Source organism: Sarcophilus harrisii, chromosome 1 (genome assembly GCF_902635505.1).
Source record: "Sarcophilus harrisii chromosome 1, mSarHar1.11, whole genome shotgun sequence".
In the NCBI taxonomy this organism is placed as follows: Eukaryota; Metazoa; Chordata; class Mammalia; order Dasyuromorphia; family Dasyuridae; genus Sarcophilus; species Sarcophilus harrisii.
The window spans coordinates 225,754,193-225,826,281 of NC_045426.1; the positions used below are offsets into that span (position 1 = coordinate 225,754,193).

At 34.1% G+C, this 72,089-nt stretch overlaps 1 protein-coding gene across 1 annotated transcript; it reads left to right on the forward strand.

Moving 5' to 3' along the window:
* Positions 1-4,325: 4,325 nt before the first annotated feature.
* Positions 4,326-49,943, forward strand: FAM240A (family with sequence similarity 240 member A). The gene is made up of 3 exons (XM_012542651.2): positions 4,326-4,683; positions 31,884-32,029; positions 49,410-49,943. Exons 2-3 carry the CDS (start codon positions 31,887-31,889, stop codon positions 49,498-49,500), a joined length of 234 nt encoding a protein of 77 aa, XP_012398105.1. The 5' UTR covers positions 4,326-4,683; positions 31,884-31,886; the 3' UTR covers positions 49,501-49,943.
* Positions 49,944-72,089: the final 22,146 nt, after the last annotated feature.

Consider the following 72,089-nt stretch of genomic DNA (forward strand, 5'->3'; position numbering starts at 1 on the left):
CCTCCCACAACATAACTAAAGGACACAATCCTGTGGAAAGAGCAAAAAGAGGAAACTCTCATTTCAAAGCCTACTTAGTGGGCAGCTCTTTTTTGTTTCAAAGGCAATCTGCTTAATGCAAGGAGTCTCCCTTTGCCAAGATCACAGGTCCAAAATATCAACGAGGCAATTGCTTGCTTGTCCCTAAGTACGTAACTCTTCAATGCTGAGTCACATAGGCTCAGCTGATAACAGTAAGGAAATCTCAATGAATGCTCCATGGTATGACCTCTAATTTTACAGGCCCAAACTCTGTTGCAGGTGCTTTAGGAAACTAAAATTCTGTTTATGTGATGTGTTCAACATCAAAGAGAGAAAATTGAACTTAAAATCAGAAGATTTGAATTCTAATCCCTGTTCTGCCACTGACAATCTGTGTAAATTCAAGGAAGACACAACCTCTATGGGCTTTTGATCTATAAAATAAGATATCCTCTAAATTTCCTGTAACTACTTGAATTCTTTGATACTGAGGGGCAAACCAAGATCTCCTATATCTTTCAAAGTTAAATTCTACAGAGCCTTTAAAGTTCTCTGAGATTTTTAAAGAAGGAGTCAGGGATTATTATTCTTTTTGTAGTATTTTATTTTTCCAAATACATGCAAAAATAGTTTTCAACGTTCATCTCTGCAAAACCTTGTGTTCTAAATTTTTCTCCCTCTTTCCTCACCTTCCCCCTCCCCAAGACAGCAAGTAATCTGATATAGGTTAAGCATGTGCAATTCTTCTAAATATATTTCTATATTAGCCAGGCTGCACACAAAAAAATCAGACTCAAAAGGGAAAAATAACAAGGAAAAAAAAGCAAAACAACAATAGCAATTTTTAAAAAGATGAAAATACTATGCTCTGATCCACATTCAATCTCCATAGTTCCCTCTCTGGATGCAGATAGCACCCTCCATCATAAAGTCACTGGAATTGTAGGGCTTATTATTCTGAAGTAACTCATTAACTGTTTTTAACTCATTACCTGTTTTTATTGTCTGTTCTTATTTCAAATGGAAAGATTCATTCTGATTTTGTAAATGTAATGAGGACCATGATGAGATTCTTTCTATGAAGGAAAATATAAATGCTGTATTAAAATGAGGAAAACCAAATAGTGGAAGTTAAAGAAAATCAGACAGGGAAAAGAAAAAAAAAACTTAAATACTTACTCTTTGAAGTGGAACAAATTATGAGTTATACTGAATTACATGTTAGAGCATTAAGTAGGTGTTTACTGAGCAGTTGTGAGTCAAAATAGAGTAGCAACACATTAGTGGTATTATGATAAGCTTCTTCTTGGAGACTTGCTAATGGTTTCAATAAGTCTAAAGAATCTCATGTAACCAAAATAGCTTTCATTACTTTATGAGTATCAGTAACATCCCTCCTCCCTACAAAAAAGAAGAAAAAATCACTCTCAGAATACTCTGGAATTTGCTAAATTTCAAATTCAGACATGTTTTCCTGAAGGGGCAAAAAAAAAAAAAAAAGAAAGAAAGAAAACATTATTGTCTTTATTATCTTTCTTAAACATGTATGTAACATTCATGAGCATAAACATGAAGAATAAAGTGGATATTTCTATTTTGGGATGTGTTTCTCTGATTTCCAACGTCTCTTGGTGACATTTTAATGCTATGTTTTCTCACACACACAAAAAAAAAGTTTCCCTTTTCAGGTGGTGCTTTGAGAAATTTCTTCAGAATAATTATTTCTCTTTCTCTCTCTTTATGACAGAAAGCTAGTCCTGAGATTTTATGCCTGAGGAAAAATGGTTTAGTTAAAAGTCAAAATCAAAGTTCACAAAATATCAATTGAAATCTGACATCAACAATGGTGGAAGATTGAATTTTTTTTTACTTTTTTTAAGTGCAGTATTATTTTATTGATTTTATTAGTGTGGGAAACTAACTTCCAGTATGGAAATTACTTCTACCAATGCAGATTGGTAACTCAAGTATAATTTATAGTTTTAGAGAGTTGCGTGTGACCAGAATATATCAAAGGGAACCTTTGAATCCAGGTCTTCCTGATTAACACCAAGGTTCTGTTACTGGGGGATAAAGGATAAATGTCATGTTGCTTCTCTAAAATACAATAAAATATGCAGATTCCTAAGTGAAATACACATATGCTAGTACCATAGACAGATTTAATGAAAACCAGTACTTTGTCCTATAGTTCTTATCTAATGAATTAATATGGCAGATGTTCAGCCCAAGGACAAAACATGCTGGTTGGTAATAGAATTAAAATCACCTTGAATCACAAGACTCCTCACTTTGATAATAAAAACTAATATTTATATAGAAACTTACAGTTTGTAAAACAAGTGTTTTATATGAAGCATATAATATATATGAAATATGTACCATATTTTTCTGTGATATATAAAATATGTATGTAACATAAAACAAATATTTGTTTATAATATACATATGCATTTATAAAAATATGTGAGCATATATTTATATTTATATCTATAAATCATCTGGGACATACCTCTGTCACATGCATAGCTATTCCTACTTCAAGGCATCAAGGTGGCATCATGGACAGAGTGCTGAGCCTGGAATCAAGAAGACCTGAATTCATATTTATCTCACAAATTTATTAACTAAATGATCTTCAGCAAGTCACAAAATACCTCTGTCTCAGTTTTCTGAACTATAAAATAGGAATTATTAATAGCAATCGACCTCATAGGTTTATGTAAGCAACAAATAAGATATTTGTAAAAAGTGCTTAGCTCTCTAAGGCTTGGGGCATAGTAGATGCTATATAAATACTTATTTCCTTCCTTGTCAGTTCATGTTCACTCAATAACAAATCATGAGCCTCCCTGATACATTGAATTAGCCAGAGAATATAATTCACAGTTGTAATATGAACAACAAACTAAGACCCAACTCCATGCAGATTTGGCTAGTTTTGCCTAAAAAGTATTGAAACTAGATCTGGGAGAACTAATGCTCTAACCATTGACAGTTTCCTAGGGAGAAAAAATATGGCACAAAGAGAGACTAACTCCCCCTTAGTCTTCTGACCAACCATCCAAACTGTGATCAACACAGCACAAATATTTGTCGGATCTACTATATTATTGTAAAAATGTTATCTCTATTTGTGTCTCTGTATCTCTCTTTTTTTTCATTTCTATCTTTGTTTCCCTTTCCATCATCATCACCTATCTATGGGTTTCCCATTTCATTCTAATCATGAACCTGAGAGTTATCAGATTGACCTTACTCAGTCCTGCCTCTCAGATTATAAAAGGAAAAGCCCTTTGTAAGAATATTCACAATGGAACATTCTCTCCATAAATCTAGGATAAATTTTCCCATAAATGTATACGTTATGAACAAAAACAGTAAGTACATTTAGGGATCCTTCATGAAGGTTTAATATATGGGGAATACCAATCAAGCTATCTCAGCTTTAGTCTACTAGGACAAAACTCACTGTGGTCTGAACCAGATTAAAATATAATTGAGAAATGTTTAGCAAAATAAACAAAAGTATAATGTAGATAATGTTAATTTCTGGTTTTCCAAGGTAATATGTGGCTTTTAGAGATTGCTTTCTATTTAACTCTGACACTACTGTCCTAAATCATATTCACTAGAATATTTCCCTGTTAGAGATATATTTACAGATTTAATTCATAGTGACCATGCTCAGATGACAACAGGTGGGACCCCCCCCCCAGGTTAGAAATACTTTATTTTTCTGCTCCCCTGAGGAGATTTTGATATAGATAATTATCTAATTTCAAATTAAATACTCCCATTGTCCCTCTATTTGCTCCCTAACAAAAAAGTAAACCCGGGAGGCAAGCCTCCCAGTCCTTATTCCTGTTTTTATTATGCATATCTGTTAGCAGCATTGCCAAATTACTTTGGCAAACTATAGTTTGTTCAGCTAGACATAGTAAGGCAGGATTTGAACCAGACCTTCCTTAATCTAAGACCAGCATTCTAGCCACTACATGCTGATTCAAGTTATCCGAAAACACCCCCTGAGAGGATTATTCCTGCTTGAATTTCTGGGAACCACAGTGATGATACTATATTATAATCCCACCATGTCCTGAGATTAGCAGCTCGGCAGGACCACATACTTCTCTAAATCATTCTGTATGGCAAGCCCAAAGTGTGCTTTGTCACCCCATTCTAATCTCCCTTGCCCTCTGAAGGGGTGGAGTAGAGCTTTGCCGGGAGCCACACAGCACACTTGAAAGGGATAATCTGATGGGTAACTTCAATAATAATTCTCAGGTCTTGCCAAGTCATGGCACTTGGCACACCTGCCAAAACAGAAGTTTGCATGCTGAGGTGAGCTGGTGGGAGCTGTGGATGGGATTTAGTCACAGCAAGCATCCCTCACCCAGAGGGAAGACGGGATACAATGTTCTAGAGTGAGCCTACTCTAATCGAGCTACCAATTTGGCTCAAGGAGCCTTGTTCCACTGAAGGATTTATGTAGCTCCTCTGCTCCAAATATAAAGGGATGAAATGATGAGGTTTCACCATCACTCCTAAGGGACCTCACAAGTCCCTCAATACAGAAGAAGCGAGAGCCGCAGTTGGGTAGCATTTGTTCAACTCCGCAACAAGAGAAGGCGTAACTTCTTGGAAAAATTCCACAGAAAGGTATGTCAGGTTTTAGAGTGTAATACATTTGTGTTTTGAAGTAAGAAAAATGGCTATACCTTCTATCCACTATTTGTCTTCTCTCACCCCCACCCCCTTCATGCTAAATATCATGTACCAACTTAACATCGAATAAGATGTGTTAATGTATCTTTTCAAGTTCTAATTTCTGTGCTTCAGTGATGCATATAAATCCAGTTAAAAACAGCATCAGCATGAATTTAGCAGTGATGAGATTTAATACAATTAATGAAGAAAAAAATGTTTCTTGTTGATTGAGAAATAGCACAGTGCAGACCAAGTCTGAATTAGATAATTCAGAGAATGTTCATCACTAGAGTTCAAAAATAGATATCGAGAATTTTCTCATTATTTTATATTTATCTTGGACTCTTTTAAAATATCTGGAGAGACAGTTCACTATCAAAGTGAATAGTAAAATGAACTGTTCGGGGGTAATATAATTAGTAGAAGAGTTTATTTTGTTTTGAAATCTAATCAGTTTTAGAAGTTTGAAAATGATTTAAATTAATATTTAATTGTTATGGGTTTGATAAGAATCAAAATACATATTGCAAAAGATAATTTTTCAATTTTAAGTTCATGATTTTGAAGAAAAGGATTTTTAATTACTCTTTTCAATAATACCTAGAATTTTATAAATTGTAAAATAATATAGATGTGAAATTTTAACATACTTTAAACCACTTATTGCCTTTGAGATATTTAATCTTCAAAAAGCACATTATATAATAATAAATGAGTCAATAGATAATCAATTTATAACATAATTAATTTATAAAATAAAGTAATTTATGCAATATAAAATTAATAACATAATTATGTTAATAAATATAATAATATAAATCAAATCATTAAAAGAAAGAAAGAGACAGAAAAAGATCTGTCCATCTTCAATTTTGTGTTTGCATTTTTCCTTATGAATTAAACTTTTCACACTTGGGAAGTTTGGTTCAGAAATGATCTCTTATTTTTATTTAAAATTAACCTTAGCATTAGGTATTAGCTTTATTCTATTGCTATAAATTTGAAACTGATATGCTAAATTATATTCTTTAAACATTAGTATACTCGATGAACATACCAAGAATTTTCTAAGAAATTGTTTTAGAATTGTCTTTGAAACCATGACTTTTCCAAATTGATAGTGGTGGCAGGACTAATCTCAGAGCAGTAAAGTCCAATGGCTAGAGCATATGACTGAAGGGGTATGCAGGTATGATAGGACTTTCCATTTATCACCTAGCAACAACATTCTGTTTTTCCAAAATGCTTTCCCATTATGAGATACTTTTCCTTTCACACTTCTGCAAGATAAGGTCACCATTATTATCCTATTTTTGTAAGTGGAAAAAAAAAAAAGAACAGAAACACAGAATTATTTTAGAATCAACATATGGGCTTGAAAGAATGAATCGAAGCCTGAAGAAATAAGGGAATCTTTTAAGATAAAGTAAATAAGAATATTTTATTGAAAGTCAAAGGGTGATTTATAAGTGGAAAACATTTCTTTAAGAATTAAAAGTGCTTCTCTCTGTAGAGGAGTCAGGAAAGAAACGAAAAAGAATATATACACAAACATAAAATAAAGATCAAGAGTAGAATTTATTAGGTTAAAAAAAACGAGAGTAGCAATCCTGATCTCAGACCAAGTTAAAGATAAAATAGATTTAGTCAAAAGAGAAAATAGGAAAACTACACTATGTCAATCATATTAATATGTTTTAGACTATTTAAAATAACTAGATAGTTAAGGTTAGAATAGTGTTGTGGTATAAGAAATGATGAACTGGTAGATTTAGAAAAATATGGAATGACTTGGACCGATGAAGGATGATATTTCCATCTTCAGAGAAATAGCTTAAATTGATATATATGAATATACATGTGTGCATGTACATATATATGTATGATTATAGATATCTAAGTATATGTGTGTATATGTGTATACATATGTGAATATATACATACATAAATATGTGTATGTGTCCCACTTAATTGTAGCCTTCTTAGGAAGGGGGCTGAAGAGGGGGGTGAGGGAGGCAAAATAAAATAAAAAGTGCCCAGCAAAGAATCAATGAAAACCTACAAAGGAGCAAAGAAAAGATGCACATCTTTGAACACTATGTGTAGCATTTGTTATATAGATTTTCTTGAAATGGAAATTTGTTGCTTTATATTTTGAATTCTCTCATGTTTTGCTGTGTACATGACAATGCTTTTTTTCTTAATTAAAAAAAGTTTTGACCAAAAAAAGAATTAAAAATACTTCATAATGTATAATAACACTTGAAAAAAATAGGAGGCATAGACTACCATAAACTAAAAATGAATTTTCATTTTAAAATTTTTAAATGAATTCAAATAAAGAAAATTTTAAAACTATGTGCATATACAATTTAGCTTTCCAACTATGTTATTAAAATATGGGTAATGAAATGAAGGGCACAAATGTTTAAAGCACTAAGAAATAGGAGAAATGAAAAACAGTAAATGTGATCTGTAAAAAAAAAAGGGGGGGGGACAATCATGAGTGAAAGGAAAGCTGAGAAAGGCAGTTTCATTACATTACATAATAAAAGTATCAGCATTAATAAAACTATACTCGGGAAGGGAGTAGCCAGGAATTAGGTATAATAGAAATGCTGTCTTTCAAAATACAAAATGGAGCTTTTAGGAACTATGTGCTCCTTTAGCATGTTTTCAGATTGTTTCCATAGAGGAGTTATTATATATAAAGAGAAATCTCTAGATGATCAATGAATACGTTATGTTTTAGTTTTCAATGAAAGCTAAGCAACTTCCCCATGCCCAACAAACACACTTCTTTTTATTACTATTATTATTAATAATAGATCATACCAATCAATTGAGAAGGGAATGCCTAATAAAACTGTGCTCTATACACTGAAAAAAATTCCACCTAAGGCCAGATCTATATGATTCAATGTGAAGTAAAAGAGTTGTTAAATGCACTGTGAATTGGAGCTATTGACTGAACAGTCTCAATTTAGAATGACTCTGGCTTTTATTAAAAATCTAATTTAACGAAGAGAAAAGAGGATATTTCTTTTAATGGCATTATAGCTTTCTTTTTACAAGATCATGAAAGATGCAGGAGCCATTATATCTTGTCATTTTCTTCCCCCCCACCCACACACATTTTTATCCTAGAAAGGATCATAGAAATAAGGAATCAGAAGACCAAGATCACAAAGCTGCTTGGAGTATCCAGGTCTGATTTCTAATCTAGTGCTCTTTCTCAAAGGATAAAAAGCATAGTACTTTAGGGTCGACAAAACACTATTTTTAACTACATCCAGTAAGAAATGGGCCTAATGTCACATAACAGTCAAAGATGAGATTTAAGCTCAAATTCTCCACTACAAATCCACTATTCTTTCTACTATATCATGTTGTTTTCAGAATCTTTTTTTTTAAGTTGCAATACAGGAAAATTTCTTCTTTAGCATGCTGTCTTCTATAATTTTTTTAGTTTAAAAATATATATATGTATTATATATATATATAAAACATACTAAGCTATGCATAAGTTGTTGGCTAAATCATGGAGAATAATATTAAAATGAAGAAAAATAAGCTTCTTGACTTCAAGGAAGTTATAATCTAATTCCAGATGACACAATACAAATAAAAAAATAATGATTTTAATTCAACAAATAATTATTAAATTTTTATTCTGTGCCCAGAATTGTATAAAAGGAGATGGTTGATCTAAGAATTTTTTAAAAATGAAATAGTTCCTGATATTTTTTCTTGATAATATTTTATTTTTCAAAACACAAGATAAAGATTGTTTTCAATATTTGTGTTCCAAATTCATTTTTGTCTCTTACTTCCTCCCTCCCAAAGACAGCAAGCAATTTGATATAGGTTATACATGTATAATATTTTTAAACACATTTCCACATTTCATATGTTGTGTAAGAAAAATCAGACCAATATCTATGAAGAATATATGAAGGAAGTACTATAATATGAGATAAACTGAGGCTAGTTTATAAAGGATCTGGAAGGCTAAACTTAGGAATTTGAACATTTTTAGTGGGAAATTAGCCCATAGGAAATGGACATCATTTAGAGCTATAGGCTAGAGAGGTGCTCAAAATACCTCTATAACCCCTGACTTTTCAAGGTTCAATATATTTTAGATAATCAAAATTACTCATATATGACTCAAGTTCCTATCTGGCACATTCTCTGTCAACAGCTCAAACAGGATTCATAAATGGGAAATAGAAATAGAAATAAATGGGAAATAGAACTGGCTCTGTAGCTTGTCAGAGAACCTAGGTTCCTATTTTTTCTACTTACAACCTGGGTAATCTTGGATAAGTCAATTGGACCAGAGTCCTTATCTGAAAAATAAGATGATTGAATTAGGTAGATTCTTATGAGTTCTAAACTTTCAATCAAATAGTAATAGAATTAATTGTGCAAGAGTAGCAAAGAAAGTAAAGGTGTGTGTTCCCAACTGGCCTATAAGTTTCAATGTTTTCCAAGGCTAGAGATAAATGTATATACCATTTGTTATTTGCTCCTTTAGTTCCCATTAGGTCCCTAGTAGCTAGAGCCTGAGCTAAGCAAATTGCCTTGGAGTTTTCATAAGCTTCAAGAGTTCACTTTTATATCATGGGAGGCAAAAAGGTTATTGGTCAGTCTTTGCTTTATATTTCTAATATATCAGCTAAAAATTCCTCTACTCTCTTTTATGAGAGAGAAAGAGGGAGGAAGGAAAAGAGAAAGAGAGACAGACAGACAGAGAGACAGAGACAGAGAGAAAAGGAGGGAAGGAGAGAGATGGAGGAAGGGAAGGAGAGAGAGAAATGTACATGTGTATCATCAAATTGCAAGACATTAAAGAGTAAGGGAGAGTGTATGAAAATTTGACTGCTGTCCTTCCTTCTTAGAGAGTCAAAATGACATCACTCTGTTAGAATCAAGTTACACTGTGTCCAAAGGTGGCTGATCAGACCAATAAGAACTCAAAATGCTTACCACAAGTTAGGCACAAATAGTCCCTATGAACATTTGGGTTGGCTTCTCTAACTTTGTGCATCTCATGTTTCTTCTGAGCCACTTCTATTATGCTTTGCTCAAAGAGCACAATACCTTGTCTGATGAGGGCACACCATGCTAGGCGGTCCTGTGCCAGCATCTCCCATTCATGCAATTAATTCGGAAATAGAAGTGATTAGTAAGAAGACTATCAATTCTATAAATTTTGCAGAGAAAGGAAAACAAAAGATGGGATGGTAGCTCAAGAAGGCAGAAATATCAAGGGAAACTTAGGCTAGGGAAGATCTAGTCATGTTTACATGCAGGGAGAAGTATATAAGGAAGAAGGAGCGACTGAACATGCAAGAGACAAAGGGGGTGATTGATGGGGCAAATTCCCAGAGGAGACAGAATGGAATAGGATCAAGGGCACAGGTGCAGAGAAAAAGGAATACATTATGTTCAGTGTGCATTCTATCTGCAAACTCCCAGTAAGTATTATGGTAGTAATCATCACATTGAATAGAAAATATAGTCTGATAAGGTGAAAATGCCATATGTGGAGACAGGGCAAAGTAAACCTTTATTTGCATTTTAAGAGTAAGCTATCACATGCATCTGTGATGTTTTATAAAGAATCACATTCCTTTTCAATTGACAAGAATGTTAGAGTAGGAAGAAAACTTAATTATCTAAGTGAATCTCCTTTATTTTATAGATAAGTAGACTGAAGTTTAAAACAATCTGACAACCTCAAGATCCCATACATCAGAAGTAATCAAGTTTTTTTTATTTTTATTTCAGAATCCCTTTACATTTTTAAAACTTTAAAAAAACCTGACACAGCACTGGTCTAGAGCCAAGAAGACCTGAGTTCAAATTTGGCCTCAGACACTTTATTAGTTGTGTGACTCTGGCCACTTATTTAACCTCTGTTTACCTTAATCTCCTGAAGAAAGAAATGGCAAACCAGTACCATTTATAGCTATGTGCTAAAGATGGTCCATAGAATCTCCAGGAGTCAGATACACTGAACAACTCCCTCCCCCACCAAAAAAAAATATATTTTATTTATGTCAGTCATCTCAATTGATACCATATTGAAAATTAAAGTGTCTTTGTATTATTATGAAAATAAGTTTGACACACATAGACCCCCCCCTCCTGAAAAAGTCTCAATGATACTCAGGACCTCAGTAATAGATTACTACCTACAAAATGGCAGACTTGAGTTTTGAACCTAGATCATCTAAATTCAGAGGCAAAAATCTTTTCACTATCTCTTTCCTATAAACACTAGGATTTATCATATGTTTACTGGTCCCTGGACCAGCTTGCTTCATAAAGACTCATTAATCATCAAATATTTATTTAACTCAATTTTGAAATGTTGATCTGCATTGGGAGAGAGGGTTTGCTATATTAGCTATAAGAGGATCTTCTTATAGCTCTTAATGAAATCATAAATCAAAATCCTATCCCTATCCTGTGTAATAAGTATATTTATATCTCTGTATATATATATATATATATATATGTATACATACATATACATATATTTGTAGTTCAGTCATTTTATTTATGTTCTACTCTCCGTGACCTAATTTGGAGTTTTCATGACAAAAATGCAGGAGTTATTTATCATTTGTTTCTACAACTCATTTTATGGAAGACAAAATTGAGCAAAATAGGGCTAAGTGACTTACCGAGGGTCACACATTTACTAGTGAGGCCATGTGTGAACTTAGGAAGATTATTCCTGGACTGGAACTTTATCTACTGTACCACCTAACTGCCCCAATATGCATATAAAGTTATGTTGTGTATGTGTTTATACATATGTGTACAAATGTATAAAATCATTAATTTATTCAATATTCAGAAATATGAAGATCAGCTTAAAATGATGCAGAAAGAATATAAATTAGCTATTTGATACTAGGAAAGTTGTTTAGCTTAGTGTCCTTAGGTAATTCCATGACTACATGTTATAGATGAGTTGTCAAGCTATACCAATGAAAGATATTCCTATACTGGGAATTTCCTAGATCAGTGAGATCACTGAAAAAAAAAAATTTAAGTCAATAAGTCAACAAATGTTATTAAACATTTCAACATCGAGATAGGTGACATTGGTGGTGTTTCAGTGACATATAATTTCAAAGTATGTTCTGGGGATGTCTGGAGATCCCTTCATCTTGAGGTCAAAATTATTTTCATAATAAAACTAAGTAATTTTAATTACAGTTATCTGTTCCACATTGTGAGAGTTAGAGGCACAGCACTTCTATGATTTGGAAAATCTTTATTATTTTCTTGGTCTTCTCTTCATACCAGAGAATAAGTCTGGTATTAAAAGATGCAATACTCTACATATATTTTATGAATTTCAAAGTTTCTAAGATGTTTCTGTGTCATTTGCAGCTTTTGCATATTTTTCTACAGATTCTGCAAAACTCCAAAAATTCCCATTTAATTCTTTATGTCAACTTGTGATATATTAAAATCATGCTGGGGAAAGTCATTATGGAGAAGGGATAACTGTATTGATAGGTATAACTAACATAAACAAAAGTTCTTAGGCAGGGAAGAGCATCTTCTATGATTTTTAAATTTACAAAAGTATCCTGAGATCAAAAAGTTTGAGAATCATTGTTATAGAGCATATAAAACAGTCTTTTAACATTTGTAGTCTTATATTAATTGAGTAGTAAACATCTCTTATCATTAGCATATTAACTAGCATATTAACATTCTTTATTCTTGGTAAATTATATTTGGAAATTTTCTTGCCATATATTATGGCAACAATTAAAATAGCTAACATCTCTGGTACTTTAGGGTCTGAATATAGAATATTATTTCTGGGGAGGAGGTAAGAAGAAAAGGGACAGCCAAGAAATAAGGGAGCAATAGAAGAAAGAAGGGATGTGAAAATGACAAAGTAGCAGCAAGATAGGAATCTAGAAGGATAGCCACACATATACTACTGTATGCAAGGATCTAATCCAGGGACCATATGACTGTAAATGACTAGACTATAATCTAATCTATAGAAGTTTTTATTTTTTACAAAAGAACTATTCATGTCAAGATTTTCACTTGTTAAATGGAACAGAAAGAAAAAAATTAAAAATTTAAAAGAAGAAACCAGCATTTAGATTTAAGAAAGTTATCTCTCTGATGTAGTATTTTTTAAACCACAAACCATTTTATTTTCAATGCATGATTACTCACATAACTATTTACGGAAATTTGATTATGGATAGAATACCTATTGAACATTACGGTAGGTGTAACATCTGCCATCATAAGTCTGGATTTGGAGGATTTTGTTTTCTCCCAAGTATTTTATCTATGATTAGGAAATGCTGCCACCAGGTGAATGAATTGTGATGTTTAGGTTATGGCCTTGTGTTCCAAACAGTCAGGCTTCCTGTGGTTATGATTAACTGAGAGATGGAAATGAACATGTGTTGCTTTTATTACTCAATTATGTTTTAAAAAATTAGAACTCTTACAGAAAAACAAGAATGATAATGTTAGTTCATAACCCGGAGGAATAACAAAAGATTCATGTTTTAAAGAAGAAAACAGACAATACGGGATATCCTAGGTTTGTAGGTTCTGAGGTTAAAAGCACACTTAGCCAGACAAAGAATTCTTCAAGAAAGACCAGTTCTGGGCATAAGGAGTGACAGATATATGTATATTGGAGAGGGAGAGAGGGAAGGAAGAAGAATATGGAAGAGAAAAGAAATAAAATAATCTAGGGATTTTTTTCTCCATCCTTACCATTTCAGTGGACTAGATGTAGGATGAAATGAGAAAAGGCTACTAAGGTAAGAGGAAATATGGGAGGTTTAAAACATCTAAGCAGAGGCATTAACTTATATTAGCATATTACTAAATTTAAAGAAATAAATAATAAACACTTTAAAGGGAGAGTTAAAGAAAATAACTTCAAAGTTCTAGGTGCATTACATATATTTACTCAATAGCTTTACTCAACTTAATTTAGTCTTTCATACTGGCTTGGCTGTAACTAACTCACATTTCCAAATAGAGTTTAATTCTTGTACAAAGGCTCAAGTCACTTCTTTGCTTAATATGGCTAATTTAGCATCAGAATTTCTAATCATCCTTTTCCCCATCAATCATCATCACAAATTAATCTATTTCTTCTACTTAGAGCTATTGAAGAAAGGTTGCCTTACTTTAGCCTTCTGTATTCTGGATCAGTCTTATCCAAGTCCTTTAACCTATAAGTTATTCTCTCTTTAACTTCATATCACACACAAAGCAAAAAAGAAACAGCGTGTGTGAGCAAAACTCTGAGCCCTCCTCTGAGCAATTTTCCTCAGTCTCAAGTTTCCCTACCATATTGTGTCTGTCTTTTTGAAACTAGAGCTTTTGTTATTGCTAGTTGCAAAGCAATAATAAAATTTAAAACATTAAAGTTTTCCTATGCCCTAAGCAACCATCACATACACATTGGACCTATATAATACACCTTATCTTCTTGTAAGACACATTTAAATAGAATGAAACAGATTTTTAAACAAGTATAAAGTGGTGCCACCAAAATACAGAAAGAAAAAGAAAATATTTTCCCCATCACTATTTTAGTATCTGTCTGAAAACATTTTCAGTGGTGGGAAATTCTAAGTCAATAGACTTGTAAATGTTTTCAAAGTTTGATTATGACTTTGGGTGACTGGGCTGAAGTTCAGATGTCTGTACGTAATTTGTAATATTTGGGGCAATGTGAGAATGATGATGATGATGTTTATATAATTCACATAGATGTATTCATATAGTGTCCTATGCTTTGAAATGTATTTTACATATATTATTTCGTTTTATCCCCACAACAACCCTGGAAAGTGGGTGCCAGTGTTATCCTAGATTTAAAGATGAAGAAACTGAGGCAGAAAGGAGTTATGTGACTTGACCAAGGTCATACAGCTATTATGTGTATAAGGCCACATTTGAACTCGGGGATTGCTGACTCCATAGCCAACATTCTATTACATCATCATATGTATATGTATATACATATGCAAAAATGCACATTTACATGTATATACATATACACACATAGACATGCATGTGTGTATAACATATATACACATGTATATATGTATAATATATAATTTATATGTGTATATATTACATGTATTTATATATATATATATACACATATACACACACAAATCTTGTTGTTTTAATTGTTTGAGTTATATCCAACTCTTCATGACCCCTTTTGGGCTTTTATTGGCAAAGATTTTTAGAGTGTTTGCCATTTCCTTCTCCAGCTTATTTTATGTAAGGAAACTGAGCCAAACAGGGACAAGTGACTTGACTAGGTCACACAGCTAGTAAATGTCTGAGATCAGATTTGAATTTAGGAAGATGAGTGCTTCGACCCAGCACTCTGTGCACTATGGAACCACCTAGTTGCCACTTTTACAAACACCCATATACATATATGTATAGAGAGAAACAAAGTTTCAAATGACTATCCTGTTAATCTCAGGACAAAGCATAAGATCTTGGTAGCCTTAATTTCCTATAGTAAACTAAGAGTCATGGAAAAAACTGATGGTCAGATAAGTTTCCTTCTCTTCATGATCATTTAAAGATAGGAGTTTATCGATGGCAAAGGACCATGAAGTCACCAAACATCCCCACCTTCTTCAAGGGACTCAATCTCTGGCTCAGGGAGAGTTTTCTCTGAAGAACTTCAAAGAAAAGGTAATCATTTCTAGGAAAGTTTTTCAGAAAGTTATCCTAGAGTTAGGAACAGGAGAGAAAAACAGAAAGATTTATTAGTAGTCCTATATGATAATATTTGCCACCTTCCTATCCTTTCTCTCAGATAATGGATGAAAAATCCTTTTGAGCTTTCTCATAGAAAGGGGATGCCTAAGTACAAAGAAATCTTATTAACTCTGAGCTCTACAGTAACCCCTGTATTGACTTTACACACTGGGCTATAGAGACAAAATCCAATCACAATGAGGTGGAGTGGAAATTCTAAGCAGAGTAGTCTTTTTTACCTGCTATACAGTACTTCACTTCAAGTACCTTAATTATCAGAAAAAGATGGCTATTCTTTACATGCTATATTTTAATGTCCCAATTTTTTTTCATCCACAGGAAATTATGGGTATTAGCAGAGAAAGAGTAAATAAAGAGAGAGGAACTTTTATTTCCAGAAGCCCCTAAAAGGTCAAGGTGAATTTTGGATGTTTGCAAGTTATATAGTTAGCAGCCAGTAATGTTTACTAGAAGTATGAAAAGAATTCTAAGGAATCTGCCCATAAATCTCAGGGCCTGGAATGATAATCCATTACCTGCTCAAACTACTGTGGCCATATAGAGCTGTGATTGAAAAAGATTTCATCTAAGTCATTCACTAGCTGTCAATCATTTAAAAATACGTTTTATTGATGTCTTTTGCTCCTACGACATGGGTATTTCTGGATGCCACTCATCCACCCAAAGAAAAGAATCTAAATAACAAATATATGTGTCTATATATATATATATATATATATATATATATAGACACATATTTAAGGAAACTCCAATGCAATGAGCTCATCTGACAGTTTATACAATATTCTGCATCCATACTCCCCACTTTTGTACCACTTAATTAATAAACACTTAATCTGTTCCAGGTGCTGGGGAAATGTGTCTTCAACTCTTCTTTGTGTGCCCTTGGTCTTTTAAAATGACCTTATGTTTGACTTCACTTTAGTGTTCTTTTTATTGGAACTATTGCAATCATTTTGCATATTGTCCTCTTGGTTCTATTTGTTTCATTATGCATAATTCCATAAATAGCTTCCCTTGTTTCTCTGAATTCCTCATATTCCTCATTTCTTAAAATGGTTGAATAATTATATTCAGAAATTACAATTTCTTCATTGGTACCATTTTATCTTTGGACCCAAAAACAATTGGCATCAAACTAAGCAAAGAATCTGAGGGTTCTGTATCATAGTAGAGAGGCAGGAGATAGATTTGGAGTCAGGAAGATCTTGATTTAAAACTTGGCTCTTTCATTTGCTTCTTTTGTCCTCTTGGACAAGTCACTTAACCTCTGGACTTCAGTTTCCTCAACTGTAAAGGGGGAGATCAGACCAAGAAACCCTTAGCATCTTCTCAAGCTCTAAATCTATAAAATAAGTGTCTGTTCTTATTTGCAGGCCTTCAGAATGAAACAATTAGTTTTAGGGGATTGAGGAAATGCAATTAAGAAAGCGTGTGTTAGCTGGGCTATATATGATGGTAATAATAAGTGAAACATCTCAGCAGAGATAGAATTGGGACTATTCTAGTTTTCCACAAAACCACAGGAAAGAAAAGATGGGTTTTTATACAAATCCAGGGACTTTTTAAAGCTGCTGTGAGATAAATCAATTTCTGTCACTTGAAGTTGATTGATTAGGAAAATAGTTGTTTTTACCAGCATGAGCTTTTTTTTTTTCTAAAGAGTACTGACAGTCACATAAGTGTTTGCTATAATAGAAACAGCTAGTAGAGGGTATAGAGTAATCCACACTGGGTCCACAAGGTCACATCTACTTTAATGAAATGGGTAAAAAGGCAAAGCATGGATGAGGCATTTGTAAACCTTAGCCAACCCTGGAAAATTTTATCCCCTTTGTGTTCCATAGGAGGTTTTGCTCTTTCATCGAAACACATGTAACTTGACCTATGGACAATGAGGTGCACAGTGGTTACAACACTGTGCCTGGAGTCAGATTTCAAATCTGGTCTCAGACACTTAATAGCAGTGTGACCCTGAGCATGTCATTTACTTCCATTTGCCTCATTTTCCTCATTGGTAAAATGGGCTGAAGAAGGAAATGGCCCACCACTCCAGTATTTTTGCCAAGAAAAACCCACATGGAGTCATAAAGAGATGAATAATGACTGAAACAGCAACATGTATTGAAAACAGAAGAATTTTTTGATGTTCAAAATATGTGGGAATGCAAAACAGCAATTTTGAAAATATGACTTGTTAGCTTCTTACCATTTCTCAAGTTTTTCCAGCTTGGTAGAAGGCTCACAAGCAAGGGTATACTGGAGTTAGATGACTGTCAAAAGCCCAATGTTAAAATTTTGTAAACATTCATAACTTAGAACTCAATAACCTAGAAAGCAGTGTTTGATTTATTTTGTTTTTATCTAACTTTAAGAAAGTGTAAATAATGCAGATAAAATGTAAATAACAGATGAAACTTAAAAGTATATACTTTTTCCTTCTGAAGAGCTAGTAGTTAAACATTTACCAGTGTAAGACTGGTCATAAGTGCATTTGCACTTTCTTATTTATAGAGACAATAGTATGTTCCCAGCAGATGTTCAAAATAAGCTCTTTGTGCTGTTGATGTTCTCTCCCTCCCTCCTTCTCTCCCTCCTTCCATCTCTCTCTCTCTCTCTCTCTCTCTGTCTCCCCCCCCCTCTCTTTCTGTCTTCCCCACTCTCCCACTCTCTTTCCCTCTCTCTCCCTTCCTCCTTCCCTTCTCCTCTCTCCTTTTCCCTCTCTCACTCTTTGAATCTCTCTGTTTCTCTTTCTGTGTCTCTTTGTTCTCCGCCCCCTCACTTTTCTTCTTTTTCCTCCATTCATTACTATGGAGTGAGTTTTGCTAAAGAAATCACACACACACACACACACACACACACACACACACACACACTATTTAGAGATAAAGGGACTTTAGAAGACATATAGTAAACCATCTCATTTTATAGATGAGGAACTCGAAGCCCAGAAAAGATAAATAAGTTTGAAATCATGGATAGTAAGTGGCACAGCTGAGATTTGAACCCAGGTCCCTGATTTCTAAACCTTATATTCTCTTCTATAAAAGAGAGGATGGGGACAAAAGGGCAGTAATGGCTGAGGGGAAAATAACAAGGGCAAAGGAGTCTTTTTTTGCCACTAAGAAATATTCTGTCTCCATTGAGGGTCATGGATCTCTGAAATCCTTCTCTCCCTTAGAGATTTCTTAAAGATATAGGGAACCTACCCAATGACTCCTTAGGAAGCCTTGGTTCAAGAGTCTTCCATTCACATTTCTGAATTCTGATCTCTAAGGTCAGGCACAGAGAAATGGAATTCAAGTAGCATCAGGAGGAGATCCCTATCTCTTACAGAGCAGAAATCAAGTTCACAACATCTTGGCAACATGGTCAGAAGTGTCTGGCCTCCTTATCTCAATACAGTAGCAAATGAATTTTGAAAATTGTTTATTTTTTATTCTCCATTGTTCACCTTTATTTTTTTCTCTTTATTTTTTGTTCTATTGATATCTCCTTTTAGGGAGGCGTATATGATCCAATGGAAAGAGTACAGTGACAGGATATCTCAATTCTGGACCCAGTTCTCCCACAAATTTGCTAGGTAGCTTTAGGAGCACCTTACATCTGATTGCCTCAATTTTCTAAACAAAGAAGGCTGTATTAAATGATCTTCAAAGTCCCTTCAAGCTCTAACCTTCGATGATTAATAATTTAATTCAATGAGCATTTATTGGTTAAATCATTTAATGTTAGAGCTGGAAGGCTCCATGGAGATCATCTAATCTAATCATCTCATTTTTAAGTAACAAATGCCCTCAGAGATAAGGTAGCCTATTTTTTTTTATTTTTAATGTTATTGCTCATGACACTTTATCCAGTTTATTCTCTCCTATATCAATTGCCAGTTAATATTTTTTCAATTTTAATTTATCAGTGGATCTCTTCTCAATATTTATTAACCAATGAATTTCAGTTAGCTTGTACAAAGGAATATTCATTGAAAAAGTATAGTAAAAACCAAAGTACCCCTAGTCTCTTTGGAGAGTAGACAATCATCCATTACCCCCCAATAAGTTCAATTCTGGATACATCAAAGTAAATGGACATGTAAGTTCCTCCCTTGCTTGTATGATACCCCACATACCCAGTGGATTTTCTTCTGTGCTGAGTCAAATAGGTTTTTCCTCATAATTTAGTCCTCGACAGGCTTAACTACTAAGGTTATTGTATGTACTATGTACTATGGACTTTAATGGTGGGATTTCAAAAATGATGTGATATGGTCCATCACCAATATTTATACAAATAACATCAGGAAAGAATAAATATGAGTCAGAAGATCATCAGCAATTTGAATGAATAGCCAGTCTGAGTGAATGACTGGGTCACTTGGAAGCCCTTAGCAGCTCTTTCCTCACTGGACAACAGGGAAGGAAAAAGAGCTTTAGTTTACCCAAGTGTTTTATATGCATGCATACTCAGTGTTGAGTGAGGAGTGTATTAAAAACTTTTTGTGACCATGCCACAAGTCACCAGGGTATGGTCAAGATATCTTCACATTCTCTGAAGCAAAGAATGGGAAAATTTCTTCCATTATACATTTCTGACAAGCAGGCTCATCAAGTTTCTGCATGTGCTGATTCCTGACAGGAAATATTTTACATGCTTAAAGTACTGTGCACTCACTTCTAATCACCATAGCATACTACCTCTCTTAAAAGCAATTTGTTGACATTCTCTTAATTTATTCTTATAATAATCATATTAAATGCATACTGCAGTTATTATTATTTTCCTTCTAAATTTGAAAAAAATACCAAGACTAACATCTTCAACACTCCTTTTCTCTTCTCATGCTTAGTTATCTTTTACTAAACCAACCAGACTACTGCTTCATTCACTAAGGACAATTCAAGGAAAAAGGCATCATCATATTCACAAAATAAATTTAAGAGAATATATCCTATTTCCCACTAGATTTCTTTGCAAATGGAAAAAATATTATTTAGAATAGTTTTCTGGGGGAAAAAACAGAATTTGAATGCAGAGTGATATTCAACTCTACTATTAAATACATTTGATAGTCATAAAATTTTTAAATCCCTATAGTTTGAATAAAATTAGGTAATATTCTAAGTATATTGGTATGTATCTCATTTAGTATTTATATATAGGAAGGAACTAAATATAAGTGATACATATAATCATTGTAGTTAATAAACAAGAACCTAAGATATGTCTCCTGAGCAACCAGCATGCAGTCCAAGATGCAACAGTTAGAATCAAACATGGGAAAACTTATTGGTTTAAGAGAAGGAGTATGATATGGCTGTATATTGTCACTGATTTTACTTACATGTAGAATACATCATGTGAAATATCCAAATGGATAAATCAAAAGCCAGAATCAAGGTTGCAAGAAGAAATATCAACAGTATTAGATATGCAGATGATACCACTCTGATGAGAAAATGAAAAAGAATTACGAAGGGTGAAAGAGGAGGGTGTAAAAGCTAATTTGAAGCTTAACATTAAAAAAAACTAAGATCTGAGCAACTGGTCCCATCACTTCCTGGAAAATAGCAGAAGACATGGAAACTGTTAGATTTTATATTTTAGGCTCATAGATTGTTGCAGATGGTGACTGCAGTGAAGAAATTAAAAGATGCTTACTCTTTGGAAGGCGAGCTATGGCAAATATTGATAGCACTAAAAAGTACAGACATTACATTGTGGATTAAATAAAGTCCATATAGTAAAACTTATGGTTCTTCTAGTAGCAATGTATGGCTGTGATAGTTGGACTACATGGAAAGCTGAGTATCACAGAATTGATGCTTTTGATTTGTGCTATTTGAAAAGACTTTTGAGAGTTCCTTGGACAGAAAGGAGGCCAGATAAGTCAATACTTAAAGAAATTATTCTCTGGAAGGTCAAGTACTGAAGTTGAACTTAAATACTTTGGTTACATAATGAAAAGACTCATTGAGAAAGACCCTGATGTTAGAAAATTGAAGGCAAAATGAAAAAAGGGACAGAAGAGAATGAAAGGGATAGATGAAAACAATGAACTTGAACTTAGGAAGACTTCAAGAGATACTGGAAGATAGAAAGGCCTGTTTTGCTGTGCTCCATGAAATCACAAAGAACAGATATCACTAAATGACTGAACTACAACAAAATGTGCTAAAATAAGTTTACAAGAAAGGTTAAAAAAATTAATTCCTGCTATCAAACTATTCATAATCTAATGAGATAGGTATCATATAAGGAATTGTAAACAAGTTACATATAGGAAAAATTGAGGTTAGTCTTAAAGAGAAAGCACTAAGATTAAGGGATGACTGGGAAATGTTTCTTTCAAAAGATGGGATTTTAACTGAAACTTGAAGGAAATCTTAGAAAACTGAGACAAGACAAGGGTCTACTGTCTTGTAGGTAGGTAGGTATATAGCACAGCTAATGAAAATAGAATGAAGAGATGGACAATCTTCTGCTAAGAACATCAAGTTCACAGATCACAGAATATGTAGAAGAGTGTGAATTAGAAGACTAGAAAAGTAGGAAGGAGTTAGATTAGGAAAGACTTTAAATTCCAGAGGATTTTGCATTTTATCCTGGAGGCAGTAGGGAGATACTGGAGTTTATTGAGTAGGGAGGCAACATGGCCAGATCTATACTTTAGGAAGATCATATTGGCTGTTGAGAAGATGGACTGGAACAGGAAAAAAATTTTGGTAGATAAACCAATCAAAAGGCTATTTCAATAGTCCAGAAATGAGACGATGAAGCCTGTACTAGAATGATGGCAAAAGCACAGGATGGAAAGGGACATATAAGAGAAATGTTAACGAAGGTAAAATTGATAGACCCTGGCAACATATTGAATATGTGTGGCAGGATGGGGATAAAAGAAAGTCAGAAGTTGAAGATAATGCTTAATGTGTGAGACTGGATAACTAGGAGGATAGTGATATACTTGACAGTAATGGAGAAGTTAAAACGAGGGGAGGGTTTAGAAAGAAAGATCATAAGTTCATTTTTTTTAACATATTGAGTTTAAGATATCTAAAGATGTCCAGTTCAAGATATCTACTATCTAATAGGAAATTTAAGATGAAAGAGAAAAGTTCAGTAGAGAAATTAGGGTTGAATAAGTAGATCTGAGAGTTATTGATAGAGATGAAAAAAATGAAATCATAGGAGCTAGTGAATAATATGAACAAATGAATAATATAGGAGAAGAGAAGAGAGCTCAAAATGGAGTCTTAAAGTTTCCTTTGATTAGTTGGAATTATTATTATTTAGTAGGAATTATTATTATTCTATTGCTAATTACTGTGTCTATAGCCAGTAATGACATATGTGTACAGGAAATATGCATGAATATAAGGTAAGAAAAACTCAAGTTTTCCATAGTATAGTAGAATGAAAATCTGCTTTGGAATAAGTGAATCTCAGTTCAAATCTAGATTGTCACATAATATCTGTTTGATTTTGAACAAGTCACTGAAGTTCATTGAGCCTCAATTTCCTCATCTGTGAAAATAAGGTGATTATATGACCTTCTAACTCTAAATCAGTGATTCTATGATCCTGTGATCATAGGATCTAAGAGGAGAGGCATTTCATATGGCAGTTTTAGGAAACAAATTCTTCCCAAGTTGGATTGAAATGGCCCCGGTAATTTTATACTCAGGAGGGAAAAGGAAGATAGAGCATCCGTCTAGGTTAAGCAGACCCCAGATGCCTTTTGATTACAAAAAACATGAATAAGAGCTGGCAAAATTCCTCTGGTGTCAGGAACTGGACTTATGGACTCATCAGTCATTCTAATCATTTCTATCTATCTGGTCCCCATACCCTCTGAGTAAAGGGTCTATCTAGTCTGTTCAAACTGCATCAGCACCTGCTAGAATTCTTCATAATCTTTGCTGTCAAGTTTTTTGCTTCACACAAAGTGAGCCAAGAATATTTACATTCATCAACAATACTACAAATTATCCCTTCCTCCCACTGTAACAAATCTTCCTGAATTTACCACATTTAGATCAATGCTGCCTATTTCATGCCTCCTGGGTTTTTGAGGTACATTATGCTTCACTGGTAAAAAATAATCCAATTGTTCATTTGTACTCCCATGCATCTAGTTTGTTTAGAAAATACACTCAGTGGGATAGAAATATTGGATAGAAATAGCAACTGGAGCTTTATTTTATATAAGGGGATCTGGGGATTATGAAGAATTTGTTCAAGATTTTGAAAAGTCAGCTTCCTAGATAGTTAAATTTAATGCAGTAAGGAAAAGAAGATATTTTCTATTATAAAAATAATATTATACTGTCCATGCATGACATTTGTCAATTTTTCTCTTTTGGCCTGGTTAACAAACTCACTGGCCCAAGGGACTAAGGTGCCCTCTCCCACTAAGGGTTCTCATCTTTAGAGTCACATAGACTAGGATCAGTCCTAGAAGAGCCTGTCCTCTAAAATGAGGGATAAAGCTTTTACCTTATTATTTCTGGCTCATTATATCCCTAACCCAAATTATCTACAGATGATCCCTTAAATGAAGCTTTAATTTGGCCTTTATCTAGGACCTCTCCAAGGAGTTTATCATGGGTATTTCATGTACATAATAGAAAAGGTAGGACAGCTATTAATTTTTCCAGTAAACATATAAATATGTGTTTGCACCACACAAATTCTTCCAACAAAAAGACTCACAAGTATGTATTGAATATTTAAATATATTGTGCATTAAATATTTAAAACATGATATAAATACTTAAAGCATGAATAAGTAACCTATAATTCCTGTATGCTCACAGTATGAAACTATAATATTTTTAAATGGTCATTTTATATTTGCCTTGACTGAACAATTCACTCAAGGTCCATAGCTCCTGGTAAGCTAAGGCATGGTGTAGGTTTATTGCCTAATTCATGATTACCTTTTCCTCTAAGAAGCATTAGCTAAAAGGACAGGCCTAAAGGACAGCCTAAATTAACCAAGAACTTCTGGAGTGGAGGTAGCCATCATCCTTCAGTACTCCATCTCTCAGGATTAATGGTGGATTGTCTATGTCTAAGAAAAGAAATACAGAGCAGAAGAGAAATTTATGGTCTTGAAATACAGTCTATAAACCTATCATGTATAAGCTGTTGTCATAGTTGGGAGGGAAAGAAAAAGAAGAAGAGAATGAAGGTTTTTTTGCTTCCATTCACATAAAGTCCAAAGAAGACCCATCCAAATCTCAACTTACACATTCAGAAGAGAATAAGAGAATCTGTCTCTTCTTTTAAAATCTTCAGAATAGGAAATTTTTACTAATCTTTTTTGATGAGCTGTGTGACCTGGCAGGCCACTGAAATTCCTTCAGCTTTAGTCTCCTATTGATAAAATGGGAAAAATAATAATAATACCAAACTCATAAAACTGTTGTAAGAATTTAATGAAACTATATATGTGTGTGTATATGTATCTATCTGTAGTACTTTGCAAAATTTAAAGTGCTATATAAATGTGAGCAGTGATGAAGATGGTGATAATAATGATAACCCCTGTCCAAATGGAACATAGGAAGAAGAGTAGTACTTGTCTTGTGGGAAGTGGCCAAGGAAGAATCTCAGTAGTACACATGAAGTGTACTATTCTATGAAGTGATTCCATAAACCAATCTCCAATTTTGTTCCATAAGGTAGTCTCTAATCCACATCTTAAAATACAAGTGAAAAACCTCCCCCCAAAAAAAGTTTTCCCTGAAAATCCTTGGAGAGAACAAGAGAGATGCTGGGCTAAAATCTGATTTTAAGAAAATGATTTCTAGAACTTGTCTCCCATAAGAAAAAAGACCAATGATATTCAATGATAACCAGGGGCAACAGAGAAAGATATAATTACTTTAGCCATCTTTGTTGCAAAATAGAGGTAAAAATTAAAATTATTTAAAGTAAATGCTTCCTGTATTAGAGGGCATGAGTAGCAACTTATATAGTGTTCTAGGGCAGTGGTCTAGTGCCATATACAAAAGATAGCTGTAGACTGGTAGATATTTGAGTCAAATAGGACAATGTATGTAATGTGTTATATAAATGTTAATATTTATTATAAAGTTTATTATTTTCTAATTAGTCAAAACTCCTATTTAATACTAACTCTGCCCTTACCACTAATTTAACACTATATGAAGTAAAAAAGAAATATAAGCTATGACACATGCTCTCAACAAGCTTAGCATCTAGTCAAGGAGGTCTGATTTACAAATACTGAAATACTTTCCAATAAGGAGTCTGTAGACTTTAAGCCTAGTTCTTGCTCTACTTTATTTTAATTTTATTTTTCAAATAATATTTTATTTTTACTCAATTGTATTTGTGAAAAAAATTTCTAACATTCGTTTTTGACTTTATTATTTAAAACTTAAAATATAAAATAAGAAAAAACAAAATAGAAAAAGAAAGGCAGGAAAAGAAAAAAATTGCCATGTGCCCAGCAGAACACCAGAAAGGATTCAAAATATGTAGCAATAAATTTCTATTTTAAGGAAGCATATATAATAATAGAAGACATTCTATTTATAACTGTCTATCTTTTATTTGTTTCTTGGTAGATTTTCTTTTGTTCTCTGCTGTACACTTTTTATTTTATTCTTTTTTTGCCCTTTCCTTTCCCAACCTCCACCAAGCAGGCTATAGTTAAACATAGATATATTTGTGTATATATGTATATATATACAAATGCACACACACATATACGTATATACACAAACACATACCTATATATACACATGTATACAAGCATATGCATATACTCAAACACATATATACATATATATCTAAAATGATATTAATATGGCTAACACACAATATAGATTTATCTTTGATTGACTCTTTTTTTTACCTGTTCTACTCTTTATCCTGAGAAAGTAATATCATTTTTCTAAACTTTTTCATCATCTATCTAATGAAGTGTATATCTTGTAGGTATTTTCAAATTTTAACATTTTATGACTTTGTTTCTAATAATTACACAATTATTTAGTACTAAAATTGTGAACCAGCTGTCAATAACCACTGGATCAATGACTTAATTGGCAGGTTCCTTAACTAGCTCCTTCTCCTTTTTGAAAATGAGGGTTCCTTAGTAGCCATTCTCCTTTAGATATGTAGCCTGTAGCCTCCCTTTCAAGTCCCTCTTTCATGATAAATGGCTCCTTCCATCTCACTGCTTACATACTTCCATGAATACATCACTCATGTGTATTAGAAATATCTGTCCTGATAGTTGTATTCTTTCTCCCTCAAATAACCTACAGTCTCTCTTAATGTTTGATTTCTTGAACACAAAGCTAGATATCTTACTTTGACAGCTCTAACTCAGATTTTGGGGAAATAAACTTTATACTTTAGATTCCCCCTTAATTTTGTCTTCTGGATTTCTAGTCCCACATATCCTTTTTGCTTTAAGTCAAAGGAGACTTTCCAATATTTGGAAGAAGAAGACATAGGTAAATATCTGTCCAACCCCAGAGACATCCATCCCCTCCAACCTCATCCCTTTAATGACACCAGAAGGAAGAATGGTCAAGTATATATAAATGATATAAAGGTTTGAAGAAGGTTTGGGGCAATTAAGAAAGATTTAATGGAGGAGGATTTGAGCCATAAAATGTGAAAAAAGTTTGATGGAAAGACGAACTGAGGGAATTCTGGATGAGGACAAAAAATTGAGCCCAAGAATAAAGGCAGGAACAAATAAAGAATGTTCATGGAACTGAGAGGAACTTGGCCTGGTGACTGGTTAGGGTAAAGATATATAATGAAAGCCAGACTTTATATTTGATGTAACAAAAATTTTGAGAATAATGTAACATTTTTGAATAGGGAAGTGACATGATGAAAATGGTAGGAAGAGATACAAATAGGGCTAACACAACAAATGAAATTATGTTTCTACTTAACACAAAATAAACTGGTACATGCAAGCATTTATGTAGGGCTGGTTTGCTTCTAAATAACAAATGAGATGATGCATTTAAAGCTTTTTGTAGTTCTCAAAGTGCCACATAAATGTGGCATAATGTTATGAGAAATGGAACACTTGCCTATAAGAGTTGGTTGATACTAGAATCAAAAGAAATTATGGAATTTTCTTTCATTATCAATAAATCTTTAAGAAAAATATAGAAGTAAAAATACCTTTTTGACTGAGATAGGGAAGTGACATACTTGAAGATTATCTTCAGTTCTGCTGTTTTCCCAATGCTTAAAAAACCTAAATACTTTTCACTTTACAGAAGATAAAAGATGGCACAATCAAAACTTCAAGTAGTTTACAATCTAACTACTTAAACTACCATTAACTAAAGAAAGGTTTCAAAATCCTAATTCTCCTATTTAGTTTTAAAGTGCTCCATTACTCACTAAAATTATGTTTTACCCCAAAGCTTTATATATCCAGTGAATACAATGGCACAAAGGTTAGGTAACCATATTTATAAGCAAGGCTCTTGCCTGATGTTACTGTATGACTAGAGATAGATTTCTACATCTTTGATTTGAACATTCTTATTTGTAATACCTTCCCTATATCTCCAGGTATGAGGACTGGCTAAAACTGAAAGGAATCTGGAGAGGTCACTTAGGAAAGATATGTGAACATTAACTTACACACAACTCACAATTTGAGAATACAGAACCAAATTAAAATATAGTTTGTTTGATTTTAATGTGTTGGTGCATTAAAGAAAAAGAAATATATGAACTTGTGTGGTTTTCTAAATGAATATGTGGTCCACAAGGATTCTTATATACAATTCAGTGGCTCTCATTTGCACTAACCTAATCCAACCTCCTCATTTTACAGAACAGGAAATCGAGTCCCAGAGAAGTTAAGTGATTTGCCCAAAGGTACATTGACAAAAAATTAGAAAAGTTGCATTTCGACCTAGAAACTCTGCCTCCAAAGCTAATGCTCATTCTCATATATCATGCAGCCTCTCCACTTTACACCAGATTTTTGCCTATAGCATTAAAGTGCAATGAATGAGGGTGGATGAGTATTCTTCCACCTAGTAGATCTTTGAAAATAGGACAGCTGTTCAGAGTTGTGTTGAGAAGACATTTTGCCTGGACTTGATGTGATCTATGGAGATCTCTGAAAGCCCAGATGGTCCCCGAGTATATGACTGTAAAGTGCTAATTGGCCATGGTTATATCTCAGGCACAGCTGTTTCCCCATTATTCCCCTTCCATGGGACTTAAATTCTGATGTAAGAAATGAGCAAGTCATGCACTTTCAAGCTGATCTGACTTCTTTGAGAGAAAAGAACTATATTTACATGATGCTTTTAGCTTTTCAAAATACTATCTTCACAGCAATTCTGTGAGGCAGGTGGAACCTTTGAGGTAGTTTATGACATTTTTCTTCTCATGGAAATTGCAATAAGAACAACTTATTAACTTTAGGCTTTCCCATCAAAACCTTGAGGGGGGAAATAGAGCTCTTTGATTGTCTCTCACTAGTCTTATTTTGATATTTCCTTTAAAATATATTTCTAAAGTTGCTATTGATTCTGCAGTTTATCTTTAGTCTTGAGGATATAGAAGTGGCCATCAATAATACATAAACACTGAAAGAAGGAATCTGGCTTTTCATCTAGATTCAAACTATATTTTCCTTAGAAAAGTATTTAGAATTGTTCAATGTTGCTGCTGAAGCAGAAATTAGCCAGCTGGCCTCAGTATTACTCAGAACATCTAATTAAGTTATGAAACTTTATAGAATGATCTCCTTCAAACTTTAAAGAAACAACTGGCAACTTTTGTTGAAATTATATGGAATCATTTATTAAATAAAAATTTATTAAGGACCTATTATGTACACAGGTCAGCTAAGGATACAAAGACAACTAATAAAAAGTAGTCATCAAAGAGTTTATATTCTTGATAATAATAGACTTTATCCCACAAATATAATTAATATTGACAGTCACCAATTAATGTTAATAGCCAAATGTGCCAGTCATTAATAATAATAATTAGCATCCTCCAAACAAGGAGCTCCAGCTTAGGACTTACATGGACCACATTCTTCTATCATGGGGAAAATCTCCTATACCAACAAATAAATGCTTAACACAAATGACTTACAAGCATGCATTAGCAATTCTTAAAACATGAAAAAGTGACCATCACTTTTCTTAGGAGCTAAGAGGAATGTGACAGGGAAGTTCAATAGATGTTTTACTTCTGTCCCTGACCTGTATTTCTGAACAACTGATAAATCTAGATTTTTTAGTAAGTCGAAATACTGCTTGGAACTATGTATCTAAATACCACCATCACTATTGTGGATGAAGGTCAGAAGAATACCCCCTTCTCCCATCCTTGCTGAAAGTCCGAGAGAAACTCCAAGTGAAATGTTCCAATTAAAGGAAGGGAAAGAAGTTGTTTCTCCTCAGCTCCATTTGTATTCTAATAAACAGTTGTTCCTGACTTGGTTGTGAATCCTCTTCAATACAATTCTATAGTCATTGAGACCAATAAAGAATTTCTACATCAACCCAAAGTACAAGTTCCTTGCTGCTAAAGGGAATTCATGAGGATTCATGTTGACAGCCAAGTTGCTCTTATGTAGTGAATCACCCCTCATAAATGTCCAGGACATTGGTTCAAATAAGTGAATGTGCACCTTCAATAACATTCAACACTTAAAAAAAAGTCTCAGGAAGTAATTTTGCATTTGATACAACTCTGAATATTGAACAAAATGAGAAAATGGTATAATTCCTAGAGTCTATGAACCTCTAATTAAGACATAATTTTGAGGAACACAGATGCTTGCCCAGTGAGCAGAAAACAGAACCTCAGGTTCTGGTTGTATCTTCTGTTCTGTATTCCTTTTCTTGTGTGGTGAGGTAACCCAATAGCAATCTTGAGGTGGATGTTTAGGGACTTGGAGTCTACCTTATGAATTTGAGTGTTAGAACACCAAAATGCAAGAAAGAGAGACTAGATACATATGTTAAATAATTAAGTAGTCATTGTGCTTCATATACAAGCAAAAAAAAATAGTTTAGTGAAGAAGGTAAGTGGAAGAGATGATGGAATTCCATGTCCAGGTGAGGGTCAGGGCTACAAAGCAGAATAAATTCTGCTAAAAACCCTCTCAGAAGATATGGAATTTCAGAAGCTTCTTGAGTGATAAAGAGAGTATGTTAGGTTAACTGGGAAATCAGTTAGCATTACAACATAAAAGGTAGTTTGGTTAAAGTATGAAGAAGAGAATGATTAGAGGAAAAGTTAAGTTATATAGTAAATGTACAGAAAAGTAGAAAGAAAAAGGAAAAAATACAGAATTCAAGGGGTCCTACTAGGGAACTTGAAAACAGAGGACAAAGATCCTTGGGACCTATTGTGAGGATTTAAAAAGCAGGGTGAAGTGGCTAATGTGATGGATACAGAAAACTACTTTGGCAAAGGTACAGAAGCCTGGCTGGAGGAAAGCCAATCTCTTGAAAGGAGACATCTGGTTACTCTAAATGTTTTCCCATGTTACCAGCCTGTGAAAGAATAGGCATCAGCCTACTCAGAATTTCCCTTAAAAACAGATTCTCATAATAAACAAGGGAATAAAAAGAAGACAAAGCATATATTAAATTTTATTTAGACAAACTGATTTCATTTAGACCTCAGACCTATGGAGACTATACTTGTTTTTAACTAAATTTACTCTTCCTAGTTTTATAAATATGCACCTAACCCTCTTATTGAGTGTACACACTGCTTCTTTAAAACAGAGTGGACAGGAAATTCTAAAACTGAATAGGGATGTGTTTCTGTGCAAGTTTCTATTCAAGTTTCAATAATAAAATGCTTCAAAATATAATCGTTCCATATTCGTTATATTTATATATCAAATATAGAGAATTCCCTAATGGAAAACAAGTTTAAGTTTTTAAAGTTTAATTTAAAAAAAAAATTATCATTGTAATTTTTTAGGTTCACTTTATCTCTTCCAAGAAAACAAAAGTTCATCTCATTACTAGTCTTTATTCTTTCTGGAACAAGTTATATCCAACTACCTGAAGCAAACCTATTTTGTATCTTATTGTTCTTGCCCATTCTGCTTGTTTCAGTGATAAATTTTAGAGATGATCTGAGGATAGCTTTTGTCTGCATATAACAGGCATGCCTCCTTCTCTTGGGGGCAAAAAACAAGTTGTCCTGTCTCTTTCAGACAAGCCACATTTCCCATGACAGGAAAGGGTGAAGGTTAAATCTCCTAAAACAGTTGCACTGTAGTAGTTTATTTTCCTTTATTTTTGCAGGAAATGAATAATCAATATATGCGAAGGGAAGTCTTCTGCTGTGAAACCTGTCATGATCTTAAAAGCTTCTGGGAAAAAGAAATTGGCAAGCAAACTTGCTATCGGGAATTGGAAGAAGATCGTCAGGGAAAAAGTGCCCTGTCAAAGTATGTAGTTTTCTTTTTTGTTTAAGTGTTTTTGTTGATGACTTCTGTTTCTTACGTCATAATAGTTAGTCCCAGGTGTCTTTCTCCCTCCCCTTCCCAGATTGTCATCCCATATAAACAAGAAAAATAGCAATTTTCTGAAGAAAATTTTTCATAAATGATGGATATAAAATGGAAAAGAGACTGAAAACATGTATAATATGTAACACTTATAGATCCCTCACCTACACAAAGGGATGGATTGAAATGTATCTTTTCATATCTTGTAATTTGAGTCCTTCTTGAAAGTTATAATTTTTGTCAAATTTACTTTTGATTTTTTGGTGTGTGAGCCCAATATCTTTCTATTTACATTATTGTTAATTACTGTATATATTGTATATTTTCTGGCTCTCCTTAACTTCATTTTTACACTAGGAAATAAAGATCTTTTCCTGCTTTATATATGCAGTTATAGAGTTTCTGGTTCAAAGAGTATAGATATTTTAGTCACTTTATTTGCATAATTCTAAATTGCTTTCCAAAATGGTTCTACTATCTCACAGCTCCACCAATAATATATTAATGTGCCTACCATTCCTCAACAGCTCCACAACTAAATATTTTTATTTTTGTCATCTTTGTCAATTTGTGGGAAGTAAGGTGAAACCTCAGAGTTGTTTTGATTTGCATTTCTCTGATATAAGTAATTTGGAACATTCTTTCACACAGTAGTGCAATTCTTCCTTTGAGAACTATTTCTTCATGGTTTTTGGCCATTTATGTATTGGGAACATAGGCACATACATAAAAGTGTATGTATGAATATATGTATATGTTAGATGATTGTGCATTCAACGCAGTCTCTGAAGCTGAGATGCAACGAAATATTGATCAATTCTCTGCTGCTTGTACTAAGTTTGGCCTAAAATTAGCACAAGAAAATATAGGTCCTCCATCAACCAGAATCACACCATCCATATGTGAAACCATTGGTTATAGTAAATGAAGGTTTTTTTAATAATAGCTTTTTATTTTCAAAATACATGCAAAGATAGTTTTCAGCATCCAACCTTTTCAAAACTTCATGTTCCAAATTTTTCTCTCTCTTCTCCCTTTCCCCCACCCCCTCTCCTAGACAGCAAGTAATCCAATATAGGTCAAACATGTTCAATTCTTCTAAACAGATCTTCACATTTATCATGCTGCACAAGAAAAATCAGCTCAAAAAGGAAAAAAAAAATAGAAAATAAAACAACCAAAAAAAGGTGAAAATACTATATTGTGATCCACAGTCAGTTCCCAATAGTCTTATTTCTGGATGCAGATGACTCTTTCCATCACAAGACTATTGAAATTTGCCTGAATCACCTCATTGTTGAAAAGATCCAAGCTGATCCTCACATAATCGTGTTGTTGCTGTGTACAATGTTCTCTTGGTTCTACTCACTTCACTCAACATCAGTTCATGTAAGTCTCTCCAGGCCAAATGATGAAGTTTTGAATGCTGTGGATAAGTTCTATTACCTTGGCAGTATATGATCTAGGGATGTCCCACATTGATAATGCAATTGACACATGCATTGCCAAAGCTAGCTCAATGTTTGGGAGGTTTTGAAGTGGTTTGAGATAGAAGACATATTAGACTGGCTACCAAACTGAAGGTCTTCAGAGCCATTGTGCGGACCTATTGTTGTGTGTCTATGAAAACTGAATAGTACACCCATGCCATGCCAGGAAACTTAATTGCTTCCATTTGAATTGCCTTAGGAAGAGTCTGAACATCACCTAGCAGGATAAGGTACCAGACACTGAAATCCTTTCTTAAACTAAACTGCCAAGCATTCAAACTCTACTGCAGAGAGCACAGATTTGTTGAGCTGGCCACATTGTTTGAATGCCAAAAAAAAGATTATTTTATGGAGAACTCACATAGGGCAAGTGCTCACAAGTTGGTCAGAAAAAGTAACAAGGATACTCTCAAGGTCTCTCTTAATACAATCTATGTATGACATAAGAGACACTGGTACAGGACCACCCAGCATGGCTTGCTCTTGTTAGAAAAGGTGCTATGCTCTATGAGAAAAGCAGAATTGAATTGGTCCAGTAGAAACATGAAATGCTCAAAATTGGAGAAGGGATATATTGTATAGGGATATAGGGAAAATTGTGTCAGACTTGTGACAGAGCATTCTGAGCTTGCATTGGTTTGATTAGCTACAGTTGGATACACTGTAATTCAACTCTAGCGTAGTGATAATATTTTGGTCGTCTTCGAGTACAAAGGAGAACAACTAACCAGTATATACATATATACTGGTTACATATATATGCTTTAAAATCTTGGATACTAGATCTTTATAAGAGAAATTAGGTTGAAAGATTTTTTTCCTATTCAACTACTTCCCTTCTTATCTTGGGTGCATTAGTCTTGTCTGTATAGCTTTTCAGTTTCAGATAACCAATCAATCAATAAATAAACATTTATTAAGAGCCTACAAAATTCCAGGCACTATTGTTAAGTGCTAGGGATACAAAAAGGGAGGATATGACAGTCCCTGCCCTTAAGTCCCCTTAGTCTTCTTAAAGAGATTACAACTTGCAAACAAATATACAAATAAGCTATAAACAGAATAAAGAGGAAATAATTAACAGAGGGAAAGCACTGGAATTAAGAGTGGTTGGAGAAAGCTTCCTATAGAAGGTAAAATTTTAGTTGTGACTAAAAGAAGACAAGGGATGTCCATAGTCAGAGCAGAGGACAGAGCACTTTGGACATGAGGAATAGTTAGAGAAAATGCCTGGAGTCAAGTCTTATTTGTGGACCAACCAGGAGGCCACAGTCACTGGATTAAAGGAGGTATAAGAAGCCTGGAAAGGTAAGAGAAAGTTAGATTAAGACAAACTTTGAATCCCAAACATAACATTTGTATTTATTCCTGGAACAAAAGGGAGTCACTGTAGCTTATTGAGCAGAGTGATGACATGATCGGGTCCATGCTTTTAATCAAAGTTATCTATTTTATCTTGTATGATCACCTCTGTCTCTTGTTTGATTATAAAGACATCTCCCATCCAAAACTGTAAGAAGTATATAATGCTTCTAATTTTTTATAGTCTGATCATCAATGTTAAGGTTGCATATCAATTTAGATTGCGTTAGATGGTTTTCTTTTTTTAAGCAAGAATTTTCTCTGAAAATATGTATTTTAATGAGATAAATGTAGAGAATCTTCATATAAACCATGTGAAAATTGGGCATGACTCCTGACAAACTATGTTTACCTTGGGGTCTCTGCAGAATGTTTGCCTATACATACATACATACACACACACACACACTACACACACACACACACACACACACACACACACACACATATATATATATATATATATATAAAATATCAATATGTCTTGTGTACTCATCATTCTTTCCACTTGGAACATCACAGTTTGACTCATTCTTCTCTAAGAATGTTTCGTTTTCCTGCAAGCAGTCAGATATTAAAGATAATACAAACTTTATTTGAACCAACAACAAAAACAAAGACAAATTTCTAACCAGGTCCAATATCAGGAATTCTCTTTCCTTTTCTACATATTCAAAAACCCTTCTCAAACCAGTGAAGTGATGGGTGTAAATTCAATGCATGTAGTTCCCTATTGAGTCAATCTTTCTTTACCTTTGAGATAGTAGTGATGATTTAACCTGCAGAAATGGCCTATGTTCAATTAAAACAGTGCCTTTTGATCTCATAAATTGAATCATAGCTCTAGATATTGAAGGGAGGGATGTTAGGGTCCATCTTTGTTATTAATTCATTTTTCTGTCATGTCTAACTCATTGTGATCCCAGTTGGATTTATCTTGGCAATGATTCTGGAATGGTTTGCCATTGTCTTCTCCAGCTTATTTCACAAATAAGGAAATTGAGGCAAACTAGATTAAGTGACTTGCTCAGGTTCACACAGATTTGAATTCAAGAAGATGAGTCTTCCTGACTCTAGGACCACTGCTCTACCCACTGTTATACCTAGTTGCTCCAGAGGCTGTCTAGAGCCCTTTACTTTATAATTGAGGAAACTGAGATTCAGACTTCAGGCTGAGTGACCCAGGAAAGTTCAGAGGTAGTTTCAGAATCAGAAGTGGATTCACAGGTAAAATTCAATGAATATTCCCTGTTTAGTCCAAAGTCTCTGTGCCTGTTTTTCAGTCTCAGTTTCTCTCTGTGATTTATAGACTACACATCAAGGATCAGCTCAAGTAGGTGAACCCTGTCATTACTGAACTATCAATTTCTGTGATCTCCACTGATATTGTGACTTTGAAGCTGTGATCAGTAAAGAGTCAACATAGGCCCTATTTATCATTCTAAGGACATATAGGATGAGTTTCTCTCCTTGTTGCTTCATCTAGTCTTTTAATCTACATAAGAACACTGTTGTTACTTGATTTTCTATTCATTAAGACTAGCATTTGTTAATCTTGACATGAATATAATGATAGGTATAACTGGTCAACATTTCTATTAAAGTCCATTGTAACTGAACTGAAACCATTAAATTATTCATGTATATTTGGCTCAGGATATCAATTTCTGGTCTTTAACTCAGTGGTAGAATGGATAGAGATCTGGGATGCAACCAGGAAGACCTGAGTTCAAATATGACCCCAAACACTTAGATGTGTTACTGCCTCCATTTCCTCAATTTTAAAATGGGAATAATAATAGCACCTACCTCCTAGAGGAACAAATAAGATAACCATTGTAAAATGCCTGACACAATCTAGGTATTTGATAAATTTTAGTTTCCCTTCTTCCTTTCATAACAGGAAAAAAATAATATCCTATTTTTAATTTTAGAGGGGAAAATTATCTTCTACTTAGAAAATTGTTGTGTAATTACATAATGATTAACAAAACCAATTGACTAACAAGTCAAGTTAACAAGTATTTATTAAGAATTTATTATATGCCAGGTGAATGGTAAAGTGTTGAGGATATAAAAAGCAACCCTGCCCTCAAGGAATTCTCAAGTAACTCAGGGGAGATGACATGTAAACAAACAACTATGTAAAAGCAATTATTTATTAATCACCTATTATGTATTATACACTGTTGTGTCATATAAATACATTATACTTTCCTATCTTGCACCAATGTTACTGAAAATAATGTCATAGTAAATTAGCTTCTGAGAATCATAAGAGAAGTTAAAAGAAATAAGGTGAGACACACAAAATGATAGGAAGTAAAAAAGCAGAATCAAAAGAACAAATGAACAATGAATAGAAATAATGTCAACATAGAAAGACTACAAAATTATGGTCAGATAACAACTATCAATGTTAGAACCATACTGCCAAAGTTAAAGGACATGTTCTGATTTTTGTCAGTTAAGAACAAACTCTGAAAAAACTGATTGCTTTGGTTTAGAAACCAGCTTGAACCAATTTACTTTGAGCTAAATATTTGCTATACAAAAACAAAACAAAACAAAACCTCATTCAAATACATCCTTTTTCTAAAAGGATTGTTTTCTTATATGATGACCTTATATTCTAAAAACTTTCATAAGCCAGTGGGCCTTTCTTACAGGCATTTTTGATGACAATCCCCCTGCCCCTAGCCTCACATACATACTATTTTTATGGTTCACCCTTGATTTCTAAATAAATGTATCCCATAACTATCTATAAGAGCAGAGGTGTCAAATTTACTTCCTAACACCAATAAGCAGCTCCACAAAACTCCCTGGTGCAGGCTCCCAGGTAATTGGGAAATGTTTAACAAAATAAATAGAAATTCAATATAATGTAGATAATGTTAGTTTGTAGTTTTCTAAACCAATATGTAGCCCACATAGATGCATTACTATTTAGTTTAACAACACTTGGGAATCTACCTGACCATTATCCCCCAATATCTCCTACTATATTTATGTCCTTCACATTGTGCTCTCCCTCCCTGCATTGTAGTTTTAATATATCACGGGCTGTCATAAAAAAATTAAATGGGAATTTTGGGGGAATTTTGTGGAATATGTAAATGATACAGAGCCTATTACCAAATACTCAATCTAAATTTTACAATAAGGTATGGTAAACACCCCATAAAAGAAAAAAGAAAAAAGTTCAAGATTTTTTTATATGAAAGGATGGCCAAAATTTTACATGGATTTTCCAGATCTTGGGGTGCCATGCCCCTAATGCCTGACTTGTGAAAGAGATAATTGTACTTCTCTCTGTCCTTTCTAGCTGTAAACCAGAAGCACTTGGAAATCACTACATCTATTAGTTAGCCAGTTAGAAGAGGGTTAAAAAAGTCTGTTAAGGCCCTAGCAGAAGGTTAAAAAAAGTCTGTTAAGGCCCCCTTCCCATCAGAATGTTAAGAAAAATCTTAGTGGTTTTCTTGTTTTTTATTTTGTTTTGTTTTATTAACTTCTAGTTACTCTAGGCCTTCCTGATAATACAACAAAACAACTGGTGTTAGCATCTGTTACTCCCCCTCAAACTGGGCTAACACAGCAACATATTCCATCAAAAACTAGGGAGAATAAAAACAAAATGAAAACAAGACTTTTATCACAGAGCTGCTAATTAGCCCACATCTACTGGCTCATTGTCTAAATGAAATTAAGCAAAGTCTAACTCAGTTTAGCAGTCCTGCATCCTACAGGCTACTGATACTCACAGCTGTCAGGTGCATCATTACAGCAGCACTCTTAAGTAAAGGCAAAGCCAGTGAGAATTTTGCCAATTTCATAAAAAATAACTGTTTGATCACAAAAATACTAATTAGCACAAGCCTGCTGGCCCATTGTCTGAATAAAATTAGTCCAGGCCTAAAGCAAATATTAAACAAGTGCAAATTAATAGCACACATAGAAAAATAGATTTAGAGCTGGAAGTCATCAGTCATCTATTCCAAAACCTTTATTTTTACCAACAAGGAAACTGAGGCTTTGAAGGCTTCAAATCTATAATATTTCCTACTTTACTATACTACAATTTAAGCAAAGTTAGATAAGGATAGGAGACCAAAACTCAGCAAGAAATGAATGACTCAATCCGTCTTTTCAAATCTTTTTAAACTAGAAAGGCTATGTTTTTGTTCAGTCATGTACAATTCTCCATGACCCCATGGACCATAGCATGAGGACCTTCTATCCTCCACTATCTCTTGAAGTCTGTCCAAATTTGTATTCATTGCTTCCATTATCTATCCATCTCATCTTCTGCCATTCCCTTTTCCTTTTGCCTTCAATCTTTCCCAACAAGAGGAACTTCTCCAGTGAATCCCATTATATGTTTAAGCTTCAGCTTCAGTATTTGACCTTCCAGTGAATAGTTTGAATTAATTTCCTTAAGTATTGACTGAAAAGACCTCCATTCTCTGCAAGGGACTCTCAAAAGTCTCCTTCAACACTACAATTTGAAAACATTGAATCAGAAGCACTCAGCTTTCCTTGTACAGCTATACTACTGAAAAATCAAGGGCTTCTTGGACTTTTGTTGACAAGGTGATATCTCTGCTTTTATGTATGTTTTCCAGATTTTCTATAGTTTTCCCTCCAGGGAACAAATGTCTTTTAATTTCATGGCTGCAGTCATCATCTGCAATGATTTCGGGGCCAAGAATATAAAACATGACACTGTTTTCTTCTCCATCCATTTGCCAGGAAGTTATGGGACCAATTGTCAAGAATTTAATGTTTTTGATGTTAACCTTCATGTCATCCTTTATACTCTTCTCTTTCACCCTCAGCAAGAGGTTTCTTAATTCCTATTCACTTTCTGCCATCAGTGTTGCATATCTACATATGAGATTGTTGATATATCTTAAGAAGGCTAGTTAAATTTACATTATAAACTTTTCACAGAAACTTCTAAAATTCTCTTTAATGTTTTACTTGGAAAGAGGACTTCAGCTAACTGTTGATTTAAATGTTTATATTAATTTATTTTAAGAGTGACAGACAGATTTAAGGTGTTTTATTGATGATTTTTGTTATTTTTTAATCTCTATAACTTCCCAACAATGTCATTCCCAGAATCTTCACTTGTAACAAAGAGAAATACACATAAAACAAATCAACACATAAATCCTGTTTGATAGGGATATTCATCATTCTATATTCATAGTACACAAACTCTCTAAAGAAGGAAATAGTCTTCATAATCAATCTTTAGGAACCAAGTTCCTACATAACTACATTATTCTGAATCCCATTTATTCTTTATTTCTTTTGCTTTATTTTGATTGTGTTATCTTCTCACAATTCTGCTTCCTACATTTATAGAGTGAGTTTTTAAACAACCAAAATGTATATATCATAATAGACCTAGAACTTGAGTTCAAAACCTAATTCTTCTGCTTCTTGTACAATCTTGGGCAAGAATTCTCTGAGATTCATTATTCTTTTATCTATAATGAGTATTTAAGTCAATAGACATAAGGAGACTTCCAGCTATTCATCTGTAGTTCAGATTGGGTTTTTTAGGTTTTGGGGGGAAATTGGGAGGAGTAGTACATGTCTATTACATCTAAGCTATAAAAGGATCTCACTGTGCTGTTGTTTGTAATAATCATCAAAATCATCAAATCAAAAATTTGCCACAGCTCACACATTTTAGAGAGTTGCCTAGGACCTAAAAGGTTAAATGATGACTAAGCTAGTATGTGTCAGAAATAGGACTTGAAAACCAAATCCTCTAACTCTAAGATAGATCTATCTATTTCCCTCTACAGCATCTTGCCACTCAAGCGAAGTAAACATAGTTGGTTAATTCATGGAATCCAAACACTATGTTTAATAGGCCAAAAAGGTCAATGTCTATTTAGCTTCTTTATTATCACAGAATCCATCTCTTTTTCTAACCATTATCCTGACAAACCCAGCCTGAAAATTATCAATAAGCTAATAAAAAATTTATTAAGTACCTACCATGTGGATACATAAAAGCAGGTAAAAGACAGGTCCTGACCTCAAGGAGTTTACAATCTAAGGATGATTAAACCATATTAACATGTTGTACCAGTGTTGAGGTTTGATGTTGAGGGTTGAGAGATTCCCTAACTGCAATGGGATCCCCTTGGCCTGTGGCCCATGGCAGGCTTTGAGAAAGAATTTGCAAACCCCAATGAATATAGGCACGAAGTTTGTGCAAAAAATGGGTTTATTTACACTAAGAAAACAGCTTTCTTAGCAAGCAAATTCCTGTTAGGAATTAGCCAAGGTTTACACTGATAAAGACCCTGTGGGCTGACCAAAAGGAAATTAAGCAAAAACTGGGGTTCAAATTTGTCTTTTATTAGCTTTCTGAGGTTTGAGGCTTCTTTGATCTTTGGCCCCATGCTCAGGGCCAATCTCCAGATGAATCTGAGAGACTGATTTTCAATTAAATTCAGTTCAAATTGAATGAGATTACTTGTCTTGGGAGTTTCCCTTATGGACAAGAGGTTGTGCCCCTCCCAGAGGTCCGGAGGGTTTGAGGCCCCGAATCACCCTTCCCTCAAAGATTCCTTTCTAACCCTTCCTTCTCCCAAAGATTAAAGGGGGCACAATTTACATCACCAGAAGTGTTGAGGGAGATTTAGGGAAAACACATTAGTGAAGGAGTGATGATATCAAATAGTAATATCTTTGCATTTTATATATATGTAAATGCTTGTGTTGGTATTAAAAACATGAAAACTCAGAAATGTCAGAAGTGAGCTTTGAGTTTGAGCAATAACTCCACAAATAGGTGACCTTCAAGTTTAATCGGGACAGTTTGTGCACAAAATTATTCAACAAACTAAATCCAAGTGCCTTTTCAAATCAAAGCCAAAGCAAGAAAAAGCAAATATATTGCCTCTACTATTCAGTCAGAACAATCTTTGCTTATCTAATGAGAAAAAAACAAAAACTCTTTGAGTTTGGAAGGATTCATTAAAATTTTGGGTTATCTCCACTGGGTTACCATTCCTTGCATTATTTTTACTTTCATAATCAAAGATTCAGAAAAGTACATGTGAAGCAGTGAACCTACCAGTTGTTCAGTGAACTTCAAAGATTGATGGAAGCATTTAAATGAAGTAAGATACCCAGCAGGTGGCAGTAGGCAGACTGAATAATCACAAACTAAATTAATATGTAATTTGGTAAGTCTGTCTTATTGTATGAATCTATACTGTTTAAGGCTAAATTACAGCAATAAGTGAGGACTCAAGACCACAAACTAAATCACTATTTTTTTCTCAATAGTATTTTATTTTTCCAAATACATATAAAGACAGTTTTCAACATTAATTTTCTAAGACTTTGTGTTCCAAATTTTTCTTGCTCCTTCACCTTACCCCTCCTCAATACAGCAAGCAATTTTATATAGATTAAATATGTGCAGTCCTTTCGAATGTATTTCCCTATTTGTCATGTTGTGCAAGAAAAAACAGACCAAAAAAGAAAAAAATAAACAAACACAAAAGGTGAAAATACTATTCTTCAATCCAAATTCAGTCTCTATAATTCTCTCGCTGGATGTTCTTAGTTTCTAAACTTTTGGTTTTTCTGTGTCTTTTTTCTTTTGTGCTGGCCCTTGTGTGTTGTCTGCAGCTTCTGCAAAACTTCCTAAAAATTTCCATTTAATTTTATGACAAACCAGGATATAGCAATCTTGATGAGGAAAGGCTCAATGTGAAGGGATAATTGTATTTTTGAGGCTTATTGGAAACACAGTTGTAATTTTTATGACTTAGATTCAGACTGGTAGTAGAAAATAATCTGCTTACCTCAGTTTAGCAAGGAAAGAAGGCTGAAGAACTTCAGGTTGAAGGATAAGTAAAAGAGTAAAACAAAAAAAGAGGGACTTAAAAACATTGATGTAATGGCCACTCAAGGGGCCCTTTTCTGCACCCCAGTGATGTTCCACTCTACTTCCTCCGTGGTTCTCTCTTAAACTACAGCTGCTATATGGAGATAACATCTGCTATTACATTTTTTTTTCTGTGAAAGACTGCTTTTGCTTCTGCTGCAGTTATCATCTGCTATGGTTCCTTTTTCATCCAAGATAGTGTTAGCAGTTTTTTGTAAGATTACTTTAGGCCAACATTCTTAGAGATAATCAATACAATTTCATTTTTTTTAGAAGTTAAGCCCTCAAGTATACGTAGTCCACACAAAAGTAACTCTCAGGTGTCTGTCAAATATCATTTATTTATTTATTTATTCATTAATTTGTTTATATTTTTAATTATTTATTCAATCATTTATTTATTATTACATACTTCTTAATGTATCTAGTCATTTATTTGATTGTTTAGTCATCTATATATCTGGATGCATGTTTGCATGTATGTTTATTTCTTTGTTTTTACTATATTCACCACCCTGACTCAACTTTCAAAGAGAAGTTATTAAGTCCTAGCTTCTACTTAGATTACCTAAGTCATTTACCTGAAACTCACATTAAGCATTAGATCATGCACATTAGCTTTAATAAATCCAAAGGAGGCATTTGACAATCCTGGAAGATGAGATCTAGAACTGTCTTTTACCTTCTATTTCTGATACTATGGCAGAGAATCTTATTTCTGTTATAATGCTTAGTGAATGTGCAAATTATGAAGAGGCAGTAAGATTTAAACAAAGAAAAGATTAAGAGACACCCTTGTTCAGATACTTTAAAATCATACATAGAAAAGAGGCATTGTTCACACACCTGGAATAGCTTGATTCAATTGAGATATGTGATCAGTTATATATTAGAGATCAGTTTTCAGTATCAAATAAAAAAGTTAAGATTAAATATAGAAAAAATAATTACAACAAATAATATTCATCAATTAAAAACAGAAAATGGCATACCTAATGGCATAAGCAAAATTCAATAAATAACAGTATTTACAACAGTGCTCTCTGGCTTCCATATTTGATTCTATATTTATAAAGCAGGTTGGTAGCTCAAGGATAGAGCAGTGAGACTGACATTAGAACACCTGAGTTCAAATCTGACCTTATAACCTTGGTCAAATAACTTAACTTTTGTTTGCCTCAGTTTCCTCAACTGTAAAATGGGGATAACATTTACTTCCCTCAGCTTTCAGTGCATCCTAAAAATACTTTGAATTGTTAATAACTGCATAATACTGAATTTCATCTGTGTCCTTACTGAGCCAAGAAACCTGCATCTCTCTACATTTTGATTGTACTTTACTTTTGATGAAATTGAATGCTACTTTCCTAGAGATGGATGAACAATCCTGCTGGTATACCTTTTGGATGGGACTGTCCAGCATGGCATGTCCTCATCAGAGAAGGTGCTGTGCTGTATGAGCAAAACAGAATTGAATTTACTCAGAAGAAGCTTGAGATGTGCAGTTATAGAATCCATCCCAAATGTTCACAGGGTCTATTTCTGTCAGACCTGTGGCAGAACATCCTTAGATTATATTGGTCTGATCAGCCATAGTCAGACACAATGACACTCAACTCTAACATAGTAATATAATTTTGGTCCTCTTCCAGAATGAAAGACAACAACCAAACAAACAACCAATCTCCCTAAATCATTGTGAGGATCAAATAAGGTAATATTTGTAAAGTACCTAACATGAAATAGGAGCAATAAATTCATACTTCCATCCTTCTGTACATCTATAAATCAATCTCATTTGTTAAATATCTTTGTATGCAAACCACTGCATACTTATAGATAAGTCATAAATTTATTCCCTAAAAACACGATATTAAGTGAAAGGTTATAGGAGGGAACTAATCCAATAGGAAAATGTTATAAATGGTCCATAAGCAAAAGACATTCATGTGAAAAAGATCAAGGATTTTGTTGAACCATGACATCAATATAAGTAAATAGTAGAACATAACAGTTAAAAATAATTAATATTTGTTACTTAAGTTGCATGAAGAAAGGCATAGGATCTATTATTCTGATCTATTCTGCCTCATTCAAACAGGCAGATGTGTTGAGTAATACAATAGCCATTATAAGGCACTATATTTCAGGAAAAACATTCAGAAACTTAAGTACGTCCAAAATAGATTGAACAGAATAGAGAAAGGTCTGAATAGGATTTCATAAGAGGACTGGTTTTACTGAGGTCAATTCAAAAAGCATTTGGTAAAGAGCACACACACACACACACACACACACACACACATATGCTATTATACTAGGTGAGAAGGATAGAAGAGCAAGAGACAAAACAGTCTCTCCTTCAGTGAATTTGTTATACTGAAAGGGTACTCAAATCACACAGATAAGTAAATGTAAGATATAGACAAGGTAAATATTAATTTCAGAATGGGGGGGTTAGTAGAATACTAACTATATTAATAAGTTCAAGAAAGAAGCAGCAAGACAACAAAGATTTGAAGGAACCTACATATTTAAAGAGATAGAGATAGTAAAATGAAAAAAAAAATCCCAAAGCACTAATAATTAGAGAAATGAAAATTAAAACATCTTTAAGGTTCAATTTCATATTCATCTGCTTCATAGAGTTGACCCCCCCCCAAAAAAAGGAAAATGACGGCTACTGAAGGTTCCACAAGAAAACAGGCACATTTACACACTGTTGGCAGAACTATGAGTTGGGCTTACTATTCTGAAAAAAGATTGTCCAAAAGGGTTCTAAGCTATTGCTTAATGCAGCAGCACCATTGCTAGGTTTATACCTCAAAAAAATCAAAGAAAAAGGAGAAGGACTCATTACATTCAAAAATATTTATAGCAGCTCCTTTTGTCATGGCAAAAAATCAGATGCCCATCAATTGAATAAATAGATGAACAAAGTATCATATGTGAATTTATTGTAATACTGTTGTGTTGTAATGAGTTATAAAAACAACAGTTTCATAGAAAATTGGAAAGATTTGTTTAAATTGAGGCAGAGTAAAATGAGTAACACCAGGAGAACAATTTTGTAAAATAATAACATTGTAAAGATGAACAATTTTAAAAGGTTTGAGAATTCTCAACATGACTAACTACAATTCTAGAAGACTAATGATGATGCATGCTTTCCACCTACTAATAGAGAGGTTAGGAATTTGGGATATAAAAGATTTTTTTTGACATGATAAGTGGGAAATTTTATTTTGCCTAATTATGTATATTTGTTACAAGAACTTTGATTTTTTTTCTAATGGGGGTGGTATAGGAAGAAGAAAAACTAGACCTTTTTTAATGGGAATAAAATCAAAGTTAGAAAAATGCAACACTAGGTAACATCAGTTGAGGAATAGCTAAATGAAATTTGGTACATGAATGAAATGTAATGTCAATGTGTCATTAAAAAATGATGACAATGGAGAAATGAAAGAGGTATGAGAAGACTTATTTAAATTAATGCAAAATGAAATAAATAAAACCAGGAATACAATAAAATAAAGGAAAAGAACAATAAAAAAGCAAACTGAAAGCTAAGGAACTATAATGATTATGTTTGTCCCTGGAGAAGAAATAAACAAACACCATCATCCTTTCCTTGTAGAAGTGGGGCTCTTGGATATAAAATATATATTATCAGGCTCAGTTGATGTGTTGGTTAGCTTTGGTCAATATCTTTTAATTTGTTTGGGTTTTTTTTTTGTTCTAAATTGTTAAAACTGTATATATCCTTTGACCCAATCATAGCATTGCAAAGCTTACTAGGTGGAGTTTGAGATTTATACAGAAATTAAATTAATGCAAAAAGAAAGCTACTATTGAAATAAAAAAGAGGAACAGATGAGAAAGAATGTTTATTCTCAAACAGAATAGATTTATGTATTATGTAGTATTATAACAGTCTTTGAAAACATTTGAAGGATTGTCATATTGAAGATGGATGCAACTTGTTCTGATCATTCTCAGAAAGCAGGACCGGAAGAAATAGGCAGAAACTGAAAAGAAGCAGATTTATATATAACTAAAATCTTTCTAATGATTAGAACCATCCCAAAGAAGAATGGACTTTTCCAGAAAGCAGTTAGCCTCTCTCTTCATTAGATTTCTTTAGTGTTTACATGATTACTTTTTCCAAAGCTGCATAAAAATTATTTGCATTCAAATTGAACTGAAGCAGGTGTTAGGTAACTTTTGAGATTCCTTCCAACTCATGACATAAATTTAATCAAAGAAGAGATAATGTGGGGGAGAGCTATTTAATGAAGACTATTAAGAACACTATGATGGGAAATTCTAGTTCAATACTAGCATACAAATTTTTTTCCAATAGTATTTTATTTTTTCAAATACATGTAAAGATAATTTTCAATATTTATTTTTATTATAAATTCATGTTCTAATTTTTTCTCACTTTCTCCCTTACCTCTCCCCTTCCCAAGGCAGCAATCTGATATAGATTAAATACATACAATCTTTTTATACATATTCCCATATTTGTTATGTTGTGCAAGAACAATAAAACCAAACCACAAGAAAGAAAAAGAAAAACAAAAGGTGAAAATATTATGTTTCAATCCACATTTATGGTTCTCTCTTTGGATGCAATTGGCATTTTCCATCCCAAGTCCATTGGAATGGCTCTGAATCACTGAATCACTGCATTGTTGAAAAGAGCCAACTTGATTACAGTTAATCATTTTATAATCTTGCTGTCACTGAATACAATTCTTTCCTGGTTCTCAAGCATACAAATTTAAAGGGAAAAAACTGACACTATACAAAAGTAATTGGTTCCTTAACAATAATCTCCCAAAGAGGTACATAATTATTTCTCAAAATAAGTTGGAAATAAATTTAATACATTTTCTAGATCAACCTTGACATGGTAGTCTATAGACTTTATAACACGAGAGAGAGAGAGAGAGAGAGAGAGGAAGGGAGGGAAGGAGGAAGGGAGGTGGGGAGGAAGGGAAGAAGAAAGAGAGAGAGAGAGAGAGAGAGAGAGAGAGAGAGAGAGAGAGAAGAAAGAGAAGAGAAGAGAAGAGAAGAGAAGAGAAGAGAAGAGAAGAGAAGAGAAGAGAAGAGAAGAGAAGAGAAGAGGGGAAAAGGGAGGGAGGGAGAAAGGGAAGGAATAGGGACAAAGAAGAAGGAAGAAGAGTAGAATAGGAACAAGAACACTATTGGTAAGCTTCTCTTCTCTCTAGAAAGATAGCCATCACTTTTTCATATATTTCTCTTGCTGGATACTTCCTTGTGAGTATTAGGGACAATATCTTTTATTCTCCATTTCAAGCTTTATAAGATCTGAAGGTCAGCATAACATCTTCCTTTCTCTTTCCAAAGATCAATTCAGTTTTGAATTAAGAGGGCCTTGCTCTCTTTATAATAGAAAGCTACCTCCTCAATCTGACCCATTGGGAACTTTTCTCAGGAACCAAATTACAGAATTGTTATAGTGAGGAATCATTTTTCTAACCCTTCATGTCTCCTTCCACTTAAATTCCATACATTTAGAAGGTAACCGAGTGTCAGATACTAATGATATTGTCAAGGATGAGTGCACAGACAAGCTTCTAACAGTTTCAGAATTGTTAGATAAAAGGGTATTTGACAAAAATCTGTAAGAAATGAAAACTAAACCATTGCTTGCCTGCCCAGTAAAAATGAGCAAACTTTAGTTTTATTTTTTACCACACTGAATTTGGATAAAAACAGATTTTATTTTTTTTCTGGAGAGGGTTCCTCAAATGATATTTTTCCAACAATGTTTTTCCTGATCATCATTCTTCCCTTCAGTCCCTTTGTTATGCCACAGATCTCTTTAATTGTCCTTACTCAGTTTCCCTAATTATACTGACCCAATCCCACCTCAGTTTCCCTAAGTGTTCTGCGTCAGTTTATAATTGGTCTGCTCAACCACCCTTCCCTCCTAATCATGATGATCCAGATAAGGAGAAAGACCTTTTATCTTAGGCATCATCAGAATGTTGGGTGCCTCTCCCCACTCCCAATTATCAGATATCCCCCATGCCTCCTCTCACTCTATCAGAACTGGCTTGTCAGAGTCCCATTCCCACTCTCAAAACCCTGACTCTGCCCCTACCTCAGTCTACCCCCTGAGTCTGAGCCACGCATATATGTCATTGAGAACTCACATTGTTTGCTGGATTCTTGAAGACGATAGTCTCATTCAGCCCTGGGACCAAACCACGGATCCATTTGGTCCCAGTAAATCTCTTCCTTTTAAATAAATTATTAAATACTCTCTAATCTCTATCTTGCCTCAGTTTCTCCCGCATTACACCTTCAGTTCTTTGTCCACTAAGATCATAAATGTTTAAAAGCACATTAAGACTAAAAGATCCCAAAATTTTTACATCATGATATCTAAATCAATATATGGGCCCCATTATAAAGCCATGCATGGTCCAAGAGGATTCTGCTTGACCCTGAGACATCAAGATAAATGCACTGACTATCTGTATAATTTGTTTCTTCTTCTTAGGCTCAGAGATGAATGGAAGCAGATGTTGGAAAAAAGGTTAAAGATGCTGGACAATCCTGATGAGAATGAAAAGCCCACCAATGCCAACTGAAAACTCCTTACATTTGAGAGAATAATGAACTGAAGTCATTTATCTTTGAGAATTCAGTGCAAATGCTTGAATTGCTTTGATTAACTAAATGGAATGAGTACTGTTTGTTTTCCCATTTGTGAGGGGATTAGAATATGAAACCTCTTCTAGTGTTAATGGAAGCTATTAACCAATCCAATATTCTGTGTATACATAACCTCAAATATATCAAAGAGCTCCAGATTTAACTAATATAGGCAGTGTTCTGGATTAGCACTATATAAAAGTTTCAAACATCTGGGCACAAGAATTCATTTCCATGTAATTATCCCCTCATTTTAAAATTGAAATCCTTTACATTTCAAGAACACCTAAGTGCCAGTCTTAATGGTAATGTCCCTAACAATAGATGATAATTCTATTTTTTCCTTTCTCCTAGACAATTAGATTTTTGAGATTATCTTTTTTTTCTTTCTTCCTCCTTTCTTTTTGTTGTTTTTTTGTTTGTTTGTTTGGTAGCACAGATTATTACAAATTCATTAAAAATGTAGCTGGGAAATGAATCACTCTAAATTTTCTTTTCTCTTTATGTTTTTTGGCTCTACTTCTACAAAAAATATGTTAAAATGGTTGAAGGCATTCTTTCACAATGTGTCCCTAGAAAACTAAAGCAGACTTGAGTCACTGTGAATCAGAACTTACACAAAGTCATGGTTTACAAGACCCCCTTCCCATATGAATACTTTTACTAGCAATCTTAAGCCACATTGGGATTTTTTTTTAAATAATTGAACATAATAGTAAATGAAGTGATACAAAAAAATCATATGAACCATGTATATTTGGGCAAAATTCACTCATACACTCACCAGTGGAAAATATGGCACATATATACAAAGAACATAAATAATCAGGGAATATGAACATGGAAAATATACACAAAGAACCAATGTGATCAGGTCACATTTGTGGACAGCAAGTTCATTAGAAATTCTGGGTTCTATGGCACCCTTACAGCTACAAATATCTTGACTGAAAAGAACATACCTCTGATGCTAAAATTGTGAGTATCATCCAGTAATATACTGTCTACTACTCAACACTGAGTTTCATATTTTTACAGGACATTTTGTTGTCTCTATTGGGAACTGTATTTCCCTTATTCATCCTATTGTCTCCTTTGGTTATTTCTGTTGTTCTTGTGGTCGCTAAATTACTCTGCTACCATCTAATGGAGTTCATTTCTTCAGTACCATCTGCTGTTCTCTGAGCCCACCCACTAAGGGTCATAGTGTTTAGAAAATCTTTCTTACAAAATCAGTCTTATAGAGTATTATAGTGTACAAGCAAGGCTATAAGCTATCTCACCTGGCCACAGAACTAGTAGAATGTCTCAGGCTAATACCATCTATACTTTTGAAAAAGAGTTTTAGAGACTTCTATACTCCTATGGAGCTTCTTGTCAGGTGGAAAATTATAGTTCAAATCACTAGTCAAAACTATAATAAATCCTCACCCTTAACCTTTCTTACCTTCTTAATTTTCATATCATGCTCTAAGTCAGTCAAGGAGAGTTCTCCTATTTCCTCATAAACTAATAAAAATACACAATTTCTATCATAAATTATTTAATTCGCTGAGTTCCCATCACATCTCTTAAAATAAACCAGATAAATCTCTTTCATAAATTTTTCCTTCTCTTTCTTCTTTATCCACCCAACCCAAGCTTATCCTGAGAATACACTGTACTAACAGTGCAACAAACAATATAATATTTAAATATTTCAGGGATGAATCAAATGACAAAGATCATAGCTAGTTTCCTCTAGTCATTAATAGAAAGTATTGACTTCTCAATTCTGAAAACAAAGTTTCACCATTCAGATCTCTCAAGAGACCAAGCAAAGGCTCTCAAAAATTCTTCTGCCTAAGAGTTAAACTCAATTCTCTTAGGAAATATCTCTTCTGACTTTCTCAAAAATGACAGTTAACACTGTCAGTCTTTTAGGAAAGAAGTTCTCTTAATCATTTCTCTCTGTACTTCATATAGTTTTTCTTCAGCTATTCCAGTTAGCAGTTACTAGAAAATGGTTAAATGTTACTCTCCCAAGATTTTATACTCTTTTAAAGATACAGCAATGGTTCCTATGTTTTTCTATAGGATAGGGTATTGAAGAGCAGAAATATTTTGATTATCCCTTGTTGGCACTGATTTGAAGTTCATGATCCCAAATAACTCTCTGACTTGGCGTTAGAAAATTTCTTATAACTTCTGTTCAGTTTCTGATTTTGTTGTTCTTTCCCCAAAATCTATTGCCTCAAAAAAAAAAAGCCCCTAATAATTCCATAGGAGTTTTGTGGAGGCTGAAAACAAAGATAGGTCTTGATCCTAAGGTCCTGTTTGATTAACATACAAATAAAGTTATGGGAAGCAAGGGAGAATACAAATTCCTACTTTTATTGGGCATATGCCAGCAACAAAAATTGCTGATTTTTTCCAGCAGAAAAACAACAACAACAACTACCTGACCTCCCTGTACAAAATTCCTTAGAAGCAGTCCTGGGAACTAGAGTAATCGTTAATAAAATCTATGTATCATGTCATCATTTGAGTGCAAACACTTCATTTCATGATATGTCCTAGATCCCCATTCATTTTGGTTGGTTAGAACTTTGCTGAGTGACAATTTTCTAATTGTATAGAAATTTTGTATTTGTATAGAATTTATAGACTATATAGAATGTAAAATTTGTATAGAAAAATTGTATAGAAATAAAAGAAGGGTATGATCAGAAAGTTGAGTGACAATCAGCAACCTGTAATAAAAAAGGAAATTCCCTCTATGAGCTAGGAGCTCTAGGCTGTAATCCTAGCTGTTTCACTATCTATGTGTAGTGGCAAGTCAATGAAAATCATAGATTCTGTTTTCTTTCTCTTTTTTTTTTTCCTGAGACAATTGGGATTAAGTGACTTGCCCAGAGTCACACAGCTAGGAAGTGTAAAGTGTCTGAGTTCAGATTTGAACTCAGGTCCTCCTGATTTCAGGGCTCGTGCTCTAGCCACTGAGCCTCAGGTGAGTATTGGATGAAATCGTCTCCAATATTGTTTCCAACTCTAGCATCCAATGCTGATTTTAAACACTGGATTGTAAACAAATCTCATAGTAACATTTCCTAGACCTAACTGGTCTAACTCTCTTACCCCAAAAGTCCCAGAGGAATCTAGACTATGTGTAAGATAACATTTAGAGTCCAAGACACGTAAGTCTCTGAGGACATCTGGATTTCCATAAGTTCCACATTTCAATTCATCTACCAGAAACTAAAGTACTTTGAGAACTCTGAGATGGAGTGGAAAGATTCTCAGACACTCCAAAAGATTACAGGACTCAGAAGCAAAGGCTTGTTTCCTCTTCCCCCTCTCAAGTATGAACATCAATAGAAAAAGATACACATTCATCAGTGACTTTGTGTGGGGGTGTATGTATATGTGTGCATGTATGTATGTAAAAACTTCCAAGTCATTTGAGGAATTTAGGAGAGTTGAAAAAACATGACAGGGAGAACCGCTGGCATTGGGTACTTCACCAAATTCTAATATATAAGTTTTACATAAGGTCTGGGAGAAAGAGACAAAGCAGGAAATTTTAATGTTCCTTTTTCTGAAAAAAAAAATCACTTCTGAATCCCTATTAGAATAAGTATACTACAATCTGTCTATATCCTAGAAAATGTTTTACTGTTTGTAAATTATGGCTGTGGGTCCTTCAGAAACTCTTAACTGGAAGTTTGATCTACAAGGGGTCAAGTTTTCTTTTTGGTTTGTTGCCCCATATTGAAATTTTACTCTTTGGAAATCTCCAACATAAAGTTCAGGTAAAACTTGTGTCTACAGCTTTCCAGATGTGCATAATAGAGCTTCCAACTCTCACACAGTGAATTACACAGTTTGACTGTGTATCAGATATGGTTCAGTCTTTATTTCACCCATTACAAAAAATGCATAAGATGCAAAGAAAGAGTTCAAGGGAACTTGTAGACAATACAGCAACATAAAGTATTCAAACATTATACTTCCCTCAAAAGGCAACTATAATTGGGTTGCTGGTGATCAAATTATTTCTTTTCACATGGGACCTGCACTGATTGAGCAATTTGCAATAGTGAGATTAGCAGGATCCAGATTTCTAGTACTCTTTCCCCTCTCTCCATGTCATAATTTCAGTTGTTAAATTTATGATTTTCAATTGATGTACTTCTTTCTCTAAGAATTACCATGTGGAGAAAATATTCACACTTCAGCAGATTGGTTCCCAAATGATTGAATTTACGAATGTTAATCTTTTGCGAAATTCTTAAATTTGGATGAAATACTCTGGGCCAGCTTTGACATGGAACTGTCTGATTGGAATAAAATAATAATTGCTCGTATGTGTTACATACAATTGAGCAAAAAAGAAAATTTGCTCAATAATAGCATGAAAAGGATAATCGACATAGATACAGTATTGTTCATAGCTCCCCTCTCTGGCATCTGCTGGACTGTTATGACTAGTCAGAGGGGTGTGTTGACTTGAACAGCAGTCTCTTATGCCTAAGAACCTCGACCTATTCATGCTATAAGCTTTTTATATCTTTTGTCATTTTTGTTGTTCAGACATTTCAATCATGTCTCACTCTTTATGACTTTATTTGGAGTTTTCTTGACAGAAATATTGGAATGATTTATCATTTCCTTCTCCAGCTCTTTTTACAGATGAAGAAACTGAGGCAAATAGGATTAAGTGACTTGCCTAGGGTCACACAACTACTGTCTGAGGGCAGATATGAACCTTGGTATCCCTGATTCTGGGTTCAGCATTCTATCTATTGCACCACCTAGTTGCCTTAGGAAATCAGAAAGCTTCTTCAATGGTTTGTTGCTTCTTCTGAACTAATTAAATCTTGAGGACAATTTTATTTCCCTCCTAGGAAGGTAGTAGAAAGCTTCCAAATTTCTTAATCCCTGCATGAAGAATTTCTAGCCATGACATGGATCCCAATCAGAATAAAAATAAATATTGCTTCTACTTCAACCACAACTACAACCACAAAGCAACATCTAAAGTTGAGATTGTTCACTCTTAGCTTCTCTCCTTTCAGGCCATGGTCAAATACATGACTACCTCTGCCATGTGTGTGCAAGGACTTTTCTCAATGTCCTGGCTACTTTCTGATCTACAGCACAGAAAGTCAATTCTCAAAAACTCTGGTATTTGACTTGAATTTAGAAAAGGAAGCAGATAGGAAGATGTTTAGGATCCTGAAATTCAAGAACTTAGATAAGCATATATTCTTTGTGCAGCATTTTTCCTGTTCCTTTGGAAAAGATAAGATATCTCTTCCCTTCAAAACCTATGGGGGACAGTAAGGTGAAGCTGATTCTTCTGACATGATTCCCTGTATCTGACTCAATCAACAAAAAAAATCTCTAATCACTGGAAACCAAACACAGAAGATTCTTGTATCCTCTCTATAAGGTGCCACCATTGTGTCTCCCTCTATAAGATTTGCATTTCAGACCAAGATCTACACATTGTAATTTCCTACAGTTAATTGCATGACTCATCAAATTACTTACGAAACAATCTCTACCATTACCCCCTCCTTTTTTCAGTATGAGTACAAGAATTATTTATTCTCAAATTACCATTGTACTGTTCTTAATTCCTTCAATCATCAAAAGTAGCAAGATCAAAGTTTTTCTTTGTTGATTTTTCTTCTTCTAATCATAGCTCAATAAGTCCAATTACCTGAATAATTCAGGCAGAACACTTTGGTTTTGCCTGAATTACTTGGATAATTGAAGGGAAAGGGAATTACCTAAAGATATTCCAATATAAGCTCAACCATTTTCTTCTACAATTGGGGTTATTTCAACTTGGTTTTAGTTTCTCACTGACCTTAATTCTCTTTGAGATTTACTACTTAAGTGGCAGCATTCCAATATAGGAGGATGAGTGGGGGACATTAATCCGTGATATCATCTGGTATTCAATAAAATCTTATTATCTATGATTTTCTTAGGTTCAATTTGCAACCTAGAGGTTGATTTTTTTTTCTCTGAGATTCGGAATTGAAAAAAGAGTAATTCTGACTGCTGGGAAAGACTTAGGGATACCATCTATTGCAAATGCTAAGAATTCTGCTCTTTGTATATAAAAACATTTGTGTGTATCAGTGTATGTTAAGTTCATAACAACAAAGATTAAATTAAATCAAATTTTAATTTAATTAACGAAAATTCTGAAAGAAAGCAATACAAAAAGCCATTTCTATCACTTATTATACTTATTTTAAAAAATCAAATACTTTATCAAGCATGTGGTCCCTCTAGCTTTATAGAACAGGCTATTTCCACTCTTTTTTATTAATAAATATTTTAAAAATTATATTCAAGTCTTTTTCATTCATACTGGATAATGTCAAAGGTTTAACAAGTGTATGACCTGCTCCTTATTCTGCAAAATGCTCATAAGATTTGCTTTGATACTTTTAAACACTAAAAAAATTGAAAACCTCTTAAAAGAAACAGTTAGTTATTTGATTCTACAACTACCATTGACTATTCTTGCTTACAATGGGATTATTTGTATTGGGTTACAACCCATATTTTATTAGGGGCTATAGTTTTGTAATTAAACAATAAGGGCTTTTTATTTATATTCTATACCTGCTATGCTTTTACAACTCTTTTGCCTTTCTCAGGCAGCTATAACTAGATGGGTGACAGCCTTTTTGCATTAAACATGCATGGCTAAGAACTGCTTGAAAAAAATGAAATAGGAAAATAACCATTTTTACAGCTCCTATAAAGCAAACATTCCCTAGAGTTAAAACCCATCAGGGTCTATTTGCCAAAAGTGCATACTGCACAGCCTTGACAAATGACACACATTTCATTTTACTTAAAATATGTTAAATGGCCTTCACCTTACATAGATAAGGGCTGCCAACCCCAGCAGGGAGACAGTCCACAGTTTAACATTTTTTATGACCTACTAGAACTAATGTCAGAACACTTCAGAAGTCTGCCTTAGAAACCAATCCATTCCTTACATTTTTTTAGGATCAGGAGCCAAGAAGTGGAGAAAACCTTGGAAGACGTACTATCTAACCAATCCATCTTACAGATGAAGAAACTAAGGTTCCAAAAAGGTGAAATAACTTGTCCAAAATCCCACAGATAATAAGTATGAGAGGCAGGATTAAATGCCAGTTCTTCTGTCTTCCAAATTCTTCATTTGGCACAATATGATTTTTCTTCTTTTAATCTAAATACCTCCTAGTAACAAATTCAGTTAAATATTGAGTTCTCAAATTGAAAATTAATTAAGGACTCCCTTACTTCTGATTAATTGAAAAATAAACAGATCTCAAAAGTTACCAATAGCACCATGAGGAATTTTAGAGATTATTAGTCTGATTCCCTTTTTTAAATACCAGAAAGCTCAGTCTAGAGAATTTGAAAGACTTGCCCAAAATTACATATGTGATATATTGGCCAAATGTAAGATTATTGTTTTGGTTGTTTAAATGAATATAGACACAGCCCCTCAGTTCCACAGATAAATATGATCTACCTATGGAAAACCCATTTCTATATTCCCAGCATACTAGCTGTGTGAGAGGGACCGATAGGCCCTGGAATTACTCAAAAAAAAAAAGGCTGGTAGCTTTTTTAACCAAAAGTCTTAAAGACAGTAATTGGGCTAGAATTATGTCTACATTCTGCCCCTCAGTTATCTTTGATCTAAGGGTATGGATCTGAATTAAAAAGCAAAATTGCTTCCTTGATTATTCTTAAGAGAAGAAGACATCACCAAGCTCATACACACTAGTTTGGTCTCTTCCTATGAAACAATATTCACACAGAACACCATCACAAATTACATTCAGTTCTTTTTTCATTCATACCAAATAATGTCAAATAGTAAGTAAAGCTATTTATCCAGGAAAGGAGCAAACAGAAGTCAAAAAAATTATACAAATTAAGATATACTAATGAGCTCTTGAATTGGGAACAGGATGAGATCTCAGTTTAAACTAGGATAGATAAAAGAATCTCACCCAGAAAAGGTCCATTCTCAAAATTTCAAGCAAGTCCATAAACATGATTAGACTGGATTCTCATACATATCAGCTATTTCAAATTCTTTTTTTCTTTTCTCTCTGGTAAGTCTCCTATCTACATATCTCTCAAAAAAACATTTGTGACCTACCGAATAAATTCCTGACACAAGTCAACAACATCATTACCCTTATTCTCTCCACCATTTAGCAGCCTTTACACTAGTAGGGAAACTCAAAATGCTCTAGCTTGGATGGAAGTTAAATTATACATTATAGTTGGTGGAACAAATGAGACAATTTAACTCTTGTCCCATTGGGATCAGTTCCAAATGGAATGAAGAGTTTTGATTTCTCTCAACCAGAAGGAGAAGGCTTTTTCTGATTCCATCAACAATTATTACTTTTCCTTTGGCATTACGTTCTATCTATACTATTTATACCATATGTGTGTGTGTGTGTGTGTGTGTGTGTGTGTGTGTGTGTGTATCCTGTAGGTAACTTGCCATTTTCATGTTTGTTATGTAGAGTATGAATGAGCCAAGTAAAGACAAGAACTTTTTCTCCATCACTTAGTCATGCCTGGCACATAGCATTTAATAAATGCTATTTAATATTTAATAAATGACTTATTGACTAACAGAGCCAGCATCTAGATCAGCCTACAGAGAAATAACTAAGGTAGGAATCCCAGACTAAAGGGGAGCAATGATTCTTCTACTGAACCAATAGAAGTTGTTGTTTTTTAAACTGGCTGATAGAGGTAGAAATCAGCAATAGTCTACTCGAGCACAGACCCAAACTCAAGTCATAAACCTGAAGACCTCAGACCAGGGGAGCAGAAAAATAGACTTTGCCCTATATCAGACAATGCAAGCAGTAGATAGGTCCCTGATCTGCCTCCCCCCCCCCATATGCTGGAATAATATAACAGTCAATAATCCAAGAAAGACCAACAGGTCTAAACCAAATCTTTCCTCTTGAAGTGTTGCAGAGCCCAGCCCAAACATCAAATCTAATGTCAGGGAATAGCCTGGAAGAATACATTGTTGGTGGAATTGTGAATACATCCAGCCATTCTGGAGAGCAATCTGGAATTACACTCAAAAAGTTATCAAACTGTGCATACCCTTTGACCCAGCAGTGTTACTACTGGGCTTATATCCCAAAGAGATACTAAAGAAGGGAAAGGGACCTGTATGTGCAAGAATGTTTGTGGCAGCCCTGTTTGTAGTGGCCAGAAACTAGAAACTGAGTGGATGTCCATCAATTAGAGAATGGCTGAATAATTTGTGGTATATGAATGTTATGGAATATTATTGTTCTGTAAGAAATGACCAGTAGGATGATTTCAGAAAGGCTTGGAGAGACCTACATGAACTGAGGATGAGTGAAATGAGCAGGACCAGGAGATCATTATATACTTCAACAACAATACTATATGATGATCAATTCTGATGGACATGACCTCTTCAACAATAAAATGAACCAAATCAGTTCCAATAGAACAGTAATGAAGTGAACCAGCTACACCCAGTGAAAGAACTCTAGGAAATGAGTATGAACCATTACATAGAATTCCCAATCCCTCTATATTTGTCCTCCTGCATTTTTGATTTCTTTCCCAGGTTAATTGTACACTATTTCAAAGTCCGATTCTTTTTGTACAGCAAAATAATTGTATGGACGTGTGTACATATATTGTATTTAATTTATACTTTAACATATTTAATATGTATTGGCCATCCTGCTATCTGGGGAAGGGGGTGGGAGAAAGGAGGGGAAAAATTGGAACAAAAGGTTTTGCAGTTTGTTAATGCTGAAAAATTACTCATGTATATATCTTGTAAATAAAAAGCTATAATAATTTTAAAAAAAGAATAGGCAGACAAAAAAATTCCCAACACAATAAGCTATTATGTTGGCAGGGAAACTCAAGACACAAAAAGATGAAGAAAATGATTCCAAAACAACTCTAAGCGATGCTTTAGAGAAAAACACAACTTGAGCAAAAACTCAATTAGAATTCCTGGAAAAGATAAAGAGTTTTCAAAAAGAATTTGAAAAAATTTTAATAAATGAAATGAAAGTATTTGAGGAAGAAAAATAGATAAAAATAACAACGATGGAAGAAAAACATGGGAAAGAGAATTAAGAGGTTGTCAGAAGAGCAATTTGTTACTCAAGCAACAAACTCTCTACAAATTTGAATAGACCCATGAGGCAATAAGAAATATTAAAATAAAGCCAAAAGGTTTAAAAATGGGAAACAATACAAACTTATCTTGTGGCAAAAAACCAGAATAAATATGAAGCAAAAAAGTGAAAAACTAGTGGAATACAATGACCCCAAATAAGAGCCTAAAAATCATATTTCAAGAAATTTTCAAAGAAGACTATATATCTTAGAATCTGAGGGCAAAGTATAAATAGAATAACCTCCTAAAAGAAATCCCTAAATGAAAATTTCCCCTATACAGAGTTTCCAGATCAAAGAAAATATATATATATATATATATATATAACAACCAGCTAGAAAGATAGAATTCAAGTACCAAGAGCCGCACATGATAAAGATCATGCATGATTTAGCATCCACCATTATAAAGGAGAACAAAGCTAGGGATACAACATTCCAGAATACAAAACATATGACCTTATAGCCAAGAATACTTACCCAGTAAAATTGAGAATAATGCTGCACAAGGGAAAATACAGATATTTAACAAAATAAAGGATTTCCAGAAATTTCCAATATCACTATACATAAGGAGAAGAGAGAGGAGAGAATAATTGATACAAACTCTTTCATTCTCAAAAAGAGGAAGAATACACACAGAGAATTGGGTACAGAAGTTTTATTCAATAATAAAACAGTAGTACAAAGGGAAAAGCTGGGGGGGATTTGAGGGCTAAACAAGAAAGACATAAGCAAATATACATAAGCAAAATAAACTCTAAAGATGTACAAATATATTTACAAATCATTTTTGAAGGGTTATGGAAGGAACCTGAGAGAATAGTTATAAATTGAAGAATAAATAAATATGTTATGTTTTATAAATGTGATGGAACACAATTGTGCTGAACTCTTATCAGTGCAATGACTAATTGGGATTCCAGGGTACTAATGATGAAACATGTTATGCAACTTCTGACAGAGAGTTCATGTGAAGGACTCAGAATGCAGAATGAGACAATTTGGGCAGGGGGAGAGAAAACCTATGTGGAAATTTTTTTTTAATTGACTATACCAATCTATAATGAGTTTTGCATTTTTTTTTGTTTTCTCATTTGGAAGGAACAGTTCAGAGGACATGGTAGATCTTGGATAATTAAAACTTTTTTTAAAAAAAGAAATGGTTATTTTATTTGGCTGATGGGATCAGAAAACATATTACAGATGTTTAAAAGCCAATCCATAAATATTCATTAAATGTCTACTATGTACTAGAAACTATGCTAAATGCTAGGGATACAAAAAGAGGCAAATAATAGCCCCTGCCTTTAAGAAACATATATTCTAGTAGGAGAAACGATATACAAATAAACATATATAATGCAAGTGATATATAGAATAAATAGGAAATAATTAAGAGAAGGAAGAATTAAGAGGGATTAGGAAAGGCTTCTTATAGAAGGTAAGATTTTATTTGGGACTTAAAGGAATCCTAGGAGTTCAGTCCTTCCAGCAGAAGAAGGAGACTTTCAGTCATGAGGGACAGCAAAAGAGACTATGTGGGACTGAGAGATGAAATGTTCCCTGAACAGCCAGGAGATCAATGTGGAAGGTATGTGTGGAAGAGTAAAATGTTCAGAAAATTGGAAAGTTAGGTGAGGATTAGCTTATGAAAGACTTTGACTGTCAAACAGAGTATTTTCTCTTTGTTTCTGGAGGCAATAGGAAACCACTGGAATATATTGGAAGGAGGGATCACGATCAGACTTGTATTCTAGGAAAGTCATTTTAATGAAAACTGACCGGCAGGCCATTGCAATCGTGAACATATAAGATAATGAAGATCGGCACTAGACAAGTAACAGTGTCAGAAGGAAGTATTACAGAGATGTTGCAAAGATGAAATCAGCAGGTTTTGGCAACAGATTGGATATGGAGATTGAGAGATAGTGCAGAATCCAAGATGACACATAGGTTGCAAACCTTGGGGACTGGGAAGAAAATGTTGCCTTCTATTGTAATATGGAAATGGGAGTTTGAGGGAGGATTGGGAGAAAGAGAATGAGTTCTGTTTTGGACATTTTGCGTTTAAGATGTCTATTGGACATCTAGTTCAAGATGTTTGAAACGTAGTTGGAGAAGTGAGATTGTAAGTCAGATGGGAAAATGAGAAAGGTAGGTGTGAGAATTATGACAAGATAATAATTAAATCCATGGAAGCTGATAAGCACCAAGTGAAATAATATTGAAAGAAAAGAGAAGAGGACCCAGGTCAGAACCCTGAAGGAGATTTATAGTCAGAGAGTATTACCTGAGAAAAGATCCAGCAAAGAGATAGAGAAGAAGGGGTCAGATAGGTTGGAAAATAATTAGGAAATAGTGGTGCTGAAAACCTCAAAAGAAGAGAGTATTAAGGGGAAGAGAGTAATTAACGATATCAAAATAGGCAGGGAAGTCAAGGACAATGAGGATTGAGAAAAAGTCATTGGATCTGTCAACTAAGGGGCCATTACAAACTTAGTTTCAGTGGATTGATAAGGGCCAAGGCCAGATGACAAGGAGTTGAGGAGAGGGAGACAAAGTGAAGCACTTAATATAGGTGCCCTTTCCCAGGATTTTACTTACAAAAGGAAGGAGAGATATAGGACATTAGTTGGTGGAGATGAAAAGATCAAATGAGAGTTTTCTCTGGAAGGAAGAAAAATAGGCATTAGAAAAAGAATGAAAGGAGCAACTGAGGTTCCTAATGTAGATTTTCTCAAGTTTAACCAAGAAGGGGAGGAGAGATATAGAATGATAATTAGCAGGGATTGTTGGACCAAGTGAAGATTTAAGGATGAAAAGAAAAATGACAATGTTGGGGAGAGACTAAAAATAAGGAAGAGAATGGGGAGGGGAATGTGGGCAATCTGCTGCCGAAGATAGGGGAGATTATCAAGGAACAGGCAGCCTTACAAAGAAGTACTACTTCATTCTATTCAAGTATGAAAGAGGAAATAACATTACTAAAGAGTTGTGTGGTTTGGCAAAAATTTTTCACGTTTTATTCTCTGTAGAAATAATAGTATGATTTTCTTACTCTGATATAACTTCCTCCCCACATATAATGCCCGCCACATAAGTGTCTTCAGCCCCTGCTTTCCTAGGCTTCCTTGCGGTAGTTTCCTCCCCACATGAAATCTGACTGGTCCCAGATTTTTGCCCTGAGCCAGTTAATTGTTCAAGCCATGTGAACTCTGGACCTCTGAGACTTGGTGGGTGTGTGAGACTAAGCAAGTTATTATATCCATTACTGACTGACCAGATGACCAGACTCATTCTAGATGGAACCCAGTAGAGAAAAACATTCACCTGCTTCCTCCCCACACACCCATAGAAGGTAAAGACTACTGTATCCTTGTTGCATATCCTTGCTGTTAGTTACAAAGTTAGAACAAGTTAACATCCTTTTAAAATATTCAATGGCTTGTAAGTGTCTCATTTTGTCCCAACATTGAACCTGAACCAAGTAGGTGATGGCTTTAAAGCCATGCCTACAATAAGAGAACTTCTAAAAAGACTGGAAAGTTGTTTAGAAGCATTTTAACATCATATACAACAATAAATTCCAAATGATTAAATAATCTAAAATGTAAATAATCAAATCGCTTAAAAATAGAGAATGGAAGAAAATATTTTCTAGATTTAGTTTGAGATTTGATCATGGAAAAAGATGACCAAAAATCAGCAACTTAAATTTTATGAAAAGAAAAAGCTTTTATATGAACAAATTTATTTCAACTAGAATAAGAGAACCTATCAAGTGGAATAAAACCTTTCTTCCAATTCTCAGAAAAAAAGTGTGCTTTCCAAAAACTACAGAGAATTGATGCAGAAAGAAAAGACCAAATGGTCATTCCCTAATAGATTTTATAAAAGGTCAATGACTATGAAAAAACAATCTTCAAAAGAAAAATGTCAAACCATCAGCTCTATGCTGAAAACACTCCAAATCACTTGTCCTGTGAGAAATGCACATGGAAACTCAGAATCCACAAATCAAGGAGCTTTGAGAAGACAGAAATGCTAATGCACTCTAGGTGCCTTTATAAATTAGTTTAAAGCAATTTGAAATGAAGGGAGATAAGTTATTAAACTCTTTAGACCTTTGGATCTAGTGGCCTCAGGATTGGTCAAATGCTCCAATGTTATCAAAGGATGAAAAGTTATACCCAAACATCCACAGCAGCATTTTTGTTATTGTTGTAGCAACCCTACTTTATTCCCACCTTCTTCCTTCTTCAGTCTTGTCCATGTGCCTCTGAATGGAACTCACCATAGCATCAAATATGAACCTTCTTTCATTTGAAGATGTTTGTAAAATGATATGTGATTTCATAAAAAGTCCTTTTCTCTTTCTCTTCATCTCACATTCATCTGGGCGCATGCTCTACCATTTCTTCCTTCATTCTTCGATAAAGAGGTGGCCTTCTCCTCCTGACAAGGACAATCCTTCTATTTATACTTTTAAACCATCCCCTATATTCTCTAGCAGGTCACTCATATTATCCTTCCTGCCTTCACTCTAGTTTTCATCTCTCTCCACTTACAATTTCCTTCCAGCTCATCTTCCCCCATTCTTAAAAAAGTAAAATAAAATAAAATCCACACTATATCCCTGCTAGCTATTATCCTATATGTCTCCTCTCTTTAGCTAAATTTGAAAAAGTTACTTACACTTGGGAGTTTCCACTTTCTTTCTTTTCACTTCCTTTTAAGTATTCAGAAATATAGTTTTTATCCCAAGGTTCAGCTAAAATTGTCCTCTCCAAAGTTTCTCAATTTTCAAATCTGTTGACCTTTTTTTTTTTTTGAAACTCATCCTTCCCAAGTTCTCTACAATGTGACATTATTAACTATCTATTCCTCACAGATTCTTTTTTTTTAGATTTTCAGGACACTTAGTTCTTTCCTATCTGCCTGACCACACTTCAATCTCCTTATCACTTGATCCATATATCTAATGTATTGCTAATTCTTATTAATTTCTCCACAACATTTATTGCATAGGCTTCCTTTTCTCCACTTGCACAGGTAGCATTATATCTTCCTCACCTCTTTCTTGGACTATTGAAACAATTTTCTAATTGGTGTTCCTTGCCTCAAATCTCTCCTCACTCCAATCCATATAATTGCCAAAATGATGTTACTAAAAAGTAGGTCTGACAATGTTTTACCCCTACTCAATAAACTTTAGTGTCTCCCTACTAGCTCTAGCATCAAACATTAACTTATTTGGTTAGTATTCAAAGCTCTGATCCCTTTATACTTTTACAATCTTTTTACCTATTCCTCATGTCTACTACTCTATGGTCTATCATGCTGGTCTATCTGCTATACACACACACACACACACACACACACACACACACACAAAACACAACATCCCAGGTTTCTGTGATTTTATATTCTGATTGCTGGAATGCTCTTCCTACCTCTCTCTGCCTCTTGAATAGCTGAATTCATTTAATTGACATATATTTATGTAACACCTGTCTCAAAGCCCCAAATTGACACAGGACTCTCTCCTTATAGGTGGAGACGGATTCTCTGATCCATATGAAGAACAGGACATAATTGGTGAGAGGTGAGTGGGATCCAACTTGTTCAGTCCTCTTCAGAACTCTCCAAGCCTTGAATCTGCAAGTGTCAAGTGGTTTTTGGTGCTATTAGCTTCTAGCTTCAAGGGGGAACTGAAGTAAGGCCAACCTTACTTCAGATTGCTGAGGGGGAAAAATCTGGAAATACTTAGAGGAGCTGGCAGTCTCCAACGTGTCCCTATTCCCAGCTTGATTTCCTAGAAACTTTGGTGAGTTTGTCCTTGGGTAAAAGATTGAGTTGAGCTATCTCATCTTCAGTAGGAGAGCTATTTCTTTCTGTATTGTCTAATATATATTCTCTTGTGTATATTTCTTTTGATTTTTGTTTTGCTGTAATTTGAATAAATATGTTTCTTTGCTTTTCACTTTATGTGTCCATTGTGAAAATGGTATTTGGTGAGAAAGGAGTCAATCCTTAGATATAGAGCTCAGGGTCCCCTAAAAATTACCAAGTGATCAGAAGTTAAACGGGAACTCATATCCCAAGTGGAACTCATATTCCAGCATAATATTTCTTCTCTCTGAGGAGAGAAAAATAGCAAAGCTTTTTGCTCCCAGATTTTTGCTTCTTCTCTTGATAGTAATTAAAAGTCTTCCTTGAAGAAGGGTGAGGGAAGATGAGACTAGATATGTCTCTTTTGCCTAACTTCAAGACATACAACAACTGCCCTCTCTTCATGTGGGGTCCTCACTACACATATGTGATCCTCTCTTGCTCCATTTATTAAATATCTACTATGTGCTAGGCACTGTGCTAAGCACTGGGGATACAAAAAAAAAAAGGCAAAAGATAGTTCCTGTCCTCAAGGAGCTTGCAATCTAATATGGAGACCACACACAAATATATACAAAACAAGATATATAAAGCAAAAACAGCAAATAATTAACAGAAAGAAGGTACTAGAATTAAGAAAGGTTGAGGAAGGCTTCCTACAGAAGATGGGATTTTAGACTTTAAGAAAGTCAAAGCTGTCAGTAAACTACGCTCCAGCATTACCTACTACAGGAAACCTTCTCCAGTCTCTTCTCTCCCTCCCCAGTTACTAATGCTTTCCCCTCTAATGTTACGTTATGTTTTATTGATACTATGTCTTCCATAATAGAACATAAGCTCCTTGATGGCAAAAATTCTTTTTGCTTTACAAAAAAATCCCCAGTGCTTAGCACAGTGCAGGGAACATGGTGTTTAATAAGTGCTAGTTGATCAATTAGGACAAATTTTAAAATATGCATATGCTAAAATTTGTTCTAATATATGTGTGTGTGTGTGTGTGTGTCTGTGTGTGTATCCTGGGGGATCAGACTAGGACACAGTCAAGATTTCACAGGATATATTGAAATATCATCCATAGTAATCATGGTTTAGAAAACAAAAATATTCAGTCCTAGATTTTTAGTCAATTTAAAAATGAAGAAAGATGACTATCTTGATCAACAATCCTTGACTCCCAGTTTTAAAACTGTTGTTTATTTTAAATCTATTCAAAAACTTTTCCTAATTGCTCTAAAATATATTAGTTTCCTGATGACATTTTGGGTGCAAGTCAGTGTGGTAATTAAAGTCCCCTTCAGTGGTACAAATTTAGGTGCTGAGATACTTGGAACAGAGAAATATTGGAGAGCACAGTATATTATAGTCCTTTTCATTGGCATTTCATTTTTCCCTTTTGTATGTGTTTATACATATACATACATAGATACATATTTACATGCGTATATAATTATATATGTGCATGTGTATATTTCCTAATACATTGTATTGTATACATGCATGTATATATTTCCTACATATATGTATTAAGTATATTTGTATTACATGTGTATATATGCATATAATATATACATTTATAACAGATAAATACATAGATATATAATCTGAGATAGTAGTAACAGACTTAAAGAAAAAGTGTCACTAAATGGTACATAAAAATCCCCACATATTGACTTAGAAAGCACACTTTAAAAATATATTTTTTATTTTTCCAAATGCATGCAAAGATAGTTTTCAACATTCACCTTTGTAAAATCTTGTATTCCAAAGTTTTCTCCCTCTCTTCTCTTCTTCTCCCTCCCCAAAACAACAAGCAATCCAATATAGGTTAAACATGTGCAATTCTTCTAAATGTGTTTCTATAATCATCAAAAGCACACATATTTATATATTTTTTCATACATCAATATATTGATATTGGATAGGAAGTATATTTCATTATGGTTTGGACCATATTAGGAAATGCATAACCTCCATGAACAATAACACCTCTTACCTAGAGGAAGATAAAGGTACAGCTCAACTTATAAATCATTATTTATTTCTCCTTATTATCAGCTAGGGCTGGCTTAGATAATAGTCCAAACAACATCGCCCAGTTTGGGCAATCTCAAGAAGGGCTCACTTCTTCAAGTTATACCTTCTCTGATATTCCAGCATTTATTGATCTCCATTTTCTCTCAGCACTCATAGTTTGAGTTAACTATTTAGTCATTGACTCATAAAATTTCATGAATTCATTTCTCCTGTTTTGTGACTTATGTTTTACATATTTGTTGTTGTTATTGAGTTGTTATAGTTGTGTCCAATGCTTTGTGACCTCATTTGTATTTTGGAGGGTTTTTTTTTAACAAATATATTAGAATTGTTTGCCATTTTCTTCTCCAGCTCATTTTACAGATGAATAACTTGAAGCAAATAGGATCAAATGACTTGCCCAGAATCATGCAGCTAGTAATTATCTGAAGCCAAATTCCAACTCAGGAAGAGGAGTTTTCCTGATCACAAATTCCATGCACTCTGTACTCTGTCACCTACTTTTATATATTACCTTATAATATCTCCACTCTTTCTATAGCTGTTCAATTATTTAGTTATGTACAGCTGTATGTGACCCCATGGAAATCCATAAGATTTTCTTGGCAAACAAAAAACTGGAGTAATTTGTCATTTCCTACTTCAGTGAGTCTCTTTTTTATAGATGAAGAACAAATTGGGCTTAAGTGACTTGTTCAGAGTCACACCAAATATTTGAGACCTAGTTCTAATGGTCTTATGACAAAGAGAGCCATCTGCACCCAGAGAAAGGACTGTGGGAACTAAGTACGGATTCACATGGTATTTTTATTCTTTTTTATTGTTGTTTGCTTGCTTTTTTTCTTTCTCTTTTTTTTCTTTTTGATCTGATTTTTCTTGGGCAGCATGACAAATATGGAAATATGTATAGAAGAATTACATGTTTAACATATATTGGATTACTTGCCATTTAGGGAAGGGAATGGGGAGAAGGGAGAGAAAAATTTTGGAACACAAGATTTTGCAAGGGTGAATGTTGAAAATCATCTTTGTATATGCCTTGAAAATAAAAAAAAAAGATTTAATAATTTTAAAAAGTACAAAAAAAAAAATTGAGGCCTAATTTGAACTTTAGTTTCCTGATTCCAAGCCTGGTACTCCATCCACTACTCCACCACCTGCTTAGTTGTCATTAAAGCCCAGTTATAGAACTTTTCATATGTTTAGCATTCTCTCCCCAACTTGTCAGCTTTTTAAGGTCATGCAGTTAAAGGCATGGCTTCTTTTTTTTTATCTCACAGAGGATTCAATTCAGCACCATGTGGCAATTCAGTAAAAATATGATTTGATATGATTTATGTTAATCATGTTTCCCTAATATACTGAGGTCAGGGAGTCTTCTGTTTTTGGAACCCTTCCAGTAATCAGTACAGAACTGAATATATAACACAGACTTGGCATATTGCTTGTGTCCAGGGAATGTTCAGTGATGGATCTTGCCCAGGGTCACAAGCCAGGAAGTGTGAAGTAGCTGAGGTCAGATTTGAACTCAGGTCCTTCTGACTTCAGGGCTGGTGCTCTGTCCATTATAACTAGCTTTCCCAGGATCTGAGCTCTTAATAGTAGTCTGTCAGTTGATCTAGACATGACAATTTTGAGTTCTATTCTCTTTTACTTAATTTCTTTATTATTTATTAATGCAAAGTCTCCAAAGTTGCCCTCAGAACTCTTTGATAAAAAGACTAGAGGATCTAACCCAATTCCTGGATCAATTGATTGGCATTCAATCCCTGAATTCACTTGGTATATTTGGCTTCAAGGTGGTTTCATAATTACCTTTTGAAGAATCATGAAACCCAGTCCCATAAATCTACCTTCATCTAAATTCCAAGCCCTATTCAAACCATTTCATTTCTCATTATGAAGATTTTATTTTCTAAATGAACCAGCTGCGATGGTACTTCCAGTTCTGCAGGCCAAATTCAAGTCATGATCCTAAACGCAGAATAAGGTTTCAGGAACAATATCAACAGTAACTACCAAAAACCATTGTTGGCAAGCAGAAGGAAGAACTAGGTCGCAAGGTTTTTAAGTTGTCAAATCAAGTCTTAAGACACTCAAACCAAAAGTATTATATTTTAAAGCAAATCTGACCACCAATATTTTCTATCAAAAATAGTGACTTAGATTGATATTCTGAACTCTTGTCAGGAAGTATGGCTAGAGAACTGGACTTGGAGTCATATATTCAAGTTACACTTCACAAATTTACCATCTGTGTGAATATAAGTAGGTTATTTAAATTTTTGATTCTTTATTTCCTGAAGTGGTTTGCCATTTCCTTTTCCAGCTCATTTTATGAATGAAGAAACAGGTAAACAGGACTAACTGATTTGCCCAAGGTCACCCAGCTAGTAAGTGTCTGAGGCCAGATTTAAACTCAGATATTCCTGACTATAAGCCCAACACACTAGGCATTGTACCACCTAGCTGTCCCACAGGGTTATTGGAAAGACCAAATTAATAATTATATGATCCTGAACAAGTCACTTAACTTCTATTTACCTCACTTCATCTGTAAACAGGAATAAATCCACCTAACAAGATTGTTGTAAGGATAAAACAATATTGTAGGGTATTTAAACCCTAAAACACCACATAAATACTACTACTACTACTACTTATTATTATTATTATTACTACTGCTTATAGAAAATATTTTAGAAACCTTAAAATGGCATACAAATTTGTTGTTATTTTTGTTGTTGTTCTGATGATGGTTATGATATGATAGTATCATCCATACTATTGTTCCAATATTTTTAGTGTTGATTTACACTAAACTCCTTATCAGGACCACTCCTAGTTCTATCATGCTGACTTCTTCCGCTAATAATTATTGCTAGCCAAACCTACCTAGCTCATGAACCTTTGACGCAAAAAAAAGTCTACCTAACCATACTTATTATTTTTCAACTCTCCTTAATCATAGCCTTCACCTCATCAGAACTCATCATATTCTACATCTTATTTGAGACTACTTTAATCCCTACTCTCATTATCATCACATGATGGGGAAGTCAAAATGAACAACTCAATGCAGGATTATATTTCCTCTTCTATACACTAGTTGGATCCCTTCCCCTTTTGCACTTCTAAATGTAGCACTTCTACATCTACATAACAACCTAGGCTCTCTCCACATACTAACCATATCACTAATCTTGTCCACCCTAGACACCACTATATCAACCTCCTTATTCATTATTCTCATTTTGCATTAGTAGGCACACTGGGAACTATAAAGACCACCCATGAGATGGAACCAAATAATAAAATTTTGATATTTGGTCTTTCTGAATAGGAAAAGAAAGGCTTGTGATTTCTGTCTTTTGTCTTCCTCCATTTTTTGTTTTGTTTTATTTTGTTTTCTCCCTTTTCTCTCTAGTATCATTATAGGTAGTCTGTCCAGTCATTTAAATGGGGAATGGTCTTCTAAAACATCATTTGTCTTTGCCATCAAGGAATGGTACATGACAAGACTAAAATTTTTCCTGATTCAACTTCCCTAACTTTTCCCCCCTATACAAATTGACTAGACCTTCATTACTCTAGTATAGCTATCAAGCCTAAGGGCATAAAGTGTCCCAGAACCATGTAATAGATATCTCTTAGATTTGGATATTGACTAAGATCAGGTACCCATATCTTGAAGCACAATGACTAGACACATTTCCAGATGGAGACAAGAGAGGAGGGGGCCAAATTTAAAGAAAGAATGTATCCCTGTATTCTTGATGTGTATCCTTGCTATGTTTAAACAAATTATAAACCTCCTTTGTTTAATGACTCACAAGAGTTTCATTTCATCCCATTATCAAACTTGGAGCTAATCAGGTACTGGCTTTAGAGACCCACTTACAACTGAGCTCACATTATAATGGGGAATCAAAATGCAAACATGCTAAAAATTATGTAAATACAGGATATATACATTGTAAATGAAAGTTGATCTCAGAGGAAAAGCAAGGGTGGAAAGAAAACAGAGCAGGAAAATCTTTTTGATGAAGGTAAAATTTGAGCTCAGAATTGAATTAAGCCAAGAAAGTCAGAAAACCGAAATGAGGAGAGATCATTTCAAAGGGATCACCCATACAACTGAGATTTAGCCTTTCCTGTGCAAAAATGAACTCCGAGGCCATTGTAGTAGGATTCAAGAAGTCATGGAAAGGGATTTAAATATAAGAAAAATTAAGATTCAGGCAAGTTGTGAAAGATTTCAAAAGCCACAGAGACTTTTGTATCTGATCTTGGAGTTAGTAAGTAGCCACTGGAGTTTATTGAGTAAGAAGAGTAACAAAATGAAATCTTTGCTCTATAAAAATAGTGGAGGTTG

Excerpts from the sequence above, each read along its gene's own strand:
- FAM240A (XM_012542651.2), top strand. The coding sequence starts at position 31,887 with ATGAATAATCAATATATGCGAAGGGAAGTCTTCTGCTGTGAAACCTGT. Across the intron at positions 32,030-49,409 it reads GGAAAAAGTGCCCTGTCAAA|GCTCAGAGATGAATGGAAGC; the intron begins GTATGTAGTTTT and ends TCTTCTTCTTAG.